The 51,151-nt window shown below is 37.6% G+C and overlaps 2 protein-coding genes across 6 annotated transcripts; one reads left to right on the forward strand and one right to left on the reverse strand.

Annotated features, from left to right (window-relative positions):
* Window positions 1-511: 511 nt before the first annotated feature.
* On the forward strand, window positions 512-28,921 carry LOC148849894 (Splicing factor, CC1-like protein). The gene is made up of 14 exons (XM_088946257.1): window positions 512-826; window positions 1,083-1,734; window positions 10,065-10,146; window positions 10,258-10,314; window positions 11,678-11,733; window positions 21,222-21,456; window positions 25,520-25,606; window positions 25,683-25,757; window positions 27,208-27,291; window positions 27,603-27,667; window positions 27,747-27,996; window positions 28,077-28,165; window positions 28,315-28,429; window positions 28,543-28,921. Exons 2-14 carry the CDS (start codon window positions 1,151-1,153, stop codon window positions 28,582-28,584), a joined length of 1,821 nt encoding a protein of 606 aa, XP_088802383.1. The 5' UTR covers window positions 512-826; window positions 1,083-1,150; the 3' UTR covers window positions 28,585-28,921.
* A 2,752-nt stretch (window positions 28,922-31,673) lies between these two features.
* LOC148849895 (pre-rRNA-processing ESF1-like protein) lies at window positions 31,674-49,443 on the reverse strand. 5 transcript variants are annotated; one of them, XM_088946262.1, is made up of 9 exons: window positions 49,074-49,443; window positions 48,952-48,981; window positions 45,840-46,629; window positions 45,597-45,671; window positions 41,520-41,749; window positions 40,274-40,436; window positions 39,566-39,694; window positions 33,408-34,117; window positions 31,674-32,546 (listed from the first exon to the last, which is right to left on the reverse strand). In XM_088946262.1, exons 3-9 carry the CDS (start codon window positions 46,473-46,475, stop codon window positions 32,207-32,209), a joined length of 2,283 nt encoding a protein of 760 aa, XP_088802388.1. In that variant the 5' UTR covers window positions 46,476-46,629; window positions 48,952-48,981; window positions 49,074-49,443; the 3' UTR covers window positions 31,674-32,206. The 5 variants fall into 5 exon arrangements, with proteins under 5 accessions (XP_088802388.1, XP_088802387.1, XP_088802385.1 ...); XM_088946261.1 differs by having other exon boundaries at window positions 48,869-48,981; window positions 49,074-49,371; XM_088946259.1 differs by having other exon boundaries at window positions 45,840-46,500; window positions 48,869-48,981; window positions 49,074-49,180.
* Between the last annotated feature and the right edge of the window lie 1,708 nt (window positions 49,444-51,151).

Consider the following 51,151-nt stretch of genomic DNA (forward strand, 5'->3'; position numbering starts at 1 on the left):
AATATTGAAACCTTCTTAGTTACTCTAATAAATCTTTGCAATTTTTGTTAGATTTAATATTCAAATGATATGATAGAGGTTTCTTTTTGATAAATATAAATTTAAAGTTTCGTTTGGTTTTCTTGATTTATTGGAGAAAGGAGTGGATAGTTTTTTATATTTTAGGATGAAGAGATACTTTAATGACAATGAAATAAACCATAATTTAAGGAAACTTGTTTTTGTATAATACTGAATGATTTCTGTTACTTTAGCTAGTTTGGAGAAAATGAAAGATATTTTTGGATCAATTGAGAAAAGGGCAAGAAAATGAAGATAAGAAAAGTTTAAGTGGATGCTTCGGTAATTTAACACATTCAATCTTCTGACTAAACTGCTATGAGGTATTTGTGGCAAAGTGAAAGTTGAAGAGGCTTTGTCACAAAAGAAAGTTAAAAGGGTAAACATAATTGATCCTACCCTATAATACAAGGGTCTTTGTAATTTACAACTAAAAAAAAGGTCCAATGAGCTTTTTCCTTTTTTTCCCCTCGCCCCACTGACCCGATTAGAGACCCTAGCCGGCCTAGCGTCAACCGCCGACCGGCTCAGTTGTAGCGGAGACCGGGGATCGAATCCAGGTCTGATCCGAGGCCCATTGCATATCACGTGATGGTGAGAAGTGAGAACTATCGCTAGGTTTTACTTGTTTGGATTTGTCCCACTAAAATTAAGAAGCCCATCTTTCCGTTCGCTCGGTGAATCGTGTTCATGTTCATCTGCTTCGGCCTTTGTCACTCTGAGCTAAACTCTACTTCGGTATTTGCTCTCCCCTGGCCCTAGACAGGTGAACCTTGCAAACTCACAGTCACAGACACTCTGCTCTGCTTCCTTATAACCAGTGTTCCATCATCTCGCTCCTTTCTTTTAATTGTCTCTTGTTTCATTCTCATTTCTAGGGTTTCTTAATTTATTTTTTAATTTGTCTCTTGACCCCTTAGTTCAAGTTCATATTTGATTTTTTCCCCTTTGCGTTTTTCATGTTCCAATTCCAGTTTCTACTTTTTTCTTTTTCCTTTTGATGAATTTATCGTCTGCTGCAGATTCTTAACAACTTTTAGGGTTTTGGACAAGGTCGTTTAACGGCCTTGTTTTATTCGAAGATCATAGAATGGAGTTCGACGAGTATGATTATTTAGAAAAAACAGTTGAGAATCCGGAAGGGCCAAAGGACAAGGAAATAGTGAATGGTGACGACCGGGCGGTTAAATCAGGAGAAAAAGATCGGAGCCGGAGCTCTAAGCATCGGAGCGACGATAACAATGATGATCTGGATAGCCGTTCGAAGCGGGCAAGATCCGGCGACGACACCCGTGATCGCGACAGGCACAGAGACAGAGGTTCCTCACGTCACCGTTCATCTCCTGACCACCGCTCTAGGGATGGGGAGCGGAGCGAGAAGGAACGACATAGAAACAGCAGGGAAGACAGGGATAGGGAGGAGAGGAGTGGCAAGGAAAGAGACCGGGACCGGGACCGGGACCGAGACCGAGACCGAGAACGCGATAGGGTAAGAGAGCGTGATCGTGAAAGCGAACGAGATAGGGAGAAAGAACGTGAACGATCACGTAGGAGCAGGAGCCACTCGGAAAGGCACCGCAGTGACCGTGATAGGGATGCAGAGCGCGAGAGAGACAGAGAGTTCAGGGAAAGAGAAAAGGAGAGGGAGTCGAGAGAAAGGGATCGAGATAGCAGGTACTCTTTTGGTCCCTTCATACTGGTGAGGATATTCTCGAATGTAACTGCTGAATTATGCACGTTGTGTAATATTATGGCATTTGTTTGTCCATTAAATGTTCAAATGGAGGCATTTGGAAGCTTCTAGCAAATTGTTCTCGATCTTGAAAGTTTCTTAGCGTAGCTCACACTATCTGTACATGAGAAGTTGGTGGGTTTGATCATGTATGATGCATTTTTAGTGTCCAATACCGTGTATTTGAGGAATTCATGCATATATTGATGCTTGAGAATGGTCCAAAAGTATCTTGAGATGGTGCACTTGTAGCCTTGAGCAGAGCTTTTGATCCAAGGACAATAATATTAATATCAATGTCTTGGGGGGAGCTTACAACTTCTTTAAGCCATAATGTGCGTGAGGCTTAAACTTCACAAGCCCTCATTTGATTTTAGCATTAAAATAAATAAACTTGAGAAGAGTTGAGAATTAAAAGACAAGAGCTACATAAAGGGCATATATGTGCATGTGCATTTTACATGCCTCAATTAAGATTTCCTTCTTCCTTCGTTTACATAGTTGAAAATAATGATGCTACCACCAATTTCTAATGATCTGTAACGGAATCTAGATATATATTTTTTTCTTCTAGGAAACGGCTACAAATAAGTTGGGTTTTTTTAGGGGTGGTGGGGATATTAAAACCTAAATTACAGATCAGCAACTGCAAACTCTCAACCCTTCCTAGACAAACATTCAGTATGAAGTACAACATTACAAGTGTTTAAACATTAAAAAGACCCAAGCTTATGACTATAGTGAATTATATATTTAGGTATCAATCTAGACAAATAATCTTTCAAGACCACTTTCTTGTGAGGCACACTCAAGATCTAGGGATGAGCTTGTAAAGGTGAGCCTTGAGACATTTTGCTTGTAGCTTTTTATGCATTAAAGTTGAGTTTCATGGCATTTTCCTTGAATAGAAATAAATTTAGGAGCACTTTGAGATGTAAGATATGAACTTTAGTGAGAAGTTCTTTAGTGCATAAAGTGTTTTTTGTTAAAGGTGTGATATTTTGCTCTTAGTGGCATTGTGTCCTCCTTTAGATGTTATGATTTGCCTCTCTTTCCTTTTGTCCATACTATTTTAATGTGTATTAATACAAATGAAAAAGTGCCAATTTAAAGCACCAATGCAAAGATGGAATGGTAGATAAAAATCGCACCAATCTTCTCCCCATTCTATATCAATGTTTCTATTTTTTCAAAGGGTGGCAGATGATTACTTTTTTCCTCTTCAGCCAGATCTTATACATCCCCACTTTGGTCTCCCTTGATCCATGATGTGGTTAAGCGAAATTTTGATGGATGCAGCTTGGGAAATCCAGGCTGGTCAGGAATTGGGGGAATTATCAGAAATTGTCTTGGTGTCACAATGGTCACATCTTCTGGACCTATAGGCTAATGAGATTTTATAAGAGTGGATAATTGGTAGAAGTGGATTTGAATGTGGTGGTGGGTTGGCTTGAAAACGGCACTATAGGGTATTGGAAATATAGACATGTTATGAGGGGATTAATATCTTTGGCAAGGGGGTTAAGTGCAACGTTTAATTGCATTTGAAGATCAGCTAACAGTATGATTGATGGTTTGACAAGGCAAGAGGTAAATAGAAATAATTTGTTTTTGGGACCTTTAAAAATATTATTTGTTTTGGGGGACAACCCCCAGGGGAGTGTCTGTAAATAAAATGATAGTATGATACAATGGAATGGTTAGCACATGCTAGCCTATGTTAAGGTTTTCTTGGCACATTATGTTTGTTTGTGCATCATTCTTTTTTCATAATCAACAATAATTAATGGTTAGCACATGCTAGCCTATGTTAAGGTTTTCTTGGCACATTATGTTTATTTACGCATCATTCTTTTTTCATAATCAGCAATAATTCTGATTGTTACCAATCAGAAAAGAACGATAACCGAACATGCAACACAATGAATATCAACACATTCACTCTATAATCTCTTGCCTGTGCATAAAACAAGGGTTCTGTCATAGAGTTGCAAAAGAAGTGGGGAGATACAAGATGGAAAAAGAACTTTGCTAGTTTTCCATCTCCATACCCACCACTATTTCTACCACCTTGGAGGTGCTGTTGCAGTATTAGAGATCTGAGGGAGGAGGACATTAAAAGAGGACCTTTTAAAAAGGAAAAAGAAGAAAATGCCAAAAATAAGGGAGCAACATAAGAACTAGCTTGCATTCCTTGTAATGTAGCAAGCCCATATATCCTTTGATACTTAGGTGGTAGATAACTATCTCAATGATTGTGTTTTATCGTTTTCCTGTGCAAAAGAATCATGTGATTGGTTAAATAAAGAGGGAGAAGAGGTGGAAAACCTTGCTAGCTTGTTGGGTTGTGAGGTAGGGGATTGGTCGCTACTGTATTTGGGTTTCCGTTTGGGGGGAACCCAAACTCTGAAAGTTTCTAGTACCCAGTTTTGGAAAGATTCTCAAAGAGGCTTGTAGGGTGGAAGAGAAATTACATTTCTTTAGGAGGAAGAATAAACTTAGTAAAGTCAACCTTGACTTATTTATAAAAAATTTATCAAAAAAACCTCGACTAACCTACTAGTTTATTTCTTATCCACTTCGAAATCCCTAAAAGAGTGGAAAATCAATTGGAGAAAATAATGAGAGATTTCCTATGGGAGTCGAAGGACACAAAGAAGGATCATTTGGTGAAATGGGAGGTGGTGTCTAGAAGTAGGGATAGTGGGGGCCTTTGTATAGGAAATCTTAGACTTGGAAACCTGGTTTTTTTGAGGAAATGGTTATGGAGATTGCCTTTGGAATATGGTAAACTCATAAAGTAATTTTTAGTATCCATGGCATGGAAGATAATGGTTAGGATGCTACTCTTGACCCTAGGGCATTGCGGTCGTCTTCTTGGAAAACAAACCATAGTATATTGGTATATTGTCTTCCTTCTGTACATCAGGTATGATGCTTGTGCAAGTGCTAAAGTGCTCTTTTGGGAAGACGTTTGGTTTAGGGATACCTCCCTTAAAAGATAGATTTCCAGTTATTTATTCTCTCTCCCAAAATAAAGGGTGAGTAATATCCTTTATATATGGGAATGATAATTCTTGGGATTTGGGTTTGAGAAGAGGGTTAAGGCCTTAAGGGAATTTGAAATGGGGATGGTGGATGACCTTATATCTCTTCTCAGTTTCATGTTTCTAGATCATGCTTATTTGGACAGTAGGATTTGCCAGTTTGGTCAGTGTCCCCTTCTTGTTCCTTTACTTTGTTCCTCCTTCACTGCTCTTCTTTAGTCTTCTAATTTGGCATGTCCCTTTCCAATGAAGGAAGTCTGGCATAACCCTTTACCCCCCCCCCCCCCCCCCAAATAAGGGTTTTCTGTTGGGAGGTAATGCTCCAAAAAATTAACACTTTAGACAAGCTTCAAAGAAGAAGGTCAAATTGCTACTTGTCACCTCATATTTGTAGCTTATGCTTAGGTTTTGGTGAGACAATTACACACCTACTATTGTCTTGTCCTTTTGCTTCTTTTGTTTGGAATTGGTTATTAAACTCTCTTTGGTTGTAGGTGGACTCCTCCCCCGGATGTGGCAAGCCTTTTTGACCCAAGTTTTTTAGACTATCGAAGAATAGGGGAAGAGTGATGTGGAGAACCACAAGAGCAGCTATCCTTTGGTCAATTTGGGAAGAAAGAAATGATACAAATTTTCAAGGGATTGGAAGATCTAAGGAGCAAGTGCTTGCATAACTATTAAGGTTATACATTGGTTGAAACCGACTTAGCTATTTAAAGACTACTTAGTTGAGGACATCTCTAGAGGATGGTTTGTAGTGGAAAATTCTACAAGTACAAAGAATGTGATCCAGGAGCAATGGATTCCTTCAATGCAACAAAGAGTGAAGTCCAATTTTGATGGAATCTCCTTGGGTAACCTGGGTCTAGGTCCTAGGTGCACAGGCCCAGGTCCTAGGCGCACCCCTTTCAAAAGGCTTGCGGCTGATGCGCGTTGCGCCTCAGCCCAGGCGTGTGCCTTTTTAAAATTCAGCATTTTTTGCTTTTTTTGAGCCTAACAGCTGGGCCAGGGGCTTCTCTCCCAGACCCCTGACCATGCCCCTCGAGGCAAGCCCGAACAAATCCATGTTAGGGTCTTAAATTCTTATTTCTCACATAAAAATAATGATTTTATAACTTCAATTGTCTTTTAAGAAGATATTTTATTGGAATGAATGAATGGACAACATTAGCCAATAAAATATCTTCTTAAAAGGCAATTAAAGTTATAAATCATTATTTTTTTATGTGAGAAATAAGAATTTAAGACCCTAACATGGGCTTGTTTGGGCTTGCCTCAAGGCTTATGGTACAAAGGCGACTCATAGAATCAAGAATGCAATATACATTGAAGTATTGCAATTGAGGAAAAAGAGATTGTGGGTTTTACATGCGTGAAAATGCTTATATTTTTAAATTTTCATTTGAATACACTTTACATGTTATGTTTATGTATTTTAATTTTTGATAATAGGTTTTTTAAAACATTTATTTTAAAATTAAAATTTATATTTTTCTATTAATATTATGTTTAATATTTTTTGAAATTTCTGACTTTTTTTAAAACTTTTTAGCATTTTTTTTGCATATTTGCGTCTTGCTTCAGAAAGGCATGCGCCTCACCTTGCGCCTCAGGCGCAAATTGGCCCTTGCGCTTTTTTTGCGCCTTGTGCTTTTAAAACACTGGGCACCATTCAAAGTCTTGAGACTAGCTAAGCAATGGGGACTTTACAATCTTGAGTTTGAAGGAGACTCTAAACTGCTAATAGGTTGGCTGCAAATAAAGAGTTCGAGAGTTTGGACATACATACAGCAAATGAGGGAAATTTCTTGCTTAGCAAAGGAAGCTGGGGCAACCTTCAATGGACCAGGAGGTTAGCTAATGGTTTAGCTGACACCTTGGCAAAGCAAGGGACTCTTAGAAACAATTTAATTTGGGCTATGTTGTAATGTTTTAGAAAACTAGGGGTCAACACTTGTAGGTGGTTGACAGGTGAACTCTTTAAACTTCTGTATTAATGAAAGTTAACTGTTTCCAATAAAAAAGAATCACATGGTTGGTTGGGTAAATGACTGACATCATTGGAGGAAGCTATTATGTTTTCATAATTTCCTGCATGATATGTGCGTTACTTTTTTCATATATATATATATTTTGATAAGTATTACTTTTTTCATATTACCCTCGCTATTTTCTCTCTTTCCAAATAGTCCACTGGAAAGCAAAAGTTGTTAAATTCAAAGAAAGCAAAATTTTGTTTTTCACTTAATATTATTTATTTGACCTTTGTTGGTACCTTGGTTTGATAATTCATAACAAGGGAGGGATAGAGGAGGATGTGGCCCATATAATTAGAGCAAGATGGGCAAAATTGGAGGGGGTGCATCTGGAGTCCTATGCGATAGGCAAATACCATTTCAATTAAAAAGGAAATTTGTATAAAGCAGTCGTATGCCCAGCAATACTGTATGGAACTGAGTGTTGGGTGCATCTGGAGTCCTATGCGATAGGCAAGTACCACTTCAATTAAAAAGGAAATTTGTATAAAGCAGTTGTATGCCCAGCAATACTGTATGGAGCTGAGTGTTGGGCAATCAGGGAACAACATGTCCAACAAATGACTGGAAAAAATGTGTATGCTGAGATGGATGAGTGGAAAAACTATGAAGTAGGGCCAGAAGTTCAGTCACGTGCATAGAAGATCATCTTACAGCACCCTTAAGAATATAGTTATCTGTTACAAGTTGAAGAGGTGGGAAATGATTTAAGTGTTCACAATTTATAATGAATATGACATTAAACAGAAAAGAATGGGAAAACTGGATTCGTGTAGTTGAGTCTATATAGTTAGGATAAGGCTTAGATGATGACTTACTTGTTTTGAGAAAACCAAGTACTACCTCATTACAATAATTTAACTTATTTTCATTAATTAAAAATGATCAATGGAAATGGTATGTTTTATTCTTTTTTTTTTATTTCATGAAGGAAAATCCATGGATGTATTGACCACATTCATTACTATGTTTGAAAAGTAAATTCCAAAAACAAATAGCAAATACAAAACTTATATAATCTAGCACTTTGCTTATGCCCATGGGAAAAGGCAATCATAAGTGTCCATTAAAACCAAAGAAGATTATGGTGATACATACAGTAAAATGCTAGTAACAAGATGACAACTCTCTTCTCTCCTAAAAGAATGCTCCCACACTGCAAACAACCCCTAAACAGATATCAAACCTACAATTACAATTTTCTCGTACTTTACGTTTCTAAAAAAATGCTATGATCAATGTCACAGGTCTCTCAAGTTGTTGCTGCCCAATGTAATTGAAACAAGAGAATCCAAATTACTAGATGCTTTTCTGTCCTTGAATTTTTTTTCATTCTTCTTCTCTTATCTATACCTTTTCTTTTTGGATTCTTTAATGTCCAAATTCTGGTATATATTTAGTAAATTTCTGTTCATGGTCTATTTTCCATCCAAGTTGATACAGACACCATATGAGATGAACCAAGTATCACTAGCACTTCTTTTGCCTCCTCCTGGCTGGAGGCCCTTTAAAATCTATAGGTTTTCTTGTTAAAAATCTTTTCACTTGAATTTTTTTTTAATCTCAACGAAATTATTATTTTTTTCTTGCACTTATTCTGGCAAAAGTGATGCTCAAGTTTCATATTGTTACTTGTGCTGTTTATCGGTGCTGGAAATTTTGAATATTGAAAAGTAGATTGTGAAATTCGCAGATATGCTAGAGCAATCTTCAGATGATCTTTCTGGAAACTGAGCCAGGCTCAGGAATTCAGGTCATGGGTCTTAAAATTTCCTTTTTCCTTAACTTATCACAGTTTAGAAGCTTGTGTTGCAAGATTGGAGTCTTAAGCATTTCGAGGTTTTTGACAAGGAGTGGGTGATGTATGTTATGATTTGGTTATCATCCAGCTCAGAACACAGCAGCTTAATTATATTTATTCTGTTGCAGAAATGCGGGTGAGGGAGTAAAGGGCTCTGCTTTACAGAAATACTGCGTCCTCTGATGGTTGTGTGGAAAATTGGTGTTCAATTGGCTGCCAGATCTTTGATAAAACTTGTGCTCGATAAAATATTATAAATGATTATTACTTCTATTGATAATTGTTCACAAAGATATAGGATTTTGGGCTGCCTGTAGCTCAACTAAGGTCCTTTGGCAGCTGTCAAATTTCATTATTTGTAGGTTCTGTGCCATACGCAAGTCAAGATTTTCAGCATGCAACTGATAGGCGAGTTGTTTTCTGAAGTCCTTACTTATTTGGGGGCATTTTTAGGTTCTTGCTATGCTAGGTTCCTTGGCAATTCCATTTGCCTTTCATTTTCTCCACTATATCCATTTTACATATTTTTCTCTTTGACTCTGTTTTATTCCTTTGTTCTCACACTTTTGATCTCTAAAAATTTTGCTGCATACAAAATGGCTAGTAGCTTCTTACATGTGCTTGCTTGGTTTCTCCTTGGTGTGTTTCCTTCTTTTAACTATATCTTGACTATTAAACATTTTGGTCTAGTAGAACCAGTCAAATACATGTTTATATCCATGGTGATCAAAATGATGATGTGATTGTGCTATGCTCATTAGTCAACATATAGTTAGACCATAACAATATAGTTTCCGTCTCTCTCTGTTTTCCTGGAATATCTCTTGTTTTACTGCAACACAGCTCATGCTCCAAACTGATGGCAGATGTGATAAACTAGAGTTTTTTGCTCAGTATTGTAGTTGGCATAATCTGGTGTTAATAACTGTCATATGTTTGCTGTTTTCAGACTTCTTAGTCAAACAGGGAAAAGGTGGGAAATAGCCGTTACTGCTTCATTGATTTATTCTAGATTTTACACTTACAGTAGTTAGATACCAGAATCTTGATATTTCAGTTACTGATATTAATTAATGTTCATGTTCTGGTTAGTTCTTTATATATTCTGCAAGTCAGAAACTATTCATTTACATTTGTTACATAGGTCATGTCACCATAACCTGTGATGTGCTGTCAGAGAAAGAAACATGCCGCTGTTACAGGAATTTTCGTTTTGAAAATATTCTGTATCTTGTCATATGGAATGCTTTGTTTTTTTGGAGGTTGCTTTATGGATGACCTTATCATCTTGCTTTAGTTTTTGTGAAAATGATGTACTTTTTAGATGATAAATATACAGAGCAGTGATTCATCATGTCTGGTTGATATTTGAGATTTCTATGTTGCAGGCGATATAAAGAGAAAAAGGAGGAAGTGGCAGAGCCAGAGGCTGATCCTGAACGAGATCAAAGGACTGTATTTGCTTATCAGGTCACAAAATTTCCTTTTATGGTGCCATTTTCAATATTTTATTCACCAAATCCCCCCCCCCCCCCAAAGGCATGAATTGTTGCTAATTGCTATTTTCAGTGATTTGAGCAGATTTGTTTGAAGGCAGATGAAAGGGATGTATATGAATTCTTTTCAAGGGCCGGCAAGGTCTATCTCTCTCTCTCTCATACTCAAAATTCTTATCTGGCCATATTTATTACCTTTTTTTTTCTGTTTTTCTTGCACCCTATTCTTTTGAGTTTTGAGTGCATTTTGTTGTTGCATTATGCTATATTTGAATGTCTTCTATTGGGTTACTTATCAATCCCCACCCCCATGAAAAAGGAATATTCTCTTGAACATGTTTGCTTTTTCAAGAAAGCGGCCCAGGACAATCAGCTCCACACATAAAAGGAGTTTCTGATAAAAAGAACCACAGAAAGCATAGAACCAGGCAATTAAAATGCTAGGCTTATTTGGCAATTCTAGGACTATTCGATAAACACTAACCAGCACAGACTGGATGAGACCTACCAACTGTGGGGAAGCTCTGGTTCTAAAAACATGCAAAAAGTTGTAACTCTTTAATGGGGAATGGATCAGTAAATGAATGAATAAAATGCCCAGTTTGACTGTCAATAGAGGGATAAATGCAATACACTATTTACTGTACATATCATGCATGTTTATTTATTGCAATTTTCTACACATTCCCTAGACTATTTTTTTATTGGTAACTTTAAAGACAATTTTATTAATAATCAGGGATAAAGTACAACACTGTCCCTAGACTATTTCCAATCAACCTATAAAATGCCTATGGTCAAGGGGTCAAACCATTACCAATATTGGTCCCTCGTATCCAGCATCTTGAAAGAGGTGGCTCTGATACAGGTCTTGCTTTGGCTTTTTCTTGCATGAAGTGGCTGCTCTCAGACTTAACCCGCATTATCACAGTTAGTCCTGTAAGTGGAGTGAGTTTGAAGCAAATCAAGCAAGATTCGAATTTGACTAGAGATATGGTGATTTGATGTCTGATGGGTATTTAAAAATTATAACTGAATTTGAATTTATTTATATAATCGAACATTGACAAATTGATACTAAAATCACTCTTTTCCGTTCTAATAGGATTAGAAAAATGAAGGACTAAAACTGGATGTACTAAATCCTTCACTTTACTTTGGTTTCCCATTTTATTTTGCATGTTGCTTCTATTATGAAAGTTGTGTATTATTAAGATTGAGATGCATTATTTCATTATTTTTACTTCTCATTGTGTTATTTTGTGTCTTCCATGAAGCATTCTTTTATTGGTTCTTTTTGTGCTTTTTTTTTTTGCATTTAGTGAGTTTAATGGTGCACTTAAAACGTGACAGGCAATCATATAGGCTGCCTTTCATGGTGCCAATGATTAAACTATAAAGTTATCTTGTCAGGAGATTGTCTTTTGTAAGTTGAACATTTTGTATATGTTATCATAGTTGTCCATCTATTTTCTTGTTAACAACACTATGTTTACCGTTTTCAGGTGCGGGATGTGCGTCTCATAATGGATCGCAATTCAAGACGTTCAAAGGGAGTTGGGTAATTTTTTCTTCTCTATTGTTATGTGATATTTTTTAAAATTTCATTTAAAAGAATTGTTAATTGTGGGCCTTATTAATTTAATTTTGATCACACAGTTATAAGTTTATAAGAATGACATATGAACCTGGAATGCTTTGTGGGATTGCCATGTCATAGAAAATCTACAAAAGAATGTTTTTTTTTTTTAATTTATGGCTAGGTTTATATTAATAACAACTTAGTATCTAGGTAAGCTGAACCTTTTCTTCAGACAAATATGGGTTGATGTAGCTCATTGTTAGAAATGAATTTTATGTAACGGTGAGGTTGGCATTTGGTTCACTCATTTGTATTTTTTTCCTTTCTTTTTAAGGCTTGATTGCATGTAGAACAAAGGAAATGAGTTATTACAAAAAAAAACCTTATTTCTTGATTAGAATATTTCATAAAGTTCATGATAGAAAGTTTTCAGTGCCTGTGGTTGGGTTTGATTTGTTGACTCATTGAAGTGTTGATGCCAAATTTCATCATCATCATCCATGCTTTATCTTTTTTTTGATGAATGATAATAAATTTATTAATTCAGAAGTAGATTTAGAGTGAGTTCATACAACATCCCAAGGAGAGGCGCGAGCTACACCCCTCCTTGAATCTTACAAGTAAACTAGGAAGGAAAAGCAAGAATCACAACTAAGCCCAAAACAATTCTTCCCTATTTACCCCTTGCTTAGCTAACATATTTGACAAAGTATTTGCTGATCTCCCTACCCACTGTACAGTGACCAACATATTCCTTGTCAACCAACTAAATTTCTTCATTTCATTCTTGTAACGCCACATAGCTTCTTCAGGATTTTTCAACCAACCCACCACCACTTTGGAATCCCCCTCGATTGTTAGGTGTTGCACCCCCAGTTGGTTTGCAAATTGTACCCCTTGTACAATAGCTAAAAGTTCTTTCCTGATGGAGTCCCCAATTCCCAAGGGACCTGAGTAGAGCAACAAAATCTCTCCCTTCTCATTTCTCGAAGCACCCCCCATTCCGGATAATCCTGGATTACCCATGCTACTTCTATCAAAATTCAACTTTAGTGAGCCTTCAGATGGAGGAGACCAACTTGTAATTGATTTGTCCTTTAAGGACGAACACCTCACTACTGCTGACCAATTTCTCCAAAGGTCATTAAAGGAAAATTGATGAAAGATTTATAAGGTCTTCAGCCAAGGTATTGCCCTATTTAACACATAGTCTTTCAATTCCTGACTGCTCCTTTCCTTTTCTTGAAAAATTCTAACATTCCTTTCTTCCCAAAGAGTCCAAATCAAGGCAGCACGAGCACATCTCCACATAATTCTCCCTATTTTTGTAGGCCAATAAAAGGTAGAATGGTTGAAGAGCATGTGAACTTCTTCTAGTAGACTCCAACTACTCCCAAACAACGAAAGTAGCCAAGCCCAAAGGTCTGCAGAAAAGGGACAAGATATTAATAGGTGGTTACAATCTTCATCGTGAGCTCTACAGAGGGTACACCAATTAGGAGAAACACAGAGGAAAGGTCTTCTCTTTTGTAGGTTATCTAGAGTGTTTACTTTCCCATGGAATACTTTCCAACAAAATGCCATAATTTTTTGGGGAATTGGCATGCACCAAATTTCTTCTGACGGAAAGTGTTGGTGAGTAGAAAGTTGAGAGATGGACTTGAAGAAAGAAGCACAAGTGAAGCTTCCATTGGGTTTAGGAGTCCATACCCTCTTATCTGGCTTGGAGGGATCCAAACAAACCTAATTAAGACAATCAAGCAAGACAGAAAGAGATTCAATTTCATCATCCCTAAGTCCTCTACGAAACCCAAAATCCCAAGTAGGATCTAAGGGTGTTCCCAAAGGTGAGACAAATTTCGAGACCACCTCTTTTTTGTACAAAGAAACAGAAAATAATGAGGGGAACAAATCCTTTAAAGGTGTGTCTCCTATCCAAATATCCTCCAAAAAATGAACAGTGTTGCCAGAACAAACTTCATACCTGATAAAATTGAGGAATTAAGGAAGGGTGTTGTGAATGACCTTCCAAGGTGCTGCTAGGTTAGCTTGCCTTGATACACCAGCATCCCATCCATTCTCTGATCTCCCATGAATGCTTCCCACCACCTCATGCCATAATCTCTCTCTTTCCAATTGTCATCGCCACAACCATTTCCCTAACAGAGCTTGGTTTTTTCTAGTTACCCTCCCAAGTCCCAAACTCCCTTCTTCTTTACTTTTGCACACAATTTCTAACCAAGTGATCATTTTTTTCTTGTCCCGGGCTCCCATAAGAAATCTCTCATCAACTTCTCCAGTTTCCTAGCTTCCCTAACTGGTTTCCTAACAACAGACAAAAAATAGGTAGGTAAGTTAGCCAAGGTAGCTCTTATTAGGGTAATTCTCCCTCTTAAAGAGACTTAATTCCTCTTCCATGAGGCTAATCTCTTCTCAAACTTTTCTATCACTAGGGTCCAAAATCTACTCTCCCTAGGATTTGTTCCCAAAGGAAGCCCTAAGTATGACGTAGGCTAAGCAGAGGTGGAACACTCAAGACACTCCGCAATAGCCTCGACCTCCCCTACCTCCAAATTTATACCCGCTATGCAACTCTTTTCCAAATTTATTCTCAAATTAGAAATACTTTCAAATCCTTTGATTAGCTCCTTTAGGTTTGCTACCTTTTCGCTAAAAGCTCATTCACAAAAGATCATTAGGTCATCTGCAAACTGAAGGTGGGTGACGGGGACTTGGTGTCTCCCTATTCTTCAACCCCTAATGGCATCTTCGCTGTCAGCCTTAGTAATGATCCTACTAATTACATCAGCTACTAAGGTAAAAAGGAAGGGTGAGAGTGGGTCCCCTTGCCTGACACCCCTGCAAGCTGGAAAAAAGTCCCTCACCACACCGTTTACTAGAATAGGGTAGTGATAAGTACTGATACACCCAAAAATCCAACTACATCACTTGTCCCCAAACCCACAGTTTCGCATAACCTCTAATAGAAACTCCCAGTCCACCAAATCATAGGTCTTTTCAAGATCCAATTTACAAATGAAACCTCTCTTTCTAGACCTTTTCGTTTCCTCCACACTCATTCGCAATTAAGATCTGATCTGTTATTTGTCGCCCTTGAATGAAAGCCCCCTGGGTTTCACTAATGATAGAAGGGATGATTGTTTTGATCCTCAACGAGAGCACTTTAGCTAGAATTTTATAGATGCTTGTCACCAAACTAATAGGCCTATAATCTTTTGGATGGTTGGCATTATTCTTCTTAGGTATCAAGGCCAAAAAGGTGGCATTAATTCCAGGGCTTATAATGTGATTGTCTGCAAATTCCTTAAAGACTTCAATTAAATCCTCTTTCAATACCTCCCAATAGTCTTGATAAAAACCCATTGTAAAGCCTTCTGGACCTGGAGCCTTGGATCTATCCATTAGAAAGACAGCTTTCTTAATCTCTTCTTCCTCTAAATCCCTTTCCAGCCACCTTGCCACTCCATCATCAATTCTTGGCCATTCCACCCCTTCCACGACTACTCTCTCACTCAAAGGTCTTCTATAAATTGATTTGAAGTGGTCCACAAATTTTCTGTCTATGTCATCCTGGTTGGTAATCACCTCCTCTCCTTTCTCTAGCTTGGTCACAAGATTCTTTCTTCGTCTCCCATTTGCCAAATCATGGAAAAATCTAGTGTTCCAATCGCCTTCCTTAATCCACTTGTGTCTAGATTTTTGTCTCCAACTGATTTCTTCCCTCAGTAACACCTCTTCCAAATCCTTTTTCAATTGTCTCCTTAACACTCTGTCCTCCTCAGTCAACCCATTTTAAGATTCCTTTACATCTAAGTTTTCTATTCGAATGATTAGGCACAATTTTTGCTCAACAATTCTACCAAAATGATCTCTATTCCACTCTTTTATTTTGGCTCTCAACTTTTTTAATTTCTTATGAAACTTGATCCCCTTCCATCTTATCCCCCTCTCCTCCTCACCCCACCATTCCTTCACTTTTTTCACAAAATCTGGATGGGTAAGCCACATATTTTCGAATCTAAAAGGTTTGGGTCTTGTAGGAAAAAACTCGGTACCTATCTGGATAGGACAATGATCGGAGTGACCCTGGGTAACGCTCTAGCAATCAAGTTTTCCAAACTATTCTCCCAGGCAAGGTTAAATAAGAACCTGTCCAACTTCGAGCACAAAGGGGTTTCCTGAATGTTGGACCAAGTGTAACTGGTTTGCAGCAGAGGTGTTTCCTTCAATTCACATTCTTCAATAAAACCATTAAATTTCCTCATGCTTGTTGTAATTACCTGTTGGGGATTACTGGTTTCATCAGAGAATCTAATGACATTAAAATCCCCGCCCAGGCACCAAGGGCCATACCATAGCCCCTTGATTGCATATAGTTCCTCCCACATCTCATTCCTCTCTCTATTGGAATTAGGGCCATAAACATTGGTTAAGACCCATACACACCCATCCTCTACATCCTTACACTTGATGGAAACCGAGAATCTGTCTATCAATTCTTCCACTACTTCCACCACATCCTCCCTCCACAGTGTTACGATCCCCCCCGAGGCTTCCCAAGAAGGAGACGAGCTCCAACCTAAACCTCTAGTACTCCAAAAACTCTCACCCATCTCCCATCTAATTCCATCATTTTGGATTCTTGTAACAACACAATACAGGTTTTCCTTTTCGGAGTAGGTCTTCGATTACCCTTCTCTTTCTTGCACTCCCTAACCCTCTTTCATTCCAGCTAATAATTTTCATCGAGACAAAATAGCAAAAACACCCATGAAAAGGCCATAATCTCCGCATTTTAGGCCCTTCCTCCTATCCCCTCTACCACTAAATCCTAAATCTCCCTCAATGTCTGAGATTAGCCTTTCCACTTCAGATCTTTTTTTCTTCTTTGTTCCTTTCCTCCTCCTCCCCCCCCCCCCTTCCTAGTACAACAATCATCCTCTTTCTTTTCTCCACCCTTTCCAGCCAATGTCTGAGGAAGAATTTTACCCTGCTCACACTTATTTTGGTTACATCATCTCTCTGAGAATTCGTCCTTTTTTTTAGTTCCTCCATCATTGTACAGATCAACTCCCAAATTCTGTCCACCTCCCCCTTACTACTTCCTTCCATCACCTTCTCTCCTCCTTCCACTATCACCCTCTATCTTGCATCAGAACCTCCTGGATGGGAAGCCGGCATATCTGTTACAGGCATAGCACACAAGTCAGTACCTAAAAAAGAATTGACACCCATACCTGGTGGGACGGGGGTAGGACTAGAATCATTGGAATTTAGTTGCTAACAGGCAACAACTGGTTGTAAGGACTAAAAAAGAATTGACACCCATACCTGGTAGGACGGGGGTAGGACTAGAATCACTGGAATTTAGTTGCTAACAGGCAACAAATGGTTGTAAGGACTAAAAAAGAATTGACACCCATTGGCTGGCATCATCCATGCTTTATCCCAACTATATGTTGTCACTTGTCAGCTACATTAATCCTGTTTCGCCAATCCGTTCTATTTAAAATCATTTTGGTCTTCCCCCAACTCTTCTAGCCCCTTCCACTTGTAACAAATCACTTCTTCTAACTGGACCTGTTGGTGGTCTTCTATGCACGTGATCAAACCATCTTAGCCTACAGTCTCAGTCTCTCTCTCTCTCTCTCATTTTATCACTTATTGGAGCTACTCCTAGGTTTCTATGGATGGCTTCATTTCTGATTGTATGCTTTCTAGTTTTTCCACTCATCCATAATAGCATTCACATTTGCCACACTCATTTTCTGGACATGTTGTTTCTTGGCTGCCCAACACCTTGCTCTAGACAGCTAGCACTACAACTGTTTTATAGAATTTTCCTTTCAATTTACGTGATATTCTCCTATCATACAATAGTCCAGAGGTGCCCCACCATTTTGCCCAACCTGCTCTATTTCTCTGGGTGGTGTCTTCCTCAATCTGTCTCTTGTTATGAATTATTGAACCAAGGTACTGGAAATGGTCACATTGAGTTATTTCTTGCTTTCCACAAGTGTATGCTGGTTTACACTACTATTATTACTAAATTTACATGTCATATACTTTGTTGATGCCAAATTTCTTTTTTTTTTTTCGTTTTTTTTTGAAAAATAACTGTGGAGCTTTATTGATTAATGAAAATAATAGTAAATATGTACAAGAGTAACTCCCAAAACATTTGTTCCCCATTCACCCTTTGCATGGCCAAGCTGTTTGCTGATTTGTAAACTCATTTGGATATACCCACCTCTCCCATTCATTGCTTGGCTTCGCTCATGAGTTACTGCCACAGAACTCAGCCATTTTTCTTTAACCAACTCACCACTACCTTTTTACCAAATTTGCTGGTTTCAGGATTTAGCTATGTTTAAATACGTTTTGCCATAAGTGAAAAAATGTAAAATTTATGTGTTGTGCCTGAGTAGTGATCCTTTATACCAAGGTTCTAAATAACAATACAGACCGGTATGTTGTTTGGGTTGTATCAGCCTGTATTGAGCTGCAGTTTTTTTTTTTTAACTTGTTCAAGGGGTCGGTTTAAGACCCATCTACACCCTGAACCAGCTCAGATCCCAAAACACCCACTTTAAGGGCGTATCGGGGGTTGCTGATACGTGCTATGTATCGACAGATACACCCTAATACATTTTGATACTTTGAACCTTGCTTTTTGCATTTATTGTTCACTTCTCTCTCACATGGCGTGTCTCTTGGATATTGTTTATAAAGCTTGGTTATAACTAATAGTTGAGCCCTCCCATTCATCATTAGTCAAGCCCAAGGGGCCTTCATTCAAGGACATCAGATAATTGATCAGATTTTGATTGCAAATGAGTGCGTGGTGGAAATGAAGAGATCTAGGAAAAGAGGTTTTGTTTGCAAGATCTGGACCTAGAGAATGCCTTTGATTCGGTGGATTGGCAGTTTCTGTTAAAGGTGATTAGGAATTGTGGGTTTAGGGAAAGGTGGTGCAGTTGGATGATGGGTTGTGTCAGTAATTGTCATTTTTCCATCCTAGTAAACGGAGTGGTTGGGGTCTTCTTTCCAGCCTGTAGGGGCATTAAGCAAAGGGATCCTCTTTCACCTTTTCTCTTTACCTTGGTAGCTGATGCTTTTAGTTGAATTATCACTAGGGCTGATAGGAAAGGGGTCATAAGGGATTGGAAAATTGGCAGAAACCAAGTTCCAGTTACCCATCTTCAGTTTGAAGATGATTTAATGATATTTTTTTATGGAGGCTTTAGTGAGAAGGTGGGAAACTTAAAGGAGTTGATTAAGACCTTCGAAGAAATTTCCAACTTGAAAATCAACTTGGAAAAAAGCTGCATGGTGGGGATTAATTTGGAGAATGAGGAGATTGAGGCTAATGCACATTGCCTTGAATGCTCTACTTCCTCTTGGCCTATGTCCTACTTTGGGCTTCCATTAGGGGCAAATCCTAGGGAGAGTAGGTTTTGGACTCCAATCATAGAGAAGTTTGAGAAGAGGTTAGCGGTGTGGAAGAAAAACTACATCTCGTTGGGTGGAAGGATAACATTGATAAGAGCTACTCTTACAAACCTACCTACTTATTACCGCTCGGTCTTTAGGATACCGCCTAGGGAAGCGAAGAAATTAGAAAAATTGATGAGAGACTTCCTTTGTGAGCCAGGGGAGGTTGTGGGTAGAAGCAAAGTGGAAGGGGGATTAGGTTTAGGAAATTTGATTAACAGGAATTTGGCTTTTCTAGGGAAGTGGTTATGGAGATGGCCTTTGGAGCAAGAGAGGCTTTGGCATGAAGTGGTGAAGAGTATTCATGGATGCTCAGAGAATGGATGAGATGTTGGTGCATCAAGAAGGTCTACCAAAGTTTCCTAATTGGGGATCTCCCTCTTAAAGATCTTTTTGCTTCCTTGTTTTCTGTTTCTTGGTTTAAAAATGAGGCAATTTCAAAGTTCCTTCCTTCTCCGTTAAATCCGTCGGCCTTGTCTTGGGATTTGGGTTTTCATCGAGGGTTAAGGGATGAGGAAGCTGTTTGCTTGGCTAATTTGCTTTGCCTCCTTGAAAAAGTGTGGTTGGATCCTTCTTTGCCAGACAAGAGGATTTGGGCCCCTCACCCCAAAGGGTTATTTTCCTGTGGTTCCTTGTGTAAGTCACTTTGTATTACCTCCCCTCAACAGGCCCCCCTAAGGTAATGACTTTCTTGGGAAGTGTGCCACGGGAAAGTCAACACCATGGATAACCTACAAAAGAGAAGACCCTTTATTTGTATCTCTCCTAACATGTGTACCCTTTGCAGATCTCATGGTGAGGACTGGTATCATTTATTTCTATCCTGTGATGTCACTGCAGAGCTTTGGCATGGCTTTTCTCTCTATTTCGGTGTAGGTGGGAGATGCCAACAGATTTAAGTTTGCTGTTCAATTCATCTACCTTCTCATGGCCCCATAAAAGAGGAAGAAGAATGGAGGTGTGCACGAGCAACATTGATCTGGACAGTGTGGGAAGAAAGGAATTCAAGATTATTCCAAGAGAAGGGAAGAAGCAGCCAAGCATTGAAGGATTGCCATTTTAAACATGGCGATACATTGTTTAAAATCTATGAAACTATTTCATTCCTTCTCCTTTAATGACCTATGGAGGAACTGGACAGCAGTAGCAAGCTGCTCTTCCATAAAGGACAGGGTTTCTACAATCTGGGGCCCCCCTCCACAAGGTTTTCTGAAACTGGAATTTGATGGGAGCAGCCAGGGCAACCCAAGGCCCCCTGGGCTAGGAGGAGTTTTAAGAAATGAGGCTGGAGAGGTTATCCTTCTCTACTCTGGCCCGTTGGGAGTAGGGAATTCTGTTAGGGCAGAATTGTTAGCCGTCATACAAGGAGCCCTTCTTGCAAAAGAATTGGTGTGGAGAAGATGCTGATTGAGGAGGGTCTAAGATAGTAGTGGGGTGGTTAAATAATTCATAGGTTGCATGGATTTACAAGAATGAGCTAAAGAAGTATAAATGGCTGACAAGAAACATGTCTGTTACAGTACAGTGGGTGGGAAGATTGGCGAACGCTCTAGCTGATACTTTTGGCAAAATAAGGGACAAATAGGGAAACATTGTTTTGGGCTTAACTGCAATCTTGGAGTAGCACTCATGTACTCCTTGTTATAGTTTTATAGTTTTGTTTTTCTGGTTTCCAGTGTTGGAGAGGTGGCATGCCAGCATCTCGTGCCTCTCCAAGGGACTGTATCTTTCTCTTGATCTTAATGAAATGTGATATTATTTATCAAAAAAAAAAAAAACTAGTAGTTGAGCCCTACTTGAATAAAATTTGTTTCTTGTACATTTGTGCATAGAAATGGATATTATAGACTTTCAGCAATATCTGCTTTTTCATAATTAGGTGAGCTTTTGATGTTTAATTTTGGATTACATGTTGCATATAGGTACTTGATCTTCGACTGGCCTTTTTTCAGGTATATTGAATTTTATGATGCAATGTCTGTCCCTATGGCAATAGCACTCTCGGGTCAACCACTTCTTGGTCAACCAGTGATGGTTAAGCCATCAGAGGCTGAGAAGAATCTGGTCCAGTCAAATACAACTGTAGTTGGAGGAGTGGGTGGTCTTATTGGGCCCTATTCAGGAGGAGCTAGAAGGTTGTATGTTGGCAATCTGCATTTCAATATCACAGAAGACCAACTTCGTCAGGTAATAAGATCTGGAATGGTACTTTCTAGATTTCAGATTCATAGTGCTTGATGATCAAACTCAGACAATTTTGTCTTTCTTGCTTTTTCCTTGTTGGAAGAATGTCTTTTATTTGTTGAGCATGATACCATGGCTATTGTTTACCTTCACCACTATTTTAACTTCTGGAATGCATGTTAATATGGTGTCAACGTTCCAAAACATGCTAGCACAACTTAATTTGACCAATATATGCAAGTCACATGATACAAGATAGAATACCTTGTTGGCAAGGTGCCAACCAGCTGGTTGGTAAGGTCTACTGCTGGTTGCAGCGGAGACTTGGGATTGAATCCCACAGCGGTGACTTGGGATTGAATCCCACAGCGGTGACTTGGGATTGAATCCCAACTGCACCTGGGTGGGGGGGGTTATGGGTTAGGGGATGGGCTACCCCCTGTTGTGTAGCCCTTCAAAAGAAATAAAAAAAGGTAGAATACCTTGTTGATGACTTGCATTTTCCTATGTATATAAAACCCACCTTTTGCGAGTGGAGAGAATTCTCTATGCATACCGCATGTCATTTCCTAATGATTTGCAGATTGGATCTATTACTGTATTTCTTTTTATTGATGGATTTCCTAGTGCAATCAAACTAATTTTGTATTGAACTAGACTGCTATAGGAGAATAAGATACAAGGTTCTGTAGACTCCGAAAAGATGGAGGGGCCTTCTTAGCTCTATGAATGACAGTGACACTAAGTTGGTGTTCTCGGAACCTAGCAGAACTAAGAGTTTAGTTTGGATGTCAAGGATGTCATCTCTTTGTGAGGACAGCTAAACCCCCATGAATTCAAATACCCATTTTAATCCACTGGATAACTCATTTTCTAATGCCAGTAGACACCTAGTGCCTTTATCAATATCTAGCCGGTTGGTGGCTAAAAGGTGATTGCTTAGAAACTAAAAGGGGCTAAAGGAACTAGTCAATGGGGTAACTACTCAAAATATTGATGTATGTATCTTCATTTATGTAGAGATACAATAACAGGAGACCAAATCTGGAATGACCTGGCCTTCCTTTCTTCCTGTTATCCTCCTCCCCTCTCTCTTCCCGAAAAAATGAAAGAAAGAAAAGAAAAGAAAGAAAGAGATGATTTTCAGCTGGCAAACCGTCTGAGTCAATGATTCAACCCTTGATGTCATAAGATCATTACCCAATGTTTAGTACCAGCTATCTGGGGTGGGCTAGATAGTGGATACGGTCCTAGCCTTTGGCATTATATTGATGCCACCAATATAAGAATTTCAAAAATAAAATAATACAAAAATGGTAACCCATGGAATGAGTTAGATGGGTCAATGGTGCCACTGTCTGGGTTGGGTTGTTGACTGATTTGTGTTTTGTAACTTAGCAGGCTAGAGGTTAACCTGAACTGGGATTGTGACTAGGTTACCAGTCTGACTGGCCGTGTGGATTTTAGATCATCTCTAGATTGTTGCTCTAATATAACCGTCACATAACTGTTGTCCTTTTGGCTCTCAAGTGGGCTACAATAAATATGGCATATATTTAAAATCTAATGGAGAAATGTATTTGAGAGTTCCTGACAATATTATTTGGACTGGAAATATGTTACATTTCTGAACTAATCTCTATCACTTGCTTTATGCATGAAATAAAATTTAAGAGCTGTTAATATGATTTATCTTTATTGTTTAATATTTAACTGTATGTGGATATAATACGCAGCATTTTTATGACATTTAGAGATGCATGGACTTTATATAGAGTTTCAGTTGGAATGCAAGGCCTTGTTTTAGGCTGCTCCTTCAGTTGTTACATTTCTGAAATAACTTGCTTTGTGCATAAAATAAATGTAGGTGCTTGTAATATGATTTAATATTTAGCTTTCACCTCCTATGTATCTCATATGAACTACCTTGCAATGTTTCTGAATGGAGGAGCCAAAATGGCTTGGTATCACTTGGAATACCTTTAACCGTATGTGGATATATTACACAGCATTTTTATAACATTTAGAGATGCTTGGGCTTGTTTATAGTCTTCTCTTTCAGTGAGAGGGCTATAAACAAAAGCCCCCATGAGGAGGGAATGTTCAGTATAAGCTATACTCATCATATACAAAAAATGAAGCTCTTGAAAAGGGGGTAGAAGACCAATTATATGCTTCCATTGATCACAAACATGGGGGAAATAGGCTTCAGACCTCTTTCTTTATGGACACCCACTTGAACAAAAGTCTTTCTGCCCTATCATCCATTACTCATCACCGCTTCCAACCGAGTAGCATACCCCTGAAAATGCAATTGTTCCTTCCCCCAAATCACCCAGCAGATGACTATCAGGGATGCTTGCCAAAGCAGTCTCCCACTCCTACCGAAACCATCTCCAGCCTATGCAGAGAACAGAGTGCCAATATCACTTGGAGGAGCCCAAGCCTTGCTAAAAGTCTTAATAAAATACGATCACACAGCTATGTAAAAGGGGAAATGAAGTAATAGATGGCTGATCATGATTGACCAAAAGCATGCCTCTGGCCATCAGGTTTGTATTTTGTTCAGAATGGCAGCCCATATGATGAAGCTCACCTTGGATGGGACTCCAGCTTTCCAATCCACTTCCAAGGGCTACAGAGACATGGATTTACCATGAAAACCCCATCCTTGTGCCCTTGTCCATCAACTCCTATCAATCCCACCAGGATTTGGAGAAGTGGAATTGATTCGCTGTAGTAATGAGCTTAACTCAGTTTTTCATTCCTGAATACTACTTCTAAGACTTGGGGTCCATACCACCTGATCTTCCAGCATATTGTAACTGCTTTGTACCCCAACATCTTTGTCACCTGACAACTAATAAATGTGGGGCAAGGAAGTTGCCAAGGATGAAGAACCACACCATACATTTATCATCCCAGAAACAGATCTTTTCCCCATTTCTGACTTTAAATGAACACCATGAAGAAAAGGAAGCCAGGTTCTTCATGATACATTTCCAGCAGGATTGGGATACTGGGCTTGTCATCTGACCAGTGTTCTCAAAGTGCAAGGCACAAAAAAGGCGCAGGGGTCAATTTGTGCCTGAGGTGCAAGGCGCAAGGCGAGGCGTGCGCCTTTTTAAAGCAAGGCGCAATATTATAAAAAAAATGAAAAAAATGTCGGAAAATTCATAAAATATTGAACACAATATTAATAAAAAATATAAACTTAAAATTTAAAAAACCTATTATCTAAAATTAAAATACATAAATATAAGATGTAAAGCATATTCAAATGAGAATTTAAAAATAAAATCAAACATATAAAACATTTTCAAGCATTTAAAATCCCGTAATCTCTTTCCATACTGAACCACCAATTCCACTCGCCCAGTAAACAGTACCCATAACATTGAAGAGGCCTCAAAACCAATACTGCCCTTGGGCCATTGGTCATGAAAAAGTACATTGAGATTCCTTGTGTTGAAGTGGTAACCATGACCTGGTAGATGACTTGATATTGGTGAACTTGATTTCCAATTTTCTTTTTCATATTTATATTTTCATCTTTTGGTGGAATGTGGTAAATTGGGCATGGATGGCCTATATCATTGCTATTGCTGTTGAATCTCGATTTCCTTAGCTCCTTTTGACTACAATAGGAATGTGCAGTTTGTATACATTTTATTCTTGATAAGTTTTAAAATTATTAACTAGAACGAAAATGTCTCTAATTTCATATGATGGAGCATTTGTTTATGTAGCAAACTCAGTTTCCCTTTTTAACTAAAAGGGTGCTTTGCGTTTCTTCCACAAACATTGCCCCACTTCCCAAAGATGGGTATCACTGTCATTTACCTGGGCAATATATCATTGACTTACACCATCTCTCAGCAGGATTAAAAAACAGTTTGGATGTTTTTTGTTGACCTCATCTCGCTTATATGGACCTTTCCATTGATATGATAATTTTGCAATAGCAGAAACTGAAGAATTACTAAGGATTTTTCAGATGCTTTAATCCTGCTTATTCTAAATATATGTGCGGATGAATTTGCTGAACGTTCATGTGTATTTCCAGGTTTTTGAACCATTTGGTGCTGTGGAGTTGGTGCAGTTGCCCCTTGATCCGGAAACTGGGCAATGCAAAGGTTTTGGCTTTGTCCAAGTGAGTCTGACAGTCATAAAGAGTAATCCTACCGTTGAAAATTATATTCTAATGCTTTTTAACTGTGCTGTTTCAGTTTGCACGTCTTGAAGATGCTAGAGCTGCTCAGAGTTTAAATGGACAATTAGACATTGCTGGCCGCATAATCAAGGTAACCTGTTATATTTTTCAACTATTCCTATTTGGCTGTGGTTGAAACAGATGGAAGCAACAGTATATTCTGCTAGTTATCCCACCAAAAGAAGGGAAATTTTTCATTACTTGTCAAAAACTTCATTGCATTATATGTCATAAAGTGATTCCAGGCCCTGGTTATCCTCATTTCAGAAATTCCTTAGCTGGTCCAGCCTTAGCTAATGCATCATGCAGGTTATTTGCACTTCTAGGGATCCACTTGAAAGAGGTATTCAAATTTCAACCGAGCAGATGAGCCTGAGGGTGGGCCTTGGTGCAATGGTTGGGTTTCCATTGTGACCTGGGTGACCAGGCTTCAAATATTGGAAACATCATCTTTGTGTGTCAGGGGTAAGGCTGCATACATCTGTCCCTCTCCAGTCCCTGCATTGGATGAGCCTCGTGCACTGGGCTGCCTAGATGTGCCTGTCTCACTAAAGGTGTAAATGTCCAGGGTATATACTCTCTATCCTCCATCCAGGATATGATTGTCTGGCAGCCCCCTTCTGTTATTAATCTTGGTCCATCCCTTCATTACAGTCAACTTCATCCCTTGTATTAAAGCCCAGCTCAGCTTCTAGGGATCTGTTTATTCCTATTGGCCCTGAAAAGCTCATAGAAATGCTACTACTACTTCAGTCCTTTATTTAACCTCCAATTCCTGAAGCTTCCGTATTTCACAATACCCACCAAAGTTTAGCTTCAGGGTTCTTTTTGCCGGTGCTTCCCACTATTCCCTTCTAATGGGCCAGTCAAAGATACTGTTTTTAAATTCATCGCTAATCATCACCCAATGTGCAATCCTAAATCCATCACTAAATCACCCCATGGTTCCCACAAAAACGTAGCTCTTGTACCCTTCCTGTGGATCTTCTCCCTTTTTGTATGACAGACTGCAAACCTATTCTGAAACATTCCATGGCATTATCTGGAGCTGACCACACACCTACGAGGCTTGAGCAAAATAATTCCACACCTGAGTAGCATAATGAGAACTTAAGAGAAGATGGTTAATATTTTCTCCACTCTTCAAGCATAGAATACATACTTAAGGGGAAGACACCAATTTTTTCTTTTTCTTTGTAGCCACTTTTAGGTGTTAATGATTTGATTTACTGCTTCCCAACATCAAAACTTCACTTTTGGTGGGATTGGACCTTGACAAACAGCTTTAAAAGGGGAGGGGTTTATGGGAGTTTGGCAACACAAAGATAAGGAAGAAACAGAGAACAGGCCATTAGGGTTATGCACCTATAGACCACTTGTAAAATACAAGGTTATCTTTGCCAACGGATCTTCTGAATAGGTTCAGTGAAATGTGTGAGAAGAGTCATCTACTGCATAAGCCTCACTAAAATTGTTATTTGTAAATTTATAATTGACATATCTTGTTTTTTTTTATATTTTATTTGTTTGTTTGTTTGTAGGTATCTGCTGTTTCTGATCAAGTTGGAATGCAAGATGTTGGGGGAAATGCTGGTGATTTTGACGATGATGATGGTGGAGGCTTGGTATGCAATATTGCCCTTATTTTGTAGCTATTTCCTTGCAGAGTTCACATCTGTGCTCCACAGAGGGTGGCGCCCCACAGCACATCTCAGCATTGCACTGGGGACATCTCCCGTACTTGTCATTGGGAGATGTTCTCAATACATGGTTGAGATGTGCTGTGGGTGCAGATGTGAATTCTTTTTTTTTATGAATAGATGTGAATTCTTCTTTGCACTGTTAAATTCTTTTCAATGGCTAGTGTCTAGTGTCTACTGCATCTGTTGTCTTGATTCCATGCCAGCTAGCATAAGATATTTTTCTGGGTTTGCAGTCTCTGAATGCTCGCTCCAGGGCTCTTCTAATGCAAAAGCTGGATCGGAGTGGCACAGCATCAAGGTTGCTTCTACTGGGTTTTCGTATTTAAATGTATTTGTTTATTATAGCTTCATTTAACCTCTGTTTCATTTGTCCGCAGCATTGCTGGTTCAATTAGCACACCTGTTGTGAATGGCGCTGGCCTTTCTCTACCAGGAACATCAGTTCTTGGTGCTGCACCTGTGATTGCTCCCCTTGTTTCTTCCCTTGGACAGGCATCTGTGCCCACATTTTCTGGATTGGCAGGTGCATCCCTTCCAGTTCCAGCTGCAACTGCGCCTGCAATAGATACTATGGGCGCACTGAGTGAATGTCTGTTACTGAAAAATATGTTTGACCCAAAAGTTGAGGTTGGTTCCCATGTAGTTTTCTTTGCTCACTGGGCTTGTCTCTGTTACTATGCATGCTAAAATAGTTTGCTGTGCTGCAGACAGAACCAGATTTTGATTTGGATATCAAAGAGGATGTCCAAGATGAATGTTCAAAGTTCGGAACCGTAAAGCATATCTATGTGGACAAGTAAGTAGTTTTGCATCATAAACTCTTAATCCAACGGAATTGAAATGTTTCTTGGTTATTTTGATATGGACCATCCTTTTGATGCCTGAATGTTTGTTTCTACATTTTTATTTTATATGATCTGATCATTCTGCGTGGTTCAATAACAGGAATAGTGCTGGCTATGTATATTTACGCTTTGAAAATGCTCAATCTGCTACGAATGCACAACGGTCACTCCATGGGAGGTGGTTTGCAGGAAAGATGATAACAGCAACGTTTATGGTCATTCTCTCTAGCTCATTGTTCTCTTTTTTGAAGTTGTATTTACTAAAGAGTTGTGTTGATTATGCGTTTGATTGTGTTTTTTTTTTTTTTTCCTTTTTACATTTATACAGCTGCCCCAAAACTACGAGGCCAAATTCCCAGACAGTAGATAGATTTGCTTCATGATGTATCAAGTGGAAGTTTTACAAATAAAAACATTCAACTCCTATGGATTAAATTTGTTGCTTCTTCAGTGTCAACTAAGGGTGGCTTGGAGTTATTTTATGTAACAATGGGAATGATCTTGGTCTCTCATCTGTGGCTTGGTTTATAGCCCATTTTTGGAGGGTTCTGTGTTTTCTTTAGATCAACGGGAAGGATACGAGTATAGGAGAGCATACACTACAGAGGAATTGGTTACATATTTGTACTTAATTGTTAATGCTAAATGTGTTTGACTAGTCTTCATTTATTGCACTTTTATCGAGGCTTGCCTGTTGGTTTTTAAAATGCATATCGAGCAGTGTGAGATGCAGAAAACCTCCATTATCAGGTAATTCCGACTTCCGGTCTGAATAACCTTAAATTACAATTTGCCGCATTGTCATGCATTCCCCTAGCAGATTCATTCCCACATCTGGCGTGGTGCTCGTTAGTGTTACCAGGGATTGTTTACTAAAATGTGTGCGTGTTTGATATTCAAAACCAAAACAGGGGTTCCGTCAATTAATATAATTTTGCTATTGTGGCATTTTCTGTTTTGAACAACAAAAGATTGCCCAACCCCCTGCTAATGGAGTTTTATTTTCAAATAATTTCCTTACCTATTATTCTTGCAGGATTTTCTCCTGAAAATTAAGAAGTCAAGAAATGCATTTTTACATGAAAGGCTTAAAATAGTTGAACTTCATTTATTTTTGACGGATCAACTCCTATCACTATTTGTATTGGGATCTCCTAACAAAACCTGTCCCCACATGATATACGCCGCACTTCTCACCGTAAGATTGGGACCCAAGATGTGCGTATTCAGATCATGTTGAAAAGTTGTTTATTTTGGGGTTAAGGCTGGACTGCCTCACTAAGAAACTACTATTTAACAGAGTTCGGTTCTCCCAACTACATTCAACACTTCCAACATAATCTGACTGCATCTCATATGTAGACCTGTTCATGGGCTGGGTAGCCCGGCCCATTATAAGTCAGGCTTGATCATAATTTTAGGCCCGCAGCTCAGGTTCAGGCCTAAAGCACTAGGCCCGACTTTTTTGGGTTGGGCTCAGGCTTTTTCAAAAAAGCTTGTTCTAAGCCTGAGCCTGACTTGATAATTGATGTTATATATTAAATAATAAAAACATATTTTATTTAATAGGGTTTCACTAAGATATGGAAAAGATATGATATCTGAAAAATATCTGACCAGTTAGCCAGAACCGTAAATGTGATGGCCAATTAGGTGTTATTTATCAAAATTCATAGGTGGGTTTTGATTGGTCAAAACTCTTCCGATATCATGTCTTTCCCGCATCATAGATTTTTCCTATTTAATGATATGTACATATACAATATTGGTTCTTTGTTCTCTTTTTTTCAAATAATAGTGAGATGTTTATTATTTTTTTGTTTTGAAAGTTTTTAATTTAAATAAAACATGTCTATTGAACAAAAAAAGAAAAAAAAATCTATTCTCAAATTTCTGGCCGGGCCCAGGCTTCAGGCTTTATATGAGGCCCAGACTCGGGCTCAAGACCTAGGCCCGATGGTCGGGTTGGGCTCAAGCTCAAGCCTGAGTGTATTCTATTGAAACTTATACAAGCCCGGCCCGGCCCAGCCCATAAACAGGTCTACTCATATAGACCTATTCATGGGCCGGGTAGCCCGATGGGCTGGCCCAGACCGGCCTGTTCCAAGTCAGGTTTGAACAAAACCTTAAGCCTGCATGCTCTAAATATCATATCTGACTTTTTCATGTTAGGCGCAGGCATACCCAAATAAGTCCAGCCCAATAATATTAAATATATAGAAATATGATGTCTTAATAACATAATATATATTATATAATAGTAAAATTAATTGCAAAAAGTATTATATATATTAAATTATTAATTGAATAAAATAATATATAATATATAATATATAATATACTATTAATATTATATAATTAATATATTATAATATAATGTCAAAGTCAGGCTTCAGACCCGGGCTGGGATTTAGGCCCTATGGTTAGGCCAGGCTTGGACCTGGTGATTATCTGTTTATAAAGAGGCAAAGTCCGGCCTGAACCTGGCCCGACCCTGCCCATGAACATGTACTCTCATACATGGTAGATAATTTTATGGTGACCCCAATCTCGTGATGTATGGTGTTAGATCATGTTTGAAGGATGTCGGTACTAGATGTAATTGAGTCGAGTCGGGCCGAGTATGAGGTTGTTTCAGCTCAAACTCAGCTCTTGTTGATACTAACGTGTTACTGAATCTCGATTTGACTTGAGCAGATTATATATAATGTAGTATTAAAAGTTATAAGCATATTAATATTAAGTATATTAAAAATATTGAAAATAATTTGATATAAAAATTAATGTTTATTTATATTATAAATATAAATATTTTAAAAATAGTATTTTATTATGAACCAGATAGGCTTACAAACCACTTGAGCCGGGTATTGTGAAGCTTGAATTTGGCTCGACCAACTACTCGAGCCAAGCCTGACTCGAACTCAATTACTTTGAGCAAGTTCGAAAATTTAGCAAGCCGAGCCCGAGATTTTTAACATTAACAACCATTAGAACCATGTTTATAATTTTCAACCACTTAATTGGTCTTCCATCAAGAATGTAATTTTTATTTGAAAATATGGTCATGTGAGCTCTTAAAACGAATGGAAATAAATACGAAAGCGCACCCAGGTCTTTTATTTAAAAGGTTTCTTTGACACTCATATATAACATTCATGTCATGGGGTAATACGGTAATACCAGCATTCTTGTTATCCATATCAAAAACATCATTTCTTACAGTAAGAAATACGGTTGATTCTTTTACCATGTCAAACTACAACTGTTGCCTATGCAAATGATCCAAAAAAGAGGGTGATTTACCCAAAAAATACATAGGAGGAAAAAAATATACTCCTTTTAGCTTGTGTTCGCATTCTCGTTGCTTTCAAGTGACCCAGGCTCCTTTGGATGGTCGTTGTTAGCATTTAGCGAGTATCTGTATCGATTTTGCATATTGAAGATGGTACAGTACAGTGAATTAAAATAGCGATTTATAGACAACCAGATACAAGCAAGTAAAGTGATTCGGCAAAAGTGTCAATCACAAATTCCAAACCAAAATCCAAACAGAGAAAACTTTGCCAAAAGCCTGCCCCTGAGTGACACGTTAGTTCACCCAACAACGTAATTATGCAGCACCGATTTCTATTATTACAGCTTAATTTTATTGTATAGAATTTAGGCAGCCAAATTATTTCTACAAAAATTTGAGATAAAACTTCAGCTTTACTTCAGTGCACCTCTAACCATGGCGAACTTCTCCTCTATGAGAATGAAGGAGTCACGCATGATCACATTTGCACCTTCGAAACCTTGTGTTTGCACTCTCAAGTTCTTTGCTGATAAGCCTTGACAGACAACCTGGTTCACTTCTAGGCTCTAGTGAGCATCACGTATCTTCTATAGCCAGGCACTAAATCCAATAAAATAGACAGCATCTAAAAGATGCTTGGTTATAGATTTTCCACCATATATTTTCACTTGCCCTCTAAAGGAAAGGAGTTTCGCTAGTTTCTGCGCTTTTTCTCCAGTGACCGAACCAATTCACTAAGCTCAGGTTTTTCTCTCTTCCTACACATGGAATCAGATTGCAATTTCTGCTCTTTCTTCGTCTTCTTATCCTTTGTTTGCATTTGAGTTTGTTGGGATTTTTTCTTCACTGATCGAACTAAGGATGAGAGTTCATGCTTTTCTTTCTTTAGTGACACATTATCAGAACGTGCTTGCTCGATAGACATGCAATCAGATGGCATTTGAGTTTGTTTTTCTTCCGGTCCTTTATCTGCTACATCTTCATGATCACCTTTTTTATTTTTCTGTGCCAATTGCCGAATGTAAGCTGCACTCCTGCAAGATCAGAATTCACTCCTCAGTAGTAGTCAAAAAACAAACTCTGAATGCAACTGAGATGCACAGGAAGCACTGGAATACGAACGGTTGTGCTTTGTATGGATCTCCATGAGCAAGGTTTAAAATATGAGCATGCATAATACCAAAAAAAAAAAAAGAAATCAAGGAAAAAAATTGTGCATCATGTGTGTCGAATGGTCAACACTGTTTTTCAGTGAAAAAATCACAGATGGACTTGTCAGGATGACCTTCAATACCATTAAGCACAGTACCATCCATTAATATCAGAACTTTAAACCTTGTCTAGGTGTACATTGCAATATTGCATGCACAAGAATTTCCCAGCCTTTATCAAGATAAGCATAATCAATCTATTGCATGCACTAAAACCATCACATCTGTTGGATGCCTCCAATGAAGCAATTATATCTTCTATACACAATTTTCTAGGAGTATCTAAACAAGGGGTTAGGTCCATATGCAAGTCATAGATACATTTAAGGCTGAAATTTTTTATCCCCATGGTAATTGTTGCAAATGGAGATATCCAGCTATTCCCATAGCAACTCTCTCCCTCAATTTTAAATTTTTACATTCTAAGAGGACTTAATTTTACATGCCTATAGAGTGTAGCCTTTACAACACCCTAAATGAGACACCCTCTGCAACCCTATAGAGCCATCCTCTCCATCCTTACCGGGGCAGGTGCCACATTTAGGAGGTGATGTAAGGGCTAAACACATACAAGATTACCATCTCTTCGAGAGAATGAAATTATGGCCCTCCATGTTTCAAGACTCGGGACCTTTCCTGAACTGGAACAATCAATTTGGTGATGGATTGCTTCTTGAAACATACCTTTTAAACTGTGGGTCTGTTGGGTCCAAGGCAAAGAGAGGAGAAGTAAAAAGTTGTGAAAATCGTGGATCATTGTAGTTGACAGATGGTAGCTTTCCCTCCATTGGCACATCCTTCGCTTTTTTGCCCTTTTTGCCCTTGGCTTTTTTGGGTTTCAAATTATATCCCTTAAGATTATGCTCTGTTGTCTGATCATCGGCAAGCAATAACTCAAGCTCTGCTTGGCTTACTTCATGTTCCTTGTAAGTTTCCTGCTGCTGCTTTTCCTTTTGAGGGTTTTTACTTCGAACTGCTTTTTTACAATGCACTGATGGCTCTTCAACAAAAAAGTCATCAGGCTGTTCAGGTACTTCTTGATCACTATCACTACTCTCATCACCTGATGAATACTTGGAATTTTTCTTTCTAGCTGCCTTCTTCTCTCGTTGCTTTCTCAGGTAAGCCTCCCAAACTGTCTCTGATTTATTGTCCTTCTTCTCAAGAATACGCTTACTTAGGTCCTCTAAGCCAGTGTTGAAAGTGACTTCCATATCCTTGTCATCTTCCTCACCATCTTCGTCTGAACCATCTCCAGAATGTACAAGAGCACGATACATATCGCGCTTATCAAGCTTCTTTTTTGAATCACCATCCATAGATTCATTATTCTCATCATCATCGGTTTCATCATCATCAGAAGCCAAATACTCCTTTAGTTCCAAGTCAGCTAGCTTCAGCAGACAAAACACCAGAAACAATACCAGTAAGGAAGCTGAGGGAAGGTACAAACAAGAGATTAAGAAAGATTCATGTAAACATTCCAACACATGATCCACAAACCAAATACATTATCAAGTGTTCAGAACTGATGCAAATTGTCTGACAAAACAACCTTTTGAAACTCTAAAAGCATGTACACTTGCATAGTTAATAGATTATAAAATGCGTTCCTATTATTAATTTAAATTTACAACTATTAACAAAGATGAGGACGTTGCAATTTATGAATTGCAAGACTCCAACAGAATCTAGGAGAGAACAAACAAGGAAAGTGAACTCTAGTAATATGCAAAGCAGTTCAAACCAACAATGCCTGTAAGATCAACTGCAATGGAAGTGTAAAAGGATAAAGAGAGGTGAGTACATGGGTTTGTATTACACAAAGATCTGAAGAGGGTCTTAATTTTACTAAGGATAGAGGGAAAACAGGCTTCAAGTACCACCTCTAAAAATAGTCAGAAATTAAGAATTTAGTTGACAAAAAATAGGGTTGGCTACTTGAAGAGAGTCCTAATATGTTCAACAAAAAAGTCATCAACCTTAAAAGCAGTTTAGTTCAACAAACTTGCACAATTAAGAAAGAAATGAGGGACAAGGTGCATGTGTCAAAAAAAATATATGCATAACATATAATAATGAAAAGTATAGACTCCATCATCTATCTCATAGATTTTGATGCATAAACCCTGTTCAACCACCATTCTGCACAAAACAAAGTGCTTAGTTAAAGAATATAATACCAAACCCCTTTTCCTGTGTGAAACAAATTACCAAGCCCTTTAACTGGTTCCTCAACTCTTTCTAGAATATTCAAATTACACCAAATCTCTCCAGACTGGTTTATCCATTGGTTTTGTTTTGCACACCAAACCAAAACCAGTCAAAACTCCTTTTAATGTATTGTTAGTTAAACTTAATAGGTAAAAGTGTCATGAGGCATGCATCTGCTACATGAATACAAAATGCACTTAAGACCACATAAAATTGATCAAAACTGAGTTAAAAGGAGAATAATAATCAGAACTGAAACTTCAACAAACAGGCATGGCATTTTTTCTACAAAGACAATGTACATTACTCCAGTCCGCAAAAAATAGGGGTTAGTCAGTTATACTTAAAAATGCTATTTATTAAAACAACCGTAAGAGAAGACCTTTGCATGGGAGATATTAATCATATTACTACGAGTGAACCAACAAGTATTAACTCCATCTCATGCACCAACAACAGCCAAATGTCGTATCAAACTATCAATTATTCAAAGAAAATAAGTAATGGGTGGATGCTAATAGTTGTAGTGTAGTTAGTTTGGACCATTCACCATGTATGATAATTGAGACAGAGACACATCCAAAAGGTGTTAATTTTAAATGGACAGGATTGATTATTTTCATGTAAAAGGAACAAATAGACAGTAAATATGAAACACAGTATCTATACACACTAAATAGCCCCTTCCGCTTGTAACAGATCTTTTTTCTTATGGTGCTAAAGATGGTCTTCTATTCACATCACCAGACCATCTCAGTCTACTTTCTAGTTTTTCCACTCATCCACCCTGTCCTCCCAAGTCTTTCCACTCATCCATCTCAGCATTCACATTTCTGCTATACTCACTTTCCGGATGTGTTGTTTCTTGACTGTAAAATACTGTGCTCCATATATCTTTGCTGGCCTTGCAAACCAATTTATAAAGTTTTCCCTTTAGCCTAAATGGAATGCACCCATCACAAAACAAACAAATAAATAACCATATACACCCCCTCCATTTTTCCCATCCAGCTCTACTTCTATGGCAACATTCTCCTCAATCTCTCCCTTACTATGGATTATTGGACCAAGATAACATAAAAGTTCACTGAGTTATCTCTTGGTCTCTAATCCTAACGGCACCTTGATTTGCATTACTATCATTATTGAAATTATGCACCATATATTCCAATCGAGTCCTAATTTTAAAACCTCTTGTTTCTAAGGTATTTGTTCATAAACCTAATTTTGCATTTAATCTTTCATTAGTTTTATCAATTAGTGCTATGTCATCGGCAAACAAGCAACACGAAACCTCATGAATATGTTTAGTGAAAATTTTCTTTTCTTTTTTTCAGAAGGTAAAATAATGTCTTAAAATAATTGAAAGCTTAACAAGTGAATTAAATGTTACTTTTAAATGGTTGAAAAGAACTGCAAACGGCATGGATGATGCTTTAGCTAAACAGGGGGCAAATAGGCATCAACTATTTTGGGCTAAATTGTAAGGCTGGGTTTGGGGACTGCAGTTCTAGTTGTATTTGATTATTTCTATGGATGCAGGTAACTTACTCACAAATTTGTAACCTCAAGTTTGATAAAATTCTTAATAAAATTTACCTTCACAGATAAAAAAAATAATGTCATTAAAATGTAAAAACGAAAAAGTCCCTGTACAACAAGAGTATACATCTCATGTCAGGAAAAAGCCCCTGTACAACAGGTTTCTGTACAACAATCCATTACTGTTTACAAAAATGAAAATTAAATCAATTTGCCATTAAACAGCCTGTCGGGCCTTGTTTGGCATCAACACTAGAAAATTCTCATTCTTAGAATTTTCTAGAAAAGAATGAACACTGGACTTTCCTGATTCTAAAGAAATAATGTAGGTGTTTGGCACTTCATGTTTCTCAGAATCCAGAAAGACCAGAATGGCGTTGGCCACCACACCTCTCCTCCTGTTTAAATTAGATTTACTACTCTGTTCAAAAAGTCTATTGGGGAGACCAGAATGACATTTTCTTCTCTGTTTGAATTGTTTCACCAAAGCATTTGGAAATATTCATCCAAAAAAATTGTTGATCTGAAACAGAGCATGATTATCACAAGGAATAACAAAACAAAGCCTAACTAGTATTAGCAGTTATGGCAGAAAATATTGAAAAAATGAGCACAATTTTTGGATTCAATTCTGGATTAAACAAAAGTGGACAGTGGCCATGAGATAGGAGCTGAAGGTTGTCATGGGTATAATAACGATCCACTTGATTTGCCTTGCGTTACAGAAAATGACATGGGTTCTGAGGACATTACTATGAGAACTGAGGTGGATACTGGATAGTGACAATGAGATCAGAAAAAAACAGAATAGGGATAAATGGCTCAGCTGGAATTGACTAATTGAGCCCTCAACCTGATCCAATGATACCGTATCATGATTCCAACTATCAAAGCAATAACTAGAAATTGAAACAAGAAAAGGAGTAATAGAATAAACAATTATGTAGAAAATTGTCTGTATGAGCCAACACACTACCAATTCAAACCCAGAGAGCGAAGAATGCTAAACCAAATGCATAGAAATGTTTTCTTAGGTTTTTGCTCTATCCGTTTCTCAATTTATGATACAGTCATTTTCTCTACCCAATTCACCTGATTCCAAACTGCTAACTCTTTCTGCAATTACTAGCTCTTGTGCACAATGAAAGTGGTTAATAAAATCATCAAGAATAAGATCCTCCAAACTGGGTAACAGTCAAAGTAATCATTCAGCTCAGAGCATATGCTCCAGAATGCTCCCAACTTTCCTATAAAATTTCTAGAAGCACAACTTCAACAATCCAAAACAGATTCTTAACAGAAAGCATACAAAAATGGGTATTCGACTATTCATGTAATGCTCAAACAAAAATCAGGTTATTTCAAACTGAGATTGAATATCCTTTTAGGAACAAGGAAAGTAATAAAGATCTGATGCCTGGAATATTTCAATCTGAGATCGAAAAACAGGATAGATGAAGAACTGAGGCACAGAACAAGATAAACAAAGAACTGAGATCAAAAAATGGATGAAGTGAAACGAAGAACTTAGACTAACCACTGATGTCCAAAGAACTCTAGACCTTGTTTCTTCAAGAGATGGAAAGCCATTGAGAGACCGAACATGATAGACCAAGAAATGGATGGAACCTAGGGATTTTTTGAGTGATGTTATGTTTAGTGCGAGAAGTTACATTAGTGCCCTCCCTCTCACGTATGACTTTTCACACGGTTTGTTATTTTAAAAGCATTGTAGCGAGAATCCACTTCTTAGAAGTGAAAACTTTTCACTTCTGAGAAATAACTTTTTGGCCTGATTTTTCTATCTAGAATTGAATCATATTTTGAAGAAAAAAAAACCCATTGTTTTAAAAGGCGCGCCTGAGGCGCAAGGCGAGGCGCATTCCAGAGTAGGTGCCTTGCATGGATCAAGGCGGCCAGACTTTAGGAAGGTGATCACCTCTGCGCCTAAGGCATGCGCCTCAGGCCAGGCACCAGGTGGTCCAGGCAAGCGCCTATTTAAGTTGCCCTTTTTTTGTTTTTAAATTTACTTTTATAGATGATTATAATCCTATATATATTATTTTTATGTACCAAAATATTGGGATATGGTATGGAAAATTTGAAAGAAGGAATTCACGACCCAAACGAAAAAAGGAATTCACGACTCAATCGAAGTCTTGAACGGCAAAGTTCAGAACCCCTCACAGCCCCCAGGTTCTTCTTGGATCATCAAGTTCAGGCCTTCAACTCAGTCTCAGTTATCTCAATCGAACAGCCACCTTCAAAGTTCAATTATCAGAGACCATCTATCCACCACACTCAAGTGCGTTATTATTTGTAAAATGTATTATATATATTATTTACATGATCTGCAATAAATATATATTATATGTTATGTCATTACGATTCAACCTCCAGTTTGACCGTGGTTGAACCTCTCACTTTTCTGGTTTTATGCCCAGCCCAGTTCCATGAAAATTGTTGGAATCTGATAGAGACATAAGATACAATGGCAAAGAGGACAGGGTTGAATTCGCAATAGTAAGTGTACATTTGCCCCCTGGACAAATATACAGATTTCCATGTTGCTAACTTCTCCAGCAGAGTTATAGCCAGTAAGGACATAATTTTATAATAATTTTGACTTTTCTTATCACTTTTATCAGCAAACAGCAATCAACATGAAAAATTCATTAATGATTTAAAGTAGAAGATACGACAAGTAGTTGTGAACAAGGAGCACGCCCAATACAAGGCAAGCCACCCAACCCATATTACAATGACTTTTCTTATCATTTTCAATCTGGATAATCTGCTCGAAGTCCCAGGGTTTGGGAAGAGAAAGACAACAAAAAAAATAAAGGAAACAAATTTTTAAGGAAACAGCAGTTGCACCATTTAAGTAGCTTGACAAAATGCTTTTAACCTTCTACTAAGTCCCTAAGGTGGTATAAGTGTGTTTAGTATTTCCAAAATAACTTGTTATTCTCCCCATAAACTCCAGTACACAAAATAGTGAAACCATAGACATAGATTATAGTCCATAGAAAAGAACAAGTGGTAGCATAGATGGCAAAAGAAAAAAGGTGTATGAGTTCACATACCTGATCATCATTTAATTTCCGTCTTAAGGTCTTCAAACGCTGAGGCTCATCCTCATCCCAAGAAAGATGGACTTTACTTTGTTGTAGTGCACGTGTATGGAAATCTAACCCTTGATAGTTTGTTGGTGCCTGAAGAAAATGGGGAAAATAAGTGATGTGCCCAATAAATAGACATCCTTAACCATTTATCATAGTTCACAAAAATCTCTGACATCCTAATGTTAAAGTTTTAGGATATACCACAAAGATGATAGGAATTTTCTTTTTATCAGTAACTGAAGATGTTAGGAAATTTATGAACTAGAAATTGAAGATATTTCAACTGAAGTCATATACCTTGACTAAAAACAAAGTTCTTTTTTTTCTCTTTTTGCCTTATATCTAAAGCAAAAATTCCTGAGAAGACACTTTTTAGACTGGGAACAAAGAAGGTGTATCTTATAATGAACTGGCAAAAACTCCTAAGAAGATAACATTTTCCAAACACCCATGGCCATTATTAATAGGGTAGTTGCTTGGATAGATAGCGAAAGTTTTATTTCTACTTTGTGCATACCTTTTTACTGTTAATGACCAATAAGTTCACTTCTTATAAGCAGCTCTTAGCACACTGTACTTGTAGTTGTAATTAAAGAAAAATATTCCTAATGTTCTAACTGATGCAATATCATGTTCTTAATAGTTATACAAAATGAGTTAGGGAAAAACCTCTGTTGCAATATCACGAGGAGGATGTTTAAATTCCACAGAATCAGGAATAAAACGCAAATCCAACACATTTGATGATCGCTCAAACTCAACTCCATCACAAGCTTTATAAAGGTAATCTGCGGTAGCACTAGAATCACACTCCACAACTGCATAATAATATCTGAAATAATAAAAAATAGAAAATGCAATGTGAAACAATGTGTTGAAAATATCAGGGACAAAAGCAAAAGCTTCTTGCTGACAAAATGTAGTATGGAAAGTGAACTGCCATTTTGCAATGCATAAATGTACACTGTTAATCATATGGTCAATTATAAAAGTTGTAAAAGGAGAGATGGTTGCGAATGGTGAGATATAGAGCATCTAATACCTAAATTCAGTTTCATCTTTTTCAAAAAAGAAAAAGAAGGCTGCTAAGCTTAATAATGTGTATCCATGAAACTGACCAAATACTATAATCATCATGCCTTTTGAGTCAACATTTTTTAACAAGAGTCCAAAAGGTTCTGAAACATTCGTAATTACAGTATGTTGGGTTAGCATATACAAGTCATGCCTGTTAGCAGTGATCAGTGTACTGCAATCATTACCATTTCAAATAATAAAAATAATAATTACAGTACGCTGATCATTATTAACAAGTATGAGTTGCAAGGCTTTGATGTAGTGAAGCAAGACTCAGATAGAAAATTATAACAGATTAGCATATGCAAGTCAATTGCTGCTTGAGATGAAGCCTTTGAACAAAAATTGAAAAGTAAAAAGCAATTCAATAGAAAATAAGAGGTTAAAAAACAGCTATCATACACATTGCAAATATAAAGCCAGCAGTCCTAGAAGGTCCTGAGTAAAACCAATACCACTTAGATGACCCAAAAGAGTGTAGATTCCCAATAAATGGGGAATACACTTGCAAAGAATCAAGAAGGCAGATGTATAAAATTTGGCAAAAGAGACCATTTTGATTAAAAAGAAACACTTTTTTTCTGTAATTGCCAAATGTTAACTAAAAAAGGATACCGAATTATGTACTAAATATAACTTCAGAAGAACTTTTGCCAGAACAAACTGTATGACCCTCAATTTATTTTCATAAATATCAAATTCAAATACAAACCCAAATAAGAAACAGATAGCCTAATTTGTTCCCTTTTGACCTTCTCACTGATACTAAGACAAGAACTGCAAAATGGGAAATGAAAAGTAATCATAAAGAAGAATTTTATGATTTCTATTCAATCACCTTAGCCTACTCATTTCATATGCACGCAACTTTTCATTGTCAATTTCATCATCATCATCATCATTATCATCATCACTCTGCTCTTTGTCACTGCCAAAAAGACTAACAGGTCCATGAACTGCTTCTTCCTCCATACGCTTAAGTCCAAATTCAGATGGATAAACAGCCACGGACCAAATTTGTCCGCCTTTAGGGAGAAATGAGCTCAATACCACATATAAATCAACAGCCTAAAGAATATGACGAAATCATTAGCCAAGGCTACACCAACTATGAAACACTCTACCATGAGAAAATGTTCTAACCACTATACAAAATACAATACATAATTATAAGCAAATGTCTTCAATTTAACAAGGGAAAAGCAGCATTAAAAAGCTCAAACATTTATACTTGATGTTTGCATTTTGCAACAATTCAATATAAGGGAAAGAACAGGAAGCAAAAAAGCAATCCTTTTTGGAAATGAAACAAACAAAGAGGAAGAAGAAGTTAATCTGAAATCTTCTGAATAAAGACGGGGTTTTTCAGCTGTGGTGCACATGGTATAGCCCCACAAACCAGGCAATCCCAAAGGCACCTAAAGATGGTCTTTGGTGAAAATATGATAAGTAGCATGCAAGATATTGAATTACAATAGCATTCTAATTTTAAACTTTAGTATATGTCAATGAGTTTAGGTGTATTTTAGGGTATCTAGAAGTTTTAGGGACTGTTTAGTGGTTGTCTTGTGGGGTCAACAGTTTTCTTGGACATAAGTTGGAATCGCATCGCTTTTCATTAGGGCTACTTCTCAAAATTCAGAACTTGTCAGTTTTGCTTGATCTTGGTATCTTTGAAAATGTTTTTCAATTGCCTACCAGACACCAAGATCTTGTCAAACAATACAGTGCAAATTAGGAAAGTTATGGCCATTTATTTAGGGTGTTAGTGATTGACAAGATTGAATTGCAGTGAAGTAGAAGATTTAGGTCACATGTTTCTTTATTGCCCCATTGCAAGCCACCACTATCTGTGACATCTGTCCAGAGCCAAAACAATCTGAATCATTAAGAGATTGGTGGGAAAGACTCCAAAATCTCAATACCTATCAAAGCTATTCAAACCTTTGGAGAAATGTGTGTTTATCCTATGGTCCATTTGGAAGAGTAGTAATGAGAACACATAGCAAAACAAATTTGTGGGTCCCATCCATATCATTGAAAGAGCCTAGATCCGACTCAAGGAGTTCTTGGAGTAATCTCAAATCAATCCACGTGAGCAATCTAGGAGGGAGTCAAATTTGGGTTACTTGGTCTCCCCCCTAAACACCATTCTATCAAAATAAATTTTGATGCATCAAGAAATGACAATGGAGACATTGCAATTGGTTGCATTGCCAGGAATGTCAAGGGCAAGATTGTTCATGCAATTGCTCTGGCAACAGGAAGAGCATCTATCAATGTAGCAAAAGCATTAGTAGCTAGAGAAGCTCATGTCATGGCCAAAGAGTGGAGAGATTTTAATCACTTATTTTTATCTTGTAGTGCCACTGCAGAGCTCTAGGTTTGGTTCTATCTTTGTTTGGGTGTAGTTGGGATGTGCCAATAGAAGTAAGCACAATCTTTAAGCCTTCCATGTTCTCTTGGCCCATAAAGGAAAATGTAGCGGTGTGCGAGAGAAGCCTTGATATGGACAGTTTGGGAAGAAAGGAATGTCAGGATCTTCCAGGACAAAGGGAAGAACCAATCAAGCCTTGAAGGACTGCATTATGTACAGGTCAATACATTGGTTACAGACTCTGGAATTGTTTAACCATTTCTCCTTGACTTATTGTTGGAGGGATTGGTTATCAGTAGCAAGCTGTTCCTCCTCCAAGGTAAGGGTATTGACTAGCTAGGTCCCCCCTCCTCACAGTTCATTGAAGCTGAATTTTGATGGGAGTAGCCAAGGTAACTCGGGTCTCTCTAGGTTGGGAGGTGTACTGAGGAATGAGGCTGGCGAGGTTGTCCTACTCTACTCTGGCCCATTAGGTGTTGGAAGCTCTGTTCAGGCAGAGTTGTTAGCTGCAAATACAAGGAATACTTCTTGCAAAAGAAATGGATGTGGAGCAGCTTCTGATTGAAGAGGACCCTAAGACAGTGGTGGTTAAATAATCTGGAGGATGTCACATGGGGCTACAAAAATGAGTTAAAGAAATTCAAATGGCTGACAAGGAATATGTCTATAACAGTACAGTGGGTTGGGAGATCAGCTAATGCATTTGTTGATATCTTGGCAAAACAAGAGACAAATAGGGAAACATTGTTTTGGGCGCAACTGTAACTTTTGTTTTAACATTCATGTACTCTTGGATGTAGTTTATGTGCTTTCTGTTTGGAGAGGCGGCACCTCACGCCTCTCTAAGGGAATTTTCATGTAACTAATCTTTTAATTAATGGAATATGATTCTTTATTTATCAAAAACAAAAAAACAAAAAAAGAGTGGGGAGATTGTAACATCATTATAGAAGGAGATTCCAAGTTGATAGTTGAAGGATTTTGATTAATACAAATATACTTTACCTTTGCCCAAAAAAAGAGTTAACATAGGAAGTGCAAGATACCCTGGAGTATCAATATGTTGATCAAAGATTGTCACAATATTGCAGAAGAAGACAAGTTAAAGATAGTTATAAGCACATTTACAATGAGGCAAACCAAGCAGCAAACTGGATTGCAAATTTAGGACAGCTTGGTACTTTTGTGGATTTGTCTGAAAATGAATTAAAGCTTATTGTTTCTTTTGATGAATCTACTGTAAGGGATGGCCTGATTACATCTCTATAAAAGACCCCACAATTATAATAGAATTATATAAATTAACTGAATCTGATAAGAATTTGAAGTTTGGATATTCTAAGGTACATCTTTTTCTCTCTCTTTTTTATCATTTTTTCTCTTTACACTTTCTTCTATCGTTCACTTTTATATGTTCTACTACAATCTCTATTTTCATATTTAACAAGTCATCTCTCTTCTTAACACAACAAAACACCCTGGTAGAACTGTTGTCCTTTCCGTCCTACATCAGATAAGTTAATAAAACATTCTACAGTGAGAGGGGGTGAAATGAAATGACCTGAGCCCAAGGGAAATGCGGAGGTGTGACATGAGGTGTTCCACTACCAAAAGTGTGAGGCGTAGTTCAGAACATGAGCATAAGTCTCTTGAGCACAAGAAGAGGATTAGAGAATACATCCAGTTTAACATATATCCTTACCACACTAAGGTCAGTTTTCATAAGACTGAATCTAGATTACTCATTTGTCCTGCTCATTCATGAAATTCAAACTTAGCAACCTTGATCTTATTTGTTCTCTGAATTGGTCATGAAATCTATTGGCGCCAAACCATATAACAGAATAACAGATATCCCATGAAGGTTGCATTTGTTTGTCTGTAAGATGAACCCATAATTTTTTAGACTGAAATATTCCAGCTATCATTTACACCACTTTTATTGTGAAAAACAAAACAAAGGGGCAAAATGATATCTCAAACATTTCAACCTGAAAAAAAAAAGTCCGCCCATTTTACATTGAAATAAATGGCGCTTAGCTGGCAATGGTGTAATGAACAAAAGTATTATCATTAGAATGTTCATAATTAAGTAGCTAAATACCATTTCCATTACAAGTATAGAACATGTAGTAGCTTTTGTGTTACGTCTCCTCTTACTTCCTCTCACAAGTGCGGTGAACATGCTTTAAGCAGTCCAATGAAAATATAGATATTATATGCATGCCGGCATGCTTTGATTGCTCAGCATCATTCAACGGCTCATCAATGACAATAAGGTATCATCGAGAACAAGAAAACGCAAGAGATGGAAGAAAGAAAACATAGAGAGATAGTTTGCATTGCCATTCCAGTTATCATCTGCAGATTTTGCACCAGAAGGAAACTAGATCCAACCAATAATACTTTTTGAAAAAAGGAGCATAGATATTAGGGGAAAAGAACCTAAAGCATGAAACAAGAGTTCCTCTTCAGTTCTTAAACACTAAAACGCCAGTAAGAGACGGCAAGAATTCAAATTGAAATAGTATCACGCACCTTGACTTGACTCCAATCCATATTCACAACGGCCAGTCTGTGGGTTTCTTTTTCGATAACCGGTATGTTCTCCTCCTGTTCCCTCATATTAATGAGTTAAAGCAATCTATAATAGGGAAAAAATGAAACCTCAATGAAGTTTGGTTTTAATTTTACTTTGGCTCTTCCATATCTAACTTATTCGTAATGCCTCAAATCAACTGAATAAGAACATTCATAAATCACAATCAATTGGGAACTCACCTGGATAGTGAGCTCCTTTTCATCGTCCGACAAACTTCTATCCCCGTCATCCGTGTCAGAAGTGGACGAAGAAGTATCACTTTCAGATTCTTCTGAAGATTTAGAAAGCTCGGAATCGCTACTAGATTCAGAGTCCGATGATGCTTGACTGGGTTTTTGCAAATCGCCATTATCACTCTCTTCGCTTTCTTCGTCGTCCTCTCGCTTTGCCTTATCTTCTTCTTCGAACCGATAGTAATGGCGGAGGGGGTTTTCTGATGTTTCACTCTTAAGTTTTCCTCTTTTGTCAACGCGAGCAGAAGACGACGTAAATCTCTTATCAGAGAACATGCGATTAAAGCGGTAGTCTATCGAAACCTTCGCTTGATTTTTCGGCACCTTTTGGAATCTAGGGTCAAAGTGCACAGATGAGAAACGAGCATCTGCGATGACCTTCTTCCTGCCATGGTTATCGTTATCCTGCGCACCCGCTACAGCGGCAGTTGCTGCTTCGTCCTTGTTCTCCTCATTCCTATTCTTCTGCTTCTTCTTCTTGCCATTCTCGCTAGTTTTGTTTTTCGATCCCATTTCCCTCTCGTGATGTAGCTTCGAGCGGTAAAGGACGGAGGATTCGAGCATAAACGAGTGGGATTGCATCTGCAGAGTCCACGACCTTCTTTCCCTACGGGATGTATACGTTAGGTTTAGGGCGTTAAACCAATGTGTTTGGGTCACTAGTATTTCCCTGCCCTAATCCGAACCAACGCCACGCGCTACCAGGGATCATAACGAAACGGATGTACCTAGGTGGCTGGGACCAATCCGATCCGTTAGTAACATGCGTGTAACATGGACTGGGTTAATCCGAACCCAAACCAAAACACACTTAAAATTTAAAATGTCAGCTTGGCCAGGTTCGGGTTGAAGGTCAATTTTTTTTATAGGATGAACTATTTCATTATCCTATGTTTTTACTAAATGGAATAAAGCTTACCCTCTTATTTTAAAAATGTCTTCAAATATCCCTCTAAGTGTTAGTGCATTGTTACAATCCATCCGTTCATATCTAATATCAACGTGATTAATATAATTTTTCTAAATCCTAGTTTTACCCTTTTTGGTTAAAATATCTATGGTATCCTTCATTACTATTCAAATTTTCATAACTTGAATGTGCGAACAAGGGATTGCTTTTAGGGTTACAATTGAATTAAGCTCCAATTGAAGTTTGGGCTCAAGTTCGATTTAGTTCGATTCAAGTTTAATTTTAATTGACTTCAAATCAAGTCTAAATTTTGAAATAAGCTATATTAGTTATTCGAACTTTCATTAAGGTAATAAAAAGTTCAGCTCAAAAACTCATGAACCTTGCTCGACTATATATATCATTTTTAAATATGACAATAATGAGGTTTTATCTTTTTGATATACTAGTGTAAAAGCATGTGGTATGAGCATAAAGAATTATTTTTCGGGTTAATAATTTATATATACCTTGAATTTGAGGAAAGTACTCGTATATAACCAATATTTATATTTTCAAAAACATTTTTCATATATCTTTAAAGATGGCGCTATATGGCATAAAGAGGCTAGAACAATTTCTCTGCTCTCTTTTACCCTTTTGTATATGTTTTGGGCTCAATTTGGAAGGAGTACAAATACAAATATATAAAGTACAAATACATACAAAATAATACAAAATACAAGGTTTTGCACTCTACACATTTGTATTGGTACTCCTTTGAATGGAGCCTTGAGGTCAAGAACAATTCTCTTTCTTTGTCTTTTCTTCTTTAGCGGCTTAGCGCGTGCAAAAAAGAAAAACAAATGTCCAAAACTTTTTGCAACTTTTTTTTTATTTGCTTTCCAACTCTTTAGAGCCTAAGGCTATGCTTGGAAGGAGTACAAATGCAAATATGTAGAATGCAAAATTTTGTATTTTGTATTATTTTGTTTGTATTTGTACTCTTTCCAAACTATGTCTAAGATTGTGTTTGGTTGCAATGCAAATGAATTTGCACTAATTAAAAATCATGGCAATGCAAATTATTTGAGTGTAAATTCTGACCTATTTTTGTTTCAAAATCGATGATATGATAGTTAAATAATAAATATTAAAAAGTTATTTTATTATCTAAATGATGGGTTAATCGATGATATGATAAGTAAAAATAATTTATATAATGTAGATAGAATATATAATTTAAAACTGATCCAAAAGAAAAGCTATTTTATTATCTAAAATGATGGGTCAATGATCCAATTTTTCAATAAAATTCGTTATGTCATAATTAAATAATAAATATTTAAAAAAAAAAGATTAAGCACAAAAAATAAAAAAGTACTAAGTTTTGTCAATAACATTTGGAAGCACTTCTAATGTTATGTAATCATCATATTAAATGAAAATATTTGTTAAGATAAAAATTATATTTATTTAAGACATAAATGAAACACGAAATTTAGTAATGTAATAATAATAATAATAATTGTAATTGTAATTTAAAATTTCTACACATTCACATTTAGTACAAGTATTAAAGTTTATTTTTAGTCATATTGTTACTTTTGTTGATTTTCAATTTATATCTTAACTATGATATATCTAAAATTGAAGTAATTAATATGAAAAAGATTTCATACATACAACATACATGCTTAATTACTAATATATAAAAGGGTAAATTTCTTAAACTATCCTTACGATTTAGCTAATTGACTAAGTGTACCCTTATTGTTTGAAAATTGACTAACGCTACCCCTATTGTTTTTGACAATTAACTAACTCTACCTTTATTGTTAGCGTATGTTAACTTTCCATTACATGTGGTATAATGTGACTAATATATTTATCAAAAAATCTGAAAATACCCTTCCCACCTCCATTCCTAAAAATACCACATCTATTCCTAAAATATCATCCCTATAACCTTTACAGACATTAGAAATAGTCAGAAACCAAGAGACTAAAGACTAATGGAGTTTGATCAACTTGTTAATCTACATCTATGGGTAATGTTTTCTTTTTCATGAAAAAGAAATTTTACCGAATAACTCATTAGTTGATGGGGAGAGAGAGAACTGAACGATTGATCTGAAACGGAAGATGATGAATAGTTGAACCACTGACCTCCGAGCCCTCCGCAGATGAATAGTTGATCTGAGACGGAAGACGATGAATTGAAAATGATAACATCATCTTAGGCATCAAAGAGCAATGGCGAATCCAGGCATCAAAGAGTTCACCCTCACCTCCAAGCCCTTCATAGATCCCTATCAAATCTGACACCACGCGCGCGACGCTTGTCTTCAATGTTGGTGGCTACACCGATGATCTCTTCCACGACTTCAGCGACATTTTGGTTTTCCAATCGTCTTCAATGACGTGTTACCGATGGCTATCAGAAGCGGTCGCTCATCTTTTGTGCTATGCTCTTATCAGAGCTCGTCTACTACGCTCTACACCGGTTACAAAACCAAAAACATGCTCACCAAAGCTGCAATAGTTGCCAAACAAAGCCCCACCAAGGACTCTAGGCCTCTGCCAGATGCAACTACCGTGAAAATCCGTGGTTATAGTGTTCCACCCTCTACCCCTGTCACCACTTTTAGTCTCACCGACAAGGAGAAAATGATCTTACCAAGACCATTTATTGCAATTGATGGGGATTGAGCGTTTAGCAATGCTAGATGTAGCTATTGTGAAAAGTCCCGGATGCAGTTGAAGTCGAGCGTTTTATTGCAATTGACGGGGATTGAAGACCGTCCATGCAGACGCAGATTACAACCATTGGATTAAGATTTTACAGGGAAGTGTTGTCAAATATCTTTAATGAGATGTTTTCTCGTTGCAGGAATCCTAACCATGGCTCGTTCTTGGGATCCAAGTCTTCACAGTTGTGCTATTTTGCTAATGACGAAAGAGAAGCTAATCTTTCACTCTCTCACTCTCTCCTCCTCTCCTTTTTGTTCTTCTTCTTTTTCTTCTCTGTTTCATCACACACACACTCTCTCTCTTTTGTGTGTGTTTTAGCTAAGGGTGGATTCGAGTCGAGCCGAGCTGAATAATACCAGGTTTGAGCTCGACTCGAGACTATTCTACAAGGCTCGAGTCAAAAGTTCATAAGCTTGATCTCGGCTCGTTTTATATTTTATAAAAATATTTATTATATATTATATATTTTCTATTTTCTATAATTTATTGTATATATTATATATTCAAAGTTGCTCGTTTATCAATCGAGCCATTGAATTGAGTTCGAGCTCGAGCAGCTCGTGAAAAGCTCGGCTCGTTGCCACCCCTAGTTTTAGTTGGACCAAGTGGCAGAGAGTATCAGCGGGTCTCTCCCATTCGTATTGCTGAAGCTCTCCAAAAGCCAGTGACCACTGCAACATTTGATGGTTGCTGAAGCTCTCATGTTTTGTTACTCTCCATAAACCCAATAGTGATAGAAAAAGGAGAGAGAGAGAAATAGTCTTTTATCTTATTATTAATGGAAAATTAAGGAATGTCAACAAATAAACGAAATATTAGTGAATTGTCAAAAACAGTAAGCATATCGTTAGCCAATTTTCAAAAAGTAAGAATACACTTATTCAATTCACAAAACTATATAAATAGATGATTTTAAATGTGCAGATGCTTTCAGCGAAATCGGCGGAACCCACAGCACGGAATGTTAAAAACCAAAGATTATTAGACGTCTCTGCTCTGGTAAGGACGTAATTCCCTGAAAACAAGAGTAAGAACTAACTCTACACACACACTTTATGGATCATCTACTCTCAATTTATCTCATGTGCCGAGGGTTTTTTACTTGAGAAGATCTCGGCTTTTGATGGGTCCATTTTGTTTCTTGGGGTAAGGTAAATATGCATTACGTAAACTTGTTGTTTATTAACATTCCTCCGGGACAGACACAATAGTCTTTTTGGTGAGTAGAAGAGGAGCAGAAAGAGACGAATAAATATTGAATAAGCTGCTAGAATGGGAAAAGCATAAGAAAAAAACAGGTAAAGGTGGTGACTTTACAGCTGAACCACTGAAGCCTGAAGGTACTCCCTTTCTCGCTCACTTTCTTCTCCACTTTGTCTCCATTGATTGGGGAATTTGAAGACTCGAGGAACCCTACTTGATGATGTGTGATCCGGTCTATTCTAGTTGTCGGTTACCTCGTTTCTGACAAGATTGGAGGTGCCTGAAACAAGGAAGAAAATGGAGGCTTCTGGGGAGGAACCCGGTTGGAACACTCCGAAGCTCAAGTTAGTGTTCTTCAGAAGGCAAGGAAAATGAGGAATTCTAAGACCAGAAAATGCAAGAATCACATACC

Source organism: Nelumbo lutea, chromosome 5 (assembly GCF_056320005.1).
Source record: "Nelumbo lutea isolate HS-2025 chromosome 5, American lotus-T2T, whole genome shotgun sequence".
Taxonomy (NCBI): Eukaryota; Viridiplantae; Streptophyta; class Magnoliopsida; order Proteales; family Nelumbonaceae; genus Nelumbo; species Nelumbo lutea.

Coding starts and splice junctions, on each gene's coding strand:
- LOC148849894 (XM_088946257.1), top strand. CDS start 1,151: ATGGAGTTCGACGAGTATGATTATTTAGAAAAAACAGTTGAGAATCCG. Junction 27,668..27,746: donor CGGAGTGGCACAGCATCAAG/GTTGCTTCTACT, acceptor ATTTGTCCGCAG/CATTGCTGGTTCAATTAGCA. Junction 28,430..28,542: donor TGATAACAGCAACGTTTATG/GTCATTCTCTCT, acceptor ACATTTATACAG/CTGCCCCAAAACTACGAGGC.
- LOC148849895 (XM_088946262.1), bottom strand. CDS start 46,475: ATGCAATCCCACTCGTTTATGCTCGAATCCTCCGTCCTTTACCGCTCG. Junction 41,750..45,596: donor TGGATTGGAGTCAAGTCAAG/GTGCGTGATACT, acceptor CATATTCTTTAG/GCTGTTGATTTATATGTGGT. Junction 40,437..41,519: donor TATGAAATGAGTAGGCTAAG/GTGATTGAATAG, acceptor TTATTATTTCAG/ATATTATTATGCAGTTGTGG.